The sequence below is a fragment of the Zea mays genome, chromosome 1, assembly GCF_902167145.1.
Source record: "Zea mays cultivar B73 chromosome 1, Zm-B73-REFERENCE-NAM-5.0, whole genome shotgun sequence".
Taxonomy (NCBI): Eukaryota; Viridiplantae; Streptophyta; class Magnoliopsida; order Poales; family Poaceae; genus Zea; species Zea mays.
The window spans coordinates 195,210,260-195,282,124 of NC_050096.1; the positions used below are offsets into that span (position 1 = coordinate 195,210,260).

The following is a 71,865-nucleotide window of genomic DNA, read 5'->3' on the forward strand; positions in this document are numbered from 1 at the left end:
TAGCGGTCTAGTCCTAACGATTCACACTAGTTTCTAAGCAAGATTTAGATTTTTGAAAATTGGTATTCATGGTTTATTGTTCTTCTCTGTGGTGGTATTTGCTCTGATACCAGCTGTGGCAGAACCGCCCAAATTATTCCAGCTTAAGTGTCCAAGTCACGCCTCAAAGGCCGCAACGCACTTTAATCGAAATAAGCCGTCAGTTCCTCAGATCTAGTCTGATGAAGCCACTTATCCAGGATCAAATACCACAAGCTCACTCGAAGATGAGTCACAGAAGAAATACAATAAAACAGGAAAACCTCAAATTAAAGTACTTGAGTTATTACATAAATCGGAGTTTTTCAAGTAGCTGATATAAGTTCACAAAATAAATTGCAGCGGATAATCGATATCGTCGAAAGCGAGGAATAGGGCAAGGCCTATCTCACTACTCCTCCTGCTCCTCTCCTGCCGGAGCAGCATCCCACTTGACCGTCCAACCCGGTGGCAGGGTTGTAGGCCAAGTTACACCATCAACCATGTCCTGAAGCATACCTGCAAAAATTATGCCACAAGCAAGGCTGAGTATACTAATACTCAACTATACTTACCCGGTGTGAGGGATCTACTCCTCTACCTCTAGACCATGCAGCTGTTTGGCTGAGGGGTTTGGTTTGCCAAAAGCACTAGCTGTATCTAAGGTCAACTTTTAGCTTTGCCATTTCTAGTATCATTATTTTAGCTAAGTTTGCCCTTTCTAAGCATACATGGTAACAATCATTTAATACAATCAACAAGTTGTCTCATGTAGAACCTCATTTCACTTCTTACTCAATGTAGTACAAGGGGTCAAGCAGTCTCATTAGCTGCGAGAAGTAGACGATTCGAATCGAGTTTTAAACCTTGCAAGGTAAACCTAAACACACGACATGTAGGGGCACTCCGTCCCCACACACGTCAACCATCCCAATCAATTCCCCGTTCGCGGCCAAGGCTCACCGCCTTGGCATACAATGCTCTACTGACCCCGGCTGCCGTCGTGTAGTGACCGCACTTGTACCCACCATAGCTAGCATGGGAGACCCAGTCTCAGGACAAGTGAGGAGAAAAGTCCACGCCCGGCTTCACTCAGGTACTAGGTTTATCGGTTACCATATTTCCCAACATGTGTTAGTACGTTCAAACGCTTGACTCAGGTATCCACACATTAATCCTTAATTCCTTTTCCCATCTCATGGACAAGGCATCCACCCTGGATCCAAGTCCATAGACCATCATAGATCTCGTTATCAAGATGAATACAATCAATTTCTGACCTCACGCGAGTGCTAGAAAAATCACTCGACTTCTACCGAGATCCTAATTAGCCAAGCAGCTATTCGACCTAGCAAACTAGTATCCATCTCAAAAAGGAATCCTGAGTTCATGCAACTAAAGGTTTCAAGCAACTCCTACACTTAAGTGCACATTCCAAGCCTACAAACATTAAGTGAAGTAAAGTAGCATATATAAACGGTTATGCATAAAACCGGGGCTTGCCTTCAAATGCTGGGGCTGCGGGGAGATCCTCGATGGCAGTCTCGAGAGCTTGCTCCTGGTCTTCCTCGTGGACAGCTCCTTGCTCAGGGATGAGCACGTACTCTCCGTCAGCAAGATTGCAATCTAATGAATACAATAAGTAAGATATATACATGGCATGATATGTAATTTAGCAATTAAGATTTGATAGGGAATGATCAATTTAATAAGGTAGAGCTTATTCTTACTACTGGAGATTTTTGTGGTACACTCAGCAACTTAGGGTCAAGTTGATTACTGAATGGTTAACCCATTTTTAGTGTTCTACTGATTTTCTTCTTTATATCTTATGGATATTTTTTACAATATTCTTAGCTGCCATGTTGGGGTAATACTTATTAATCTTTCTAATTTCTCTCTTCTTCTCTATTTCTTTTATGCTTTGAAGGTGGGTTTGAACTACAAGATAGCTTAATAAATTTCCAAAAAAAATCTGCAAAAATTACAGTGGCTTCTCATTGGTGTATAATTCTCTGTCTCAAAATTTGGGGCATAAAAAGTGAGAGGTTCTCTCTGTACAAAATTATCAAGTGTTAGGGGAAAGGGGGTGTTTTGAACTACAACTTACTTTTAACAGTAGGTTATTCTCTACTACTTATTTTTGCTGGCATTCAGATGTTATGATATGACTTTGTACGAATTTTCAGCCACTAATACTTATTAGTTATTTTATCATGATTTTCTAAAGTTTCTAGCCAAAGGGGTGCTTTCTACTACCACTATACTTGAAAAATATCAAACAACAGATTTCCAACTTTTCGTATCTTCTTCTTTGCGCAAGAGCAATCATTCTAAAATTTGGTAGTTGTTTGCTTAAAGGAAGGGTGGTAAGAATTTCTTGAATTAAATGGCCTTTTTCATGAAGTAGGGGCAATGGGTATTACTTTGTAGTTTTGAACAAGTTTTGCATTTTTCTCTAGTGGTCTATCCCATTAATAATCTGGTAAAAATTTATTTGCCCACTGTTGCACACTTTTTGGCTTGCTTATGATTTAATTGAAATATGGCTCAATATCAAGTTTTATTTGTTCAACCCACTTAAAATGATGGGCTGGGATATTTATCATTTTTGTAGTGGTGTCCTAGTGGTTACAAGTCTAGTGAATTTTTCTTACCAATTTTGAAATTGTTCTCATATTTCTAATAATTGTCCTTCTAGTTTTATTAGTGCCTAATAAAACATTTCACCTTAGATTAGTTTTGGACTAGGGTTCCTTTTATTTTTCCTAGGTTATTTATTACTTAAGTAAACTAGGAAAAATATTTGCATCCATTGTTCATTATTTTCTAATATCTTTCTCATTTTCTTAAGTTTTGGGCAATTATGGCCTTTAATAGATAACCCTGTTTAAATCTTCAATACTGGGGTGCTTAATATTTTTAAACAATGTCTAAGTGGGGTTTGAACTTCTACAATTTTTCTTAAGTTCATCACAAAAGCATAACTAATTTTCTTCATTTTAATAAGGTTCGGTCAGTTTCCTTAATTAATTCCAAACTCTAAGATTTAAAATAGAAAGCATAGGGTTCAGTATTTTTATGTGATAGTTCATAATATTTTGAATCAAGTAAAATTGGTTTGACTAAATTTGGTTAAATATTTCTCAAGATATAAATTTTCTAAGTTCTCTGCTGAATTTAAAAAGAATAAACAGAAATAGATAAAAGAAAAAGGGTTTTGCACTGGGGTCCCTGGCAAAAGGTTTTAAGTGTATTACAGACAGGTCCTCGGTTCACTATTCATCTGAGTCTATGACTCTGCAGAAAACCCCTTAAGGTTTTGCGAAATCGAACCCGCGATACTTCCCCTAATGGAACAGTGACCGCGGTGGAAGAAAAGGGTGGAGGGGCTTACCGGCGGCGAGGTTGCTCCGGTGAGGGGTCGGGTGAGGTCCGGGGGTCTCTGGCGATCACGTCGAGGTGCGGATCGTCGGCGGAGGTGGCCGGAGTAGGTTGGTCCACGTGCGCAGGCGGGGGAGCTCATCGACGGCGAGGGATCCGGCCTGCTCACGGCGCGATAGTCCAATTGAGCGGGTCAGGGAGCTTCACCAGAGGTCAAGGAAGACATGTGCGTGAGGAATTTGAGAATGGCTCACCGGATTGCTCGGTCTACGTGCGGCTGCGGGCGACCGAAGTCCGGCGAGGGCGTTCCTGGGTCTCCTGTGAGGCTCTGCCGGGTCCGAGGACTTGGAAAGCTTCACGGGCCACTGCCGAAGCTAACTGAGTGACTGGCATGGCTTGGAAGTGGCTGGAGGGAGCTGGCCGCGGTGGCCGAGGCTCAGGCAGTGATGACGGGCAGAGGAGAGCTCGCCGGAGTTGGAGTTCTTGCTCGGGGCGTGAGGCGCAGTGAAGAGCAGTCCGTTGCGCACCCGAGGTACTTATAGGCGCCCTTGGGCATGGCTGGGCGCAGGCGCGGAGGACAGGAGCCGACCGTGCGCGGCGCGCGCAGAGGGCAGCCAGTGCGCGGCCGAGTGCTTGAGCACGCGATCGAACACGTGGAAGTGTGATTCTGCCCGAGTTCAAACGCCTGTTGGCCAACCTAAACATGCATATCTTGCCAAGGATCCTGTGTAGCGTCTCTTCACCGTGCTAAGGTCTTCCTGTCGTGTGTGAGTCCCGAGTGAAAATATGGCCTAGGTGAGAAGATATGATGGCGTGAAGATAGCTCTGTCAGCACTGCCCAAACCGAGACAAAACCTGTGTCAAGTCATGTCAAACGATTTTGGTTTGATTTCAAACTTCTCTAGAGTGTTCCTAGGGTATTTTGGCGCCACTTTGATATTTGGACTTTATGGATTCGAGCCTTGGAAGACAGGGAGCACTTCTGAACTTTGGGAAAGGGTTTGAAATTCAGTTTTCTGAATTTTCCCGTAGGGCATTAGTTCATGGGCTGATTTGGGGATTTTGGAAAATTCATATGGCCAAACTTTATTACTATATTTTGTTGGTTATTTAGTGCACTAAAACTTTGTTATTTAGTTCATGCCAAAATTTTGTATTCTTCCCAAGTCTTTTCCCAATTTCCCTTTATGTGCTTAAATGGTCCACTTAGGATTAATTAGGGTTTGTGAGTTCTTCTTACCTTGAGGTGCTTGGCATGATTAAGGAGAATTCCTTAAGATGAAAGGATTTACTTAAACCTTTTTTCTTAATTTTTTATGTTCATTCCTCTATTTGGTTCACATGTGATAATGGTTTTAAGTCAGCTCTAAGAAGAAACCCTAGGTGACACTGGGGTGTCACAGACCGAACCTCGGGATAAATCTTGTGTCTCTTGTGTTCTTGTTCATTGTGTTTGTTCGTGTTCTTCGTTCTCTCACCATTTCGTGAAAGAATTGTTCACATCTTTTTTGGTGTGTAGATTTTGAGAAGTGCCCTTCTTAGATCTACTATTTTGAACCTTGTGGATCATCAAGGACTTCTCATTTCTAAAGATAACTGGGTGAATTTCAAGATCAATTCAGTTTTATATCTCATAATTTAATTGAGCTCGTGCAAACCAGCTGAACCGGTTTTGACACCGGTTGAACCGGTTTTACCCAGTTTGTTTCTACTTTTTGTTGAAAAAGTTTCGCTTGCATATTCACCCCCTCTAGGCAACTTTCACTGTCCTAGATACATATTTTGGTTCTCGATTTCTAGAACCAAATTATCCAAAAATAGACGAATTGAACCAAGAAACTGAATGACTAAGCCTACACTTGGGCACAGATAACTTCCCTAGCATCATACTAGGACCATGATGATATAACCTCCAAGCATGAAGGTTTCTCCCATCATCGATCATCTTGGTTGACCTGTTGATGCCTCGACTTCAGTGCTGATGACATGGTCGAGCCTCTCAAAACTACGAGAAGCTCTTTTATGCATCCCTCCAAGGCTCCAATATGTGTGTTTTCATATCCATACCATCCTCCTTCGTATCCATATCAACCATCCATCGATGTCCAATGAAAATCCTACAACTGATGCTCCTCCTTTCACTGAAGCTATTTTTTCTCAACCTATCACTTATCAGTACCTCCTCCATACCCATACTGGTATGTGGTATCCATATGTCTTATGGATCATATGGTGCTCCTCCATATGCTGCACCTCCTTCATTTGCTCCCTCGTTTAGTGCTCCTCTTTAATATGGTACTCATCCTCTATTTTGTCCTCCCGTAGGTCATAGGCATGATAGTGCCCCCAAATAGCCACAACGATGCATTCTTGAAACAAATCACACTTAGTTGCAACTTAATTCCTACAACGAAGTGGGTGGACGAAGATGAAGGATGAGAGACCGGTAAGTACACATACATTTTTATGATTTTAACATGGTTTTTAGGTCGATAATAACTTTTTGAATTAAAAAATTTATAGGTCTATGCATGGCTACTACGATCTGTAGACCCGTTAAAGACAATAGAAAGAAGGGATCACCCTTAGGCTATCTCCAGGACAACAACGTCCTCTAAAAGAATTTCTTTGTCCCTTACATCAGTCTCTAAAAGATTCCGTTCTTTATATCTTCTTCATCTCCAGCATCGTCCTCTAAATTTGGTTATCTATATCTACAATGTTACTAGACTTTGTATTTCACATTGTTTTTTACTATCAAAAATAATTTCATATATCGTGAAATTAAAATAATTTTTATAATACATTTTCTTTAAATAGACAAATTACTCCATCATCAAATTTGGAATATTATATCTTTTAGTGTCAAAAGACTTTAAGTGTTTGTGTGTGCATACTTGTAGCCATTATGTCATGTACAATAATAATCATTTTTTATATGACAAGGTTACAAACATAGTGATAACCGATGCAATGCATCTGTATACCAGACGCTTCTCGTCTGCTACCTTTACAAGATTCTCAACGAGCACTAAATTTTACGGTCTCATTAGCGGATCTTGTTGGAGGCATTACGCATGGTTACACCCGCTAAATGTTGCGTACAGGGTGTTTTACAGACCATAGCTGGAGTCAATCTTATAGAGCCAAATAGCCACTACATACACCTCCATCATAGAACCACTTCGCCACCATACCTCTAAAAAGTTGAAGCGTCTATGGTTGACAAGCAACCGCAGGGTTACCCTCTTAAATGACATCTACAACCACTTGTATGTGGCCATACTGACTAGAGCAGATGATGGCATTGAAAGGGAAATGGACCTAATCATTTGCTATAATCGATTTTGGTGGTTGACGTCCAACATAAACCACATGGACTAACTAGTTTGTCTAGATATCATTTATCACAGGTGCATAAGGTTCAACACAAACCAAGAAAGAATTTTAGTTAGGGTCATAATTAGGTTTGGAGCAAAGAACTTAGAGTGTGCTGAAAAATGGTGCACCGGACACTGTCTGGTGCGCCAGGCCAGGCAGCCAGCAAACCAGCCACTCTCGGGTTTCTTCGGGCGCGCATCCACTATAATTCACTGGACTGTCCGGTGTGCCAGCGGAGCAACGACTCCCTGCGCGCCAATGGTCGACTGCTCAGATGAACAGTGCAGCGACAGAAGTCAGAGCGCAGAAGTCAGAGGTCACCGAACTGTCCGGTGTGGCACCGGACTGTCCGATGCAGCAAAAAGACAAAGCGCTCCAACGGTCAACAGCTCCAAACCCTAACGGACGCGCTGACGTGGCGCGCACTACACAGTGAACAGTGACTATCCAGTGCGCCATCGGACTGTCCGGTGCGCCCATCGCCAGTAGACTTTGCCAACGACTAGGAAGTGGTTGGGGGCTATATATACCCCCAACCACCTCATTCAAAGCCATCCAAGAATTCTGAGTTTTTCATTCATTGCAAGAGGAAAGTGCAATACTCCAAGACACAATCAAAGCAACCAATCCACTCAAAGTTCCCAAAATCAACGCTAGTGCTTAAGGGCTTGTGAGAGGATCATTTATGTTATTTTGTTGCTCTTGTCGCTTGGATTGCCTTTCTTCCTTCCTCATTCTTTTTCTAAGTGCTCGTAAAGCCAAGTGTGTGGTGGTCCTTGCGGGGTCTTAGTGACCCGTTTGATTAAGGAGAATGCTCACTCGGTCTAAGTGACCGTTTGAGAGAGAGGGGAAGGGTTGAAATAGACCCGACCTTAGTGGCCTCCTCAATGGGGACTAGATTCTTTGGAACCGAACCTCGATAAAACAAATCACCGTGTCTACTCGCTTTGATGCTCGCTTGATTTGTTTCCCCTCTTTCCTCTCTCTAACGTTTCCTTGCTTACATTGATTTGAGTTTGCTTCGATACATCATCTGCATCCTTTGAGCAACTCTTAGCAAGAGAAACAATCTTTCGGACTTGAATTTAATTCTAACGCTAACCCCGGTCTTAGTGTGTGTTTAAGTTTATAAATTTTAGGTTTCGCCTATTCACCCCCCCTCTAGGGGACTTTCAGCCATGCTCCTCAAAACGACCAAGAAGAGCTTTTGCAACAAGCTCGACAAAGACCAAATTCAACTGGAGCACATGTGGTGTGCTCTTTGTCATCAACCCAATGGTGCATGTGACACGGTAACGACGACTCCAACAATGGGAGCAAAAGGTCTGACTCAACTTGGATAGTGATTATAGCTCTGTGTTACCGAGCAATATCGGCCCACCATGCCCTATTGACCGTGATAGTACAATAGCTCGATACAAAACGATGGTGCAAGAGCCTACCTTACCCTTCTCATCGTCTCCCTCTTCCACATCTTATGTCTCTTCTTCATCATACTAGCTCAGTGCCCGTGCATTGCAACGGGATCATATAATAGCTCGATAACTTATATATACAAATGTGTGTTATACAGTTATCAGATGGAGGATGACATCCACGAGCCGTCTGGGATGACGTTGAAGAGAAACTCGGGCCTGTGACACACGAGCACTCACCTAGTAGTGTAGTATACAAGATTTAACAAGACAATTTAAAGGCAAAAATTCAAGAATGATCTTTCATAGACTACTGTAAATTCATGACTAAAAGCTCACTGTAACGGACTTGCTTGAAGAACACAATAATACTACTGTGAATATGTGATACAACTTAATCACAATAGTAAAATTACATCTGATGTTGTATTTGGTAAAAAAAATATTTTTCAGAGTTTAGAGCCAACAACTATACTCAAGTGTTACAAGGTACAACGAACCTTACTATTCAGATTATTAATATAAAAACTCAAGACATGTGTAATCCTCAAACAATTATAAGCAATGTGTATAGGAATTTTAGACATAATCGTGCCTACCACATGCTTTAGTATTCAGATTATTAACACAAACTCATGACATAATGACCAAAAAATATTAACACACAAACATGGACATAATGTTGTTTAGGAATTTCAGACATATATAGAGGTCAAATAAAGAAATTTCAGACAATGAACAATTATCATCATCAATAGGCCAGAGTTCAAATTCTTAATATATGAACTTGACATATAATAGTGCCTCTAGCAGTGTCGCCATAGTTTAAAAGCAGTAATATGGCATAGAGAGGAGAGGAGAGGAAAGAAGAGAAGAGAGGAAATAAACAATATCTATTGCTTTTCATATGAACTCACAAAGTTATATATATTTCAATCCCATGGAGAGATGAGGGGGAGAGCTACAAAAACCAATCATGTTATGTCGGGTACCGTAATTAGGGGTACCCCCAACACTCCTAAACACGGCTGGTAACCACCATCAACGCAAGCTACAGAGACTGATGGGCATGATTCAGGTCAAGGCTTCGTCTACTCAAGGGACGCGATCTCGCCTCGCCCGAGCCCAGCCTTGGGCGGAAACAGAAGTCCTAGACAAATTCACGCCTCGCCCGAGGGCCTCCTCAAGCAATGGGCGCACCCTCGACTCGCCCGAGGCCCAGCTCGGGCAAGCTTCGCAGTGAAGCAACCTTGGCCAGATCGCCTCACCAACCGACCATATCACAGGCGCATTCAATGCGAGGATCGCCTGACACCTTGTCCTGACACACGTGCCTCAGTCAGCAAGGTCGAAGTGACCGCAGTCACTTCGCCCTTCCACTGACCGACCTGACAGGAAAACAGCGCCGCTCGCCCCTCTCCGACTACTGTGCCACTCGCCAGGGTGAGGCTGACAACGGCTAAGTTCAGCCTCAGGTGCAACAGGAAGCTCTGCCTCGCCCGACCTTGGGCCTCGGCTTCAGAAGGAGGTCTCCACCTCGCCCGACCCCAGGGCTCGACCTCAACCTCGGCCTCGGAAGGTGGTCTCCGCCTCGCTTGACCCCAGGGCTCGGCCTCCGCCTCGCCCTCGGAAGGTGGTCTCCGCCTCGCCCGATCCCAGGGCTCGGCCTAAACCTCGACCTCGGGAGGAATCGCGTCCTCGCCCGACCCCGGCCTCAGCCTCAGGAGGAGTCTTCGCCTCGCCTGACCTTGGGCTTGGACCGACCACGCCACGGGGGGTACATCATTACCCTACCCCTAGCTGACTTAGGCTATGGGGGAACAAGACCGGCGTCACATCCAGGCTCGCCCCGGTAACAAGTAATGATGGCTCCCCGCATGCGTCCATGACGACGGTGGTTCTCAGCCCCCTATGGAAGCAAGGAGACGTCAGCAAGGTCCCAACAGCCCCGACAGCTGTGCTTCTACAGGGCTCAAGCGCTCCTCCGACGGCCACGACACCGCGTACACATGGCTCTAGCACCTCTCCGATAGCCACGTTGGCGTGTACACAGGGCTCTGGCACCTCTCTGCCGGACACGTTAGCGCATAGCTACACCCCCATTGTACACCTGGACCCTCTCCTTACATCTATAAAAGGAAAGTCCAGGGCCCTCATGCGAGGGAGGGGAGGAGGGTGGTCGCACGGGAGGATGGGCTGACGAACAAGCTCGCTCTCTCTCTCCCTCGCGAGCGCTTGTAACCCCTACTGCGAGTGCATCCCCCTGGCGCAGGATAACACGAGCCACGTTTTTTCCCCCTTGTGTTCCATCTCGCGCCAACTCATCTAGGTTGGGACACGCGGCGACAATTTTACTCGTCGGTCCAGGGACCCCCCGGGGTCGAAACACCGACAGTTGGCGCGCCAGGTAGGGGCCTGCTGTGTGTTGACGAACAACTTCCCGTTGAGGTCCAGATGGGTAGTCTCCAGCAACCTCTTCAGCCCGGGACGCTGCTCCGTTTCGGGAGTCTCGAGTTCACGTCCCTCGACGGCAGCTACGACATGGTACTCCTTCCCCCGCAGCGCGACAGCGGCAACGACGGCCATCAGCCCGCCCGGCGGCGGCGGACTCGACGACGTCTTCCCCCCGTGGTGGAAGAGCAGCATCCGGGTCTGTCTCGCCACCTTCCTCGCCGCAGGAGGAGGAGGCAGGGCAATCATGGCCAGGCGGGAGGCGGCATCTCATCGCCTGTCGAGCGAGTCGACGACGCCGGCACCCCAGCAGGGGACATGTCAGGCGTTGACCTCGCGCCTGAGACGATGGCAAGTGTCGTTTCCCCGCAACGTGCCAACCCCAAGCGGACAGATGACACCAGCACTCTCGCGGAGGACTTGCTGGGCGTTAGCCTTGTACCTGAGATAACGGTGCAGTCCGCCCCCGACGCGACTTCGTCACCGTCCATCGATCGAGAGGTACCGTCTGTTTTCCACACTGTGCCTTTTAGATTCAGCTTCGATCCACCAAGCGACCCCGCTTCGGTGAGCGCTTTCATAAAGGCATATCCTAACCTTCCGGGGTACCATATGTGGTCAACCTGGGACCGACTGACGGTCGTCTCGACCTACGGGCCCCCAGGTTCCGAGAAAGAAGACGAGCCCGACTCTGGTTGGGATTTCTCCGGGCTCCGCGCTCCTAGTGCCATGCGAGACTTCATGACCGCATGTGACTACTACCTCTCTGATTGCTCCGATGATGGCCACAACCTTGACAACGAGGGTTGTGGCCCAAGTCGCGAATGTTTCCACGTCGATCTAGGGGGTCACGACGAAGGCAACCACCTTGGTATGCCGGAGGATGACGATCCCCCTAGGCCTGTGCCTCGCGTTGACATCCTGCGGGAGCTAGATGTGGTCCCAGTCCCTGCAGGGGGTCAGGACACACAGCTCAAGCAAATCCACGAGATGCAGGCCAACCTCGACGAGGAAGAAGGACAACTTGTGCAGCTTCGGCAAAACATCGAGCAGGAGTGGGCAGGTCGAGCACTCGCTAGAGAAGCGCGTCATCAGGCCCGGGACGTCCAGCGCCATATCACTGACGATGCCAGGGCAAGGCTGCCCCCGGCCTCCAGCGGGGTCGGCCAGAATCTGGCTGCAGCGGCAATACTACTCCGAGCGATGCCGGAGCCGTCCACCACCGATGGGCGGCGTATCCAAGGAGAACTCAAGAATCTCTTGGAGGATGTCGCGGTCCAACGGGGCAAAAGCTCTGCCTTCCGAAGGCAAGGGTGCCCCCGGAGCATCGCGCAGCGACTTCCCGATTCATGCGGGAAGCCTCGGTTCACACTGGGCGCACGCGGGACACGACGCCTGCAGCCCCGGGTCGCCTCGGCAACGAGCACCACCGCCGCGACCGTCGAGCCCGCCTCGACGAGAAGGTGCGCCGAGGCTACCACCCCAGGCGTGGGGGACGCTACGACAGCGAGGAGGATCGGAGCCCCTCGCCCGAACCACTTGGTCCACAAGCCTTCAGCCGGGCCATACGACGAGCGTCGTTCCGACCCGGTTCCGAGCCCAGAATACCATCACCAAGTACTCGGGGGAAACAAGGCCAGAACTGTGGCTTGCGGACTACCGGCTGGCCTGCCAGCTGGGTGGAACGGACGATGACAACCTCATCATCCACAACCTCCCCCTGTTCCTCTTCGACGCCGCCCGAGCCTGGCTGGAGCATCTGCCTCCTGCGCAGATCTCCAACTAGAACGACGTGGTCAAAGCCTTCGCTGGAAACTTCCAGGGCACGTATATGCGCCCTGGGAACTCTTGGGATCTCCAAAGCTGCCGCCAGCAGCCAGGGGAATCCCTGCGAGACTACATCCGGTGGTTTTCAAAGCAGCGCACCGAGCTGCCCAACATCACCGACTCGGATGTCATCGGGGCGTTCCTCGCCGGCACCACTTGCCGCGACCTGGTAAGCAAACTGGGTCGCAAGACTCCCACCAAGGCGAGCAAGTTGATGGACATCGCCACCAAGTTCGCCTCTGGTCAGGAGGCGGTCGAGGCCATCTTCCCACCAAGACAAGCAGCCTCAGGGACGCCAGCAGGAAGACTTCCCCGAGGCGTCCGCCCAGCGCGGCACGAAAAAGAAGGCCAAGAAGAATTCACAAGCAAAGCGCGACGCCGCCAAGGCAGATCTTGTCGCCGCTATCGAGCACAGGAACCCTCGGAAGCCTCCCGGAGGGGCCAACCTGTTCGACAAGATGCTCAAGGAGTCGTGCCCCTATCACCAGGGTCCCGTCAAGCACACCCTCGAGGAATGTGTCATGCTTCGGCGCTACTTCCATAAGGCCGGGCCCCCGGCGGAAGGTGGCAAAGGCCAAGACAACGACAAGAAGGAGGGCGACAAGGCAGAGGAGTTCCCCGAGGTCCATGGCTGTTTCATGATCTACGGTGGGCAAGTGGCGAACGCCTCGGCTCGGCACCGCAAGCAGGAGCGCTGGGAGGTCTGCTCGGTAAAGGTGGCGGTGCCAGTCTACCTAGACTGGTCCGACAAGCCCATCACCTTCGACCAGGGCGACCACCTCGACTGCGTGCCGAGCCCAGGAAAGTACCCGCTCGTTGTCGACCCCGTCATCGGCAACACCAGCTCACCAAGGTCCTCATGGACGGAGGCAGCAGCCTCAACATCATCTATGCTGAGACCCTCGGGCTCTTGGAAATCGATCTATCCACGATCCGGGTCGGTGCAGCGCCCTTTCACGGGATCATCCCCGAGAAGCGTGTCCTGCCCTTTGGACAACTCGATCTGCCCGTCTGCTTCGGGACTCCCTCCAACTTCCGAAAGGAAACCCTCACGTTCGAAGTGGTCGGTTCCGAGGAACCTACCACGCGGTGCTGGGGAGACCGTGCTACACCAAGTTCATGGTCGTCCCCAACTACACTTACCTCAAGCTCAAGATGTCGGGCCCCAACGGGGTCATCACCGTCGGATCCACGTACCGACACATGTACGAATGAGACGTGGAGTGCGTGGAGTACGCTGAGGCCCTCGCCGAGTCCGAGGGCCTCATCGCCGACTTGGAGTGCCTCTCCAAGGAGATGCCAGATGTGAAGCGCCACGCCGGCAACTTCAAGCCAGCAAAGGCGGTTAAGTCTGTCCCTCTCGACCCCAGAAACGACGCCTACAAGCAAGTCCGGATCGGCTCCAAGCTCGACCCCAAATAGGAAGCAGTGCTCGTCGACTTTCTCCGCGCGAATGCCGTGGTGTTTGCGTGGAGTCCCTCGGACATGTCGGGCATACCGAGGGATGTCGCCGAGCACTCGCTCGATATCCGAGCTGGAGCCCGACCCATGAAGCAGCCTCTGCGCCGTTTCGACAAAGAAAAGCGCAGAGCCATAGGTGAGGAGATCCACAAGCTGATGGCTGCAGGGTTCATCAAAGAGGTATTCCATCCCGAATGGTTAGCCAACCCTGTGCTTGTAAAAAGAAAGGTGGGAAATGGAGGATGTGCGTAGACTACACTGGTCTAAACAAAGCATGTCCAAAGGTTCCCTACCCTCTGCCTCACATCGATCAAATCGTGGATTCCACTGCTGGGTGCGAAACCCTGTCATTCCTCGACGCCTACTCAGGTTATCACCAAATCAAGATGAAAGAGTCCGACCAGCTCGCGACTTCTTTCATCACACCTTTTGGCATGTATTGCTATACTACTATGCCATTTGGCTTGAGGAATGCAGGTGCAACATACCAAAGGTGCATGAACCACGTGTTCGGAGAGCACATCGGACGAACGGTCGAGGCTTACGTCGATGACATCGTAATCAAGACGAGGAAAGCCTCCGACCTCCTCTCTGACCTTGAAACAACATTCAAGTGTCTGAGGGCGAAGGGCGTGAAACTCAATCCTGAGAAGTGTGTCTTCGGAGTCCCCCGAGGCATGCTCCTGGGGTTCATCGTCTCCGAGCGAGGCATCGAAGCCAACCCGGAGAAAACCGCAGTCATCACCAACATGGGGCCTATCAAAGACTTGAAAGGAGTACAAAGGGTCATGGGATGCCTTGCAGCTCTGAGCCGCTTCATCTCACGCCTCGGCGAAAAAGGCCTACCCTTGTACCGCCTCTTAAGGAAGACCGAGCGCTTCACTTGGACCCCCGAGGTCGAGGAAGCCCTCGGAAACTTAAAGGCGCTCCTTTCAAATGCGCCCATCTTGGTGCCCCCGCTGCGGGAGAAGCCCTCTTGATCTACGTAGCCGCAACCACTCAGGTGGTCAGCGCCGCGATCGTAGTCGAGAGACGAGAAGAAGGGCATGCACTGCTCGTCCAAAGGCTGGTCTACTTCATCAGTGAAGTGCTATCCGAAACCAAGATCCGCTACCCGCAAATTCAGAAGCTACTGTACGCAGTAATTCTGACGCGGCGAAAGTTGCGACACTACTTCGAGTCTCATCCGGTGACTGTGATATCATCCTTCCCCCTGGGGCAGATCATCCAGTGCCGAGAGGCCTCAGGTAGGATAGCGAATTGGGCGGTGGAGATCATGGGCGAGACAATCTCGTTCGCTCCTCGGAAGGCCATCAAGTCCCAAGTCTTGGCGGACTCCGTGGCTGAATGGGTTGACACCCAGCTACCAACAGCTCTGATCCAGCAGGAACTCTGGACCATGTACTTCGATGGGTCGCTGATGAAAACAGGAGCCGGCGCAGGCCTGCTCTTCATCTCACCCCTCGGAAAACATCTCTGCTACGCGCTACGCCTCCATTTCCCGGCGTCAAACAACGTGGCCGAGTACGAGGCTCTGGTTAATGGGTTGCGCATCGCCATCGAGCTTGGGGTTCGGCGCCTCGACGCTCGTGGCGACTCGCAGCTTGTCATTGACCAAGTCATGAAGAACTCCCACTGCCGTGACCCGAAGATGGAGGCCTACTGCGACGAAGTTCGGCGCCTGGAAGACAAGTTCTACGGGCTCGAGCTCAACCACGTCGCTCGAAGGTACAACGAGACTGTGGATGAGCTGGCTAAAATAGCCTCGGGGCGGACAACGGTTCCCCCGGACGTCTTCTCCAGAGACATACATCAACCCTCTGTCAAGACCGACGACACGCCTAAGCCCGAGGAGACCTCGGCCCAGCCCGAGGAGACCTTGGCCCAGCCCGAGGTATCCTCGGCCGCCGAGGGTGAGGCACTACGCGTCGAGGGAGAGAGGAATGGGGTCACGCCTAATCGAAACTGGCAGACCCCGTACCTGCAATATCTCCATCGAGGAGAGCTACCCCTCGACAAGGCCGAAGCTCGGTGACTGGCGCGGCGTGCCAAGTCGTTCGTCTTACTGGGTGATGAAAAGGAGCTCTACCACCGTAGCCCCTCAGGCATTCTCCAACGATGCATATCCGTCGCCGAAGGACAGGAGCTATTGCAAGAGATACACTCGGGGGCTTGCGGTCACCACGCAGCACCTCGAGCCCTCGTTGGGAACACCTTCCGACAAGGCTTCTACTGGCCGACTGCGGTAGCCGACGCCACTAGGATTGTACGCTCCTGTCAGGGGTGTCAATTCTACGCGAGACAGACGCACCTGCCCGCTCAGGCCTTGCAGACAATACCCATCACCTGGTCGTTCGCTGTGTGGGGTCTGGACCTCGTCGGTCCCTTGCAGAAGGCACCTGGGGGCTTCTCGCACCTGCTGGTCGCCATCGACAAATTCTCCAAGTGGATCGAGGTCCGACCCCTAACAAGCATCAGGTCCGAGCAGGCGGTGGCGTTCTTCACCAACATCATCCATCTCTTTGGTGTCCCGAACTCCATCATCACCGACAATGGCACCCAGTTCACTAGGAAGAAGTTCCTGGACTTCTGCGAGGACCACCACATCCGTGTGGATTGAGCCGTCGTGGCTCACCCCATGACGAATGGGCAGGTGGAGCGTGCCAACGGTATGCTTCTACAGGGACTTAAACCGAGGATCTACAATGACCTCAACAAGTTCGGCAAGCGGTGGATGAAAGAGCTACCCTCGGTGGTCTGGAGTCTGAGGACGACGCCAAGCCGAGCCACGGGTTTCTCGCTGTTCTTTCTAGTCTATGGGGCCGAGGCTATCCTGCCCACAGACTTAGAGTACGGTTCCCCGAGGACAAAGGCGTACGACGACCAAAGCAACCAGACCAGCCGAGAAGACTCACTGGACCAGCTGGAAGAGGCTCGGGACATGGCCTTACTACACTCGGCGCGGTATCAGCAGTCTCTGCGACGCTACCACGCCCAAGGGGTTCGGCCCTGAGACTTCCAGGTGGGAGACTTGGTACTTCGGCTGTGGCAGGACGCCCGAGGGCGCCATAAGCTTACTCCTCCCTGGGAAGGGCCGTTCATCATCGCCAAGATTTTGAAGCCTGGAACATATAAGCTGGCCAACGATCAAGGCGAGGTCTACAGCAACGCTTGGAACATCCAATAGCTACGTCGCTTCTACCCTTAAGATGTTTCAAGGCGTTCATATACCCCGTTCTCTTTACATACACAAATAGAGTCTAATCGTCAAGGAAGGGTCAGCCTTGCCTCGGCAAAGCCCGACCCTCCCTCGGGGGCTAGAAGGGGGGAACCCCCTCTGCGTCAAAATTTTCCTCGAAAAAAGTCTTTCTGCCAGAACGTCTTTCGCGCTTTTCGACTGCTTCGATAGCGGGATCCTGAAAACGACGAGAGTACGCGTAAGCGGCAAGGCCGACCGAGCCGAGGGACTCCTACGCCTCCGGGATACAGATACCTCACTCATCACCTTCCGCGATAAGTAACTCGCGCTCGGATAAGCGATTCTGCTACCAAACAAGTCCTAAATGCTCGAAAACTTTTGCCAGAATGATTTTCGTGCCTTCTAGGCTATATCGGTAACAGAATCCTGCGGACGAGTAAGAGTACACATAAGCGGCAAGGTCGACCGAGCCGAGGGACTCCTACGCCTCTGGGATACGGATACCTCACTCGTCACCTTCCGCAAAAAGTAACTCTCGCTCGGATAAGCGATTCTGCTACCGACAAACAAGTCCTGATACTCGAAACAAGAGGAAAGGAAATGCAACTTTATAACACGACAATAATATGTTTGGGCCTCGGCGGCTGCAAAAAACATACGCATACTATAGACAAACTGTTCCTGCAGGTTCATACATCGACAGAGGGAGCAGTAGCACCCTCGGCGTCGTTTCCGCCTTCGGCGGGATCTGGCCCGGCCTCGGACGGCGACACGGGCGGAAGGATCTCCACCTCGAAGGAGGACGCCAGCGCCGCACTTGGGCCATCACAGCCAGGGTCTCCTCCAAGGCCCCGGCCCGAGCGGACACCTCGACCGGCCGCTCCGTAGCCTCAGCCAGCTGTCCCCCGAGGACATCAGCCCGGCTCACGGCCTCGGCAGCGTGACACCAGGGTGGGTCCCGCTAGCGGACGACCTGGCCAAGCTCCAGCCGCCGCTGCTACACCTCCTCGGCCTGGGAAGCCACCTGCTCCTGGGCCAACGAAGCCTCTTCTCGAGCCGACTCCGCCTCTGTCCATGCCGACACCGCTGCCTCCGGTTCCGGCTCATCATAGAGCAGCCGAGGGTTCTGTAACTGAGCAAGAGAAGCCTTGAGTGGCAAGGCCAACCGAGCCGAGGGACTCCTACGCCTCCAGGATACGGATACCTCACTCGTCACCTTCCGCACAGGGCAACTCACGCTCGGTTAAGTGGTTCAGCTAGCCGACAGGCGAGTCCTAGTGCTCAAAATGAAGAAGAAACACGGTATTACACTCAAATACCCAGATGTTCAGGCCTCGACAGCCACAATGAACAAACACCGGCACTCAAGGTGTCATTACAAACGGAACTCTGGTTCCACTCCCGTGGGTATGAACAACCTCCACATCGGAGGGCCCGCGGGACGACAAACTCCGGGTGGCTCGCCGCCGACCACTGCAGCAACGACAACGACCTCCGTCTCGGACGGTAAGACAGCAGCAGCGATGGCCCCAGGGCGAACGCTACCGCTAGAAGGCCCTCGTTCACGTCCCCTCGCGGGGGACGAGAACCAGCCATTAAAGCCAAAGAGCCGGAGGCCCAGAGCGCAGGTGGCATTGACAGTGTTGTCGGCGGAGAAACCCTCTCCGGCTGCCACCACCTCAGCACCAACGACAGCGGCCACCTGCCCACCAACACCGCACCAGCGAGCGGCGGCCGCCCCAAAGCGCACCGGCAGGTCCTCACTCCCGTTCTCGCCGCAAGAACGAGAACGGGACCGTCCCAGAACACGAGTACTGCCCCTCGCGGCGTACGACGTGTTGTGCGACCCCCCGGTGCAGCCGGCCACAATCGCCCGGACGGAGGACGAAATGTTGCACCCTGGCCAGGCAGCAGCAGTTCTCCTTCCCCCGCATGGCTGGAGGACGCCTCCTCCGCAGAGCTGGAGGATGGTTTCCTCCCCCGGATGCCGGAGGAAGAAGCGGGTCGCCGGCCCACGCGGAGGCAGGCCCCGACTTGCCCCGCCCTCCTCCCCAGCTCGGATGATGAAAATCCTTGAAGCCGAGCGATGGCTGAAGGGTGCCAACCTCCAAGAGGTTGCGCTCCTCCAACAACAAGACGAAGGCAATGCGGGCGCTCCCCGTCCGGGGGCTCGGAAGGTGGAAGGACGCGATGCATGAGGGGGATGCGAAGACATGGATACCGCCCGGGGGATCAACCCCTTTTTAAAGGCGGCTCTCCCCACTCGCGTCCTCAGGCGTCACGGACAAAGTCTTCACCAACGAGCTCCAGGGTCCTCCCCCTAAGACATGGGGGCTGGGTCCCACACGTCGTGCAAGCTGACCCGAAACGGAAGAAGCCAAACCGCTGTGCGCGGAGCGTGTAACCGCCCCGCGGTTACAAGCACTCCTCCATCCTCGCCGAAACCAGCAGTCAAAAGGGCGGACCGCCATGCAGGCGGCGTGCAACCGCACCACGGAGGCGCACCCCTTCAGCTTCATCGCATCCAGCATGGAGGCCCAGGCCCACTTGTCATGTAACCGGCACTCCGGTTACTACGTGCGAGAAACTGCACTGCCACTTGCGCCAATGTCGCGCCTTCTCGACTGCTAAACCAGTGCCGTGACTCGAGGCAACCCTGCGCATGACCCAACAGTGCCAATCGAGCACATCGATCACGGGTCAATCAGCCGTGGGAGGAGGCGCAACGGCCGATATGGCCAAAAGTGGACCAGCAGTAATGGCGGCGGCAGACGAGCGGAAGCGGCGGTCAAATCGTCTACAGGCTCATGTCCCTTCCTGGAGCAGCAGGGGAGCCCTCTCCCACGGCGTGAAGACGACGCGCCCGTGTTCTGTTCCTCGAACGGCTCGCGCACGCGGCCGCCCCGCGAACCACCCGTCCCGTCGCATTAACTCCGCGGTAGGGCAAGCGCCACCTTTGGCAGGCGAAACAGACGTCATTTCACCTCCGCCATGATGACCGCGTCAAAAAAGGTGCGCCACACCGTTTAAATTCATATCCTTTTCCTCTTCCCCTTTCTCTCTCTTGCTACAGGGACCGGGAAAGGGGATATTTCGAAAGGGATCCTCCTCCGTGAAGGAAACGGGCCCCGAGCCCTCCTACTGATCAGGGGTTCGAAGGCTGGCCCCTCGGAAGGGTTCGACAGCCGCCCCAGAGCACTCGGGCTTCAGGCTCATTACTGATCAGAGGTTCGAAGGCTGCCCCCTCGGAAGGGTTCGACAGCCGCCTCAGAGCACTCGGACTCCACGCCCACTACTGATCAGGGGTTCGAAGGCTGGCCCCTCGGAAGGGTTCGACAGCCGCCCCAGAGCACGCAGAGCGAGGGATGACTCTGGTTACGTCTGATACATGGCCGAGGCTCGGGCTACGCTCCCGAGGTACCCTAAGACATTTCTGAGACCAGCAGGAGCAATTTTGTAACGGGATCCCATCAGAGGGAGGCATCGAGCCCTCGGACCCTATCGAATGGGACCGGGACCGGCAAATCACCTGCAGGTACTTTTCGAGCGCGCCTCTGGGCCACTAGCCGACCCCTATCGAATGGGGCACGGGCGTCCACTCGGATCACCCGTTAGCAACTCACTGGAGACACCATGTTCGGTGCCCTCCGAGGGCAACATGGCGCTTTCCCCCCTTCCTCCTTGCGAAAGGCGACGAAGGGGCATATGATAAAAGTCGGGACAGTCCTTGATCGCCCTCTCGCTCCGTGCAGAGGCTCGGGGGTTGCTCTCGCAAACCCGGCTACGGCCAAAACCGTTGACAGCGTCAACACACCAGCCTAAAAACTCGGAACCTGACCATGCACCTGGGCTACAATCAGGTCGCATAAGGGAACAACCAGACCGGCCGAGGCATCACGAAAGGCATTAAGACCTCAGAGGAGTCAAACCACTCCTCCGAGGCCTCGGGGGCTACACCCAGCGGGTGCGCTCGCGCACACCCACCAGAACAAAGTGTAACCGAGAAAGGCCGGTCCCCTTGCCAAAAAGTGCGACAAAGCCTCCAAGCGAGTACCAACACTCCCTTTGAGGCTCGAGGGCTACTGTCGGGTACCGTAATTAGGGGTACCCCCAACACTCCTAAACACGGCTGGTAACCACCATCAGCGCAAGCTGCAGAGACTGATGGGCACGATTCAGGTTAAGGCTTCGTCTACTCAAGGGACGCGATCTCGCCTCGCCCGAGCCCAGCCTCGGGTGGAAACAGAAGTCCCAGACGAATTCACGCCTCGCCCGAGGGCCTCCTCAAGCAACGGGCGCACCCTCGACTCGCCCCGAGGCCCAGCTCGGGCAAGCTTCGCAGTGAAGCAACCTTGGCCAGATCGCCTCACCAACCGACCGTATCGCAGGCGCATTCAATGCGAGGATCGCCTGACACCTTGTCCTGACACACGTGCCTCAGTCAGCAAGGTCGAAGTGACCGCAGTCACTTTCGCCCTTCCACTGACCGACCTGACAGGAAAACAGCGCCGCTCGCCCCTCTCCGATTGTTGTGCCACCCACCAGGGTGAGGCTAACAACGGCTAAGTTCAGCCTCAGGCGCAACAGGAAGCTCCGCCTCGCCCGACCTTGGGCCTCGGCTTCAGAAGGAGGTCTCCACCTCGCCTGACCCCAGGGCTCGGCCTCAACCTCGGCCTCGGAAGGTGGTCTCCGCCTCGCCCGACCCCAGGGCTCGGACTCAACCTCGACCTCGGTAGGAATCGCGTCCTCGCCCGACCCCGGCCTTAGGAGGAGTCTCCGCCTCGCCCGACCTTAGGCTCGGATCGACCACACCACGGGGGGGGGGGGGGGGGGGGGTACATCATTACCCTACCCCTAGCTGACTCAGGCTACGGGGGAACAAGACCAGCGTCCCATCCAGGCTCGCCCCGGTAACAAGTAATGATGGCTCCCCGCGTGCGTCCATGACGACGGTGGTTCTCAGCCCCCTACGGAAGCAAGGAGACGTCAGCAAGGTCCCAACAACCCCGACAGCTGTGCTTCTACAGGGCTCAAGCGCTCCTCCGACGGCCACGACACCACGTACACAGGGCTCTAGCACCTCTCCGACAGCCACGTTGGCGTGCACACAGGGCTCTGGCACCTCTCTATCGGACATGTTAGCGCATAGCTACACCCCCATTGTACACCTGGACCCTCTCCTTACATCTATAAAAGGAAAGTCCAGGGCCCTCATGCGAGGGAGGGGAGGAGGGTGGTCGCGCGGGAGGACGGGCTGACGAACAGGCTCGCTCTCTCTCTCTCTCCCTCGCGAGCGCTTGTAACCCCTACTGCGAGCGCATCCCCTTGGCGCAGGATAACACGAGCCACGTTTCCCCCCCTTGTGTTCCATCTCGCGCCAACCCATCTGGGATGGGACACGCAGCGACAATTTTACTCGTCGGTCCAGGGACCCCCGGGGTCGAAACGCCGACATGTTCTGTTTCTCCTTTCAGGCCTAACCCTATGCAGCAGCATATTCATCCAAGAAACCAACAACCTGTAACATATCCCTTATTATCCTACCCATTACAAACTTGTCATTAAAATTAAATTCAGTACTGACTAATATTATCTCGATCAATCTTCAAGGACATCGAGCTCGATTTGCTATGCCACAGAGAATGGTGCATGTGGACCCTTCTTCCTTATATGCATCAGGTGGTCTAAAGTTGGCTTTAACCTTTAGCCCACCTTACATTAGAGATTTGGACATCAAAAGAAAGCTAAAACATTCTAAAGCTTTTAGATCTCTAAGTTTAGAAGAGGGAGGCAAACATGCCCTAGAATATTGGAGATCGCAGCTACTGCTATCACCAAGTAACACACTAAGATATCGAAGACCGCAACTGCTGTTATCACCGTTTAAAGTACAGGATTCAGTGGTGGTGCTTTTGCTTCTACCTTAACAACTAAGATCTCAATCCATCTTAATTTGTCCAACCGAACTCTGAATGAAAAAAAGAATCGCATTTTTGGAATGATTGACGAGTTAGCACAATGCAGGTTCATAACCTTTGGTTATTTCCAAAATAAAGACTTGTATGTATGGCTATAACAATTTATACTTTTAAAAATGGATACTTATTGAGACCTGATAACCACATTTAGCTAGCTTAGCAGGAGGGAGCATGCTAACTCATAATGCCTTGTAATTACTGAATACTGATGAACCAGCGGAGCCATACCTCATTGACATCCTCAAGTAGCTCTGACAAACAAATTAGGGGACATGACAAACAAATTAGGGGACACTACTTCTGCGTATCTGCATAAGGGCCCAAGAGAGGTGGGGCCCGGCCATAGGAACGAAGCTCTCAGCTCCCACACCATGCACCAGTGAATGCGAGCAGCTGGTCTGGCCTTCTAGTAATCCGATCTGCATGCAGTGTGATCCAGGATTCACGTGGATAAGGATGAAATCAAGAGAGCACTAGCTAGGATCACACGCCAATAGCACAAGGAAGGAATGAGCAAGCGAACCTTGAGGAAAACATCGCCGACGAGCTTCTTTGTGTGGCTCTCCGTCGTTGGTCGCAACCCCCGCCACCGCCCTCACTCGTCGCACATCGCGCTGTGGTCACGGTCAGGGTTGCCCTTCCGTCCGATCGACCGGTCGAGCATGGGGCGATCAAGCAGGACTCGAGGAGGAGGTAGCGGATTTATGGCGACAGATCGAGGTAGCGAGGCCGAGTGTGGGTTGTTGGCTTGTTGCGCCCGTGGGCGTGGCAGGCGGGGGTGGGGGCGGGCGGAGGGATCATGAGCTAGAGGGGGAGATCGTGGAGGGAGTGGGTAGTTTGGAGGGAGATCGTGGGGGATTCCTTTGCGCGGGCGTCTGGGAGTGAGCGGGTGCTCCTGAGATGGCTAAGATCGATGATGAACAGGAGAGCACGGGACGGAGACGGCGCTAGCAGGAAGAGCTAGAGGGCGAGGGCTCGCTGGGCAGAGAAAGCAAAGGAGACTGACCCTAAAGCCAAGTTGGGTCAGGGTAAGAAGCGTTGGACCGCACCAAAGAAACACAGCCCACACGACCTATGTCGTCGTCACGGCTTACACATTTTTATGACCATACTGGCCCGCCAACATAGCTTCTACCGGCTTATAAGCCTTCCTTCTTCAGAGAAAGCAATCGTGGTCAAATGCTCCTGTCGGTGTCAAATTGAGGCAACTTTTTGCACGAGCAGACGTGGGTCCGGTGTGTGCAAAACTAAGGGTGACTGTCACGTGGGCGCCTGTAGTCTGCAATGTGGGCCCAACGTCCGGAGTGTGTGATGGCTTGCACGATAGGATTGGGGGATTTTGTCACATGGGACCGGAGTGCCCCAAGTCAGGAGTTGGTCGACGTCCCGCGTCACAGAATGTGATGGTTTGCCGGACAGCAACGACGGAGGAGCCATTATGGCTTAGTGTGGCATCAGCCATACCTTACTTTTAATAACTCTCATATCTTCTACTATAACAACAAAATAAGACGTGGTGTGGTGGATATTGTGTCTCTAATCTAGTAGCAGGTCTTGAGTTCGATTTATAATTCTTACAGATTTCATTTTTTACTGCCGGACAGGGATGGGGGCAAAACAGGAAATGAAAAAAGGCAGAACGACAGGGTACCCTTACCGCCTTAATAAGTAGTAGAGATATTTTAATTGCTTTATCATCTTTTTAAAGGCCCCTTTTATGTTATCCATGGTGGAGCGATTCAACAAGTTATTGAATTTTTGAAATAATTTTAATTTAATCATCCTTGTACCAGTCTTATATTTCATTCGTCCCAAATTATAATTCGTTTGATTTTTTATATCAAGTTTGATTGACTCGTTTTACTGTTTTATTTATTTTTCGAAAAATAAAAATTTAAAGCTATATTTAAATTATATTATATCTAAATGATATCATAGTAAAAAATAATATTAATTAAAAAATGTTTTGAATAGGATGAGTCGGCTAAATTTAGGGTAAAGGAGTCAATCAAACTATAAATTGATATAAATCGAAACGAAGGAAGTATAATTTATAATCGTACTTTTCTCCACGGAATACATGGAACCGATGGATCGACCGCCCAGGACACCGTCCCCGATCGTCACTGCCACGAAAACAATCACCTCAATGTCGTCGCCGATAACGGCACGCCACCTGACACTGACAGCGTCGAGGGCTCGAGGCGCCCACGGGTCCACGGCACAGTGAATCTATGCCCGTACGCGTACCCAATAGCTTTCCGCCACGTGCGTCCCCGCCCCGTGACCACGTGCCTCCGCCCCAGCGCGGCGTCGTAGAAAAAAAGATCTGCGCCCGAGCGCGAGTCTCCGAACGACAAACACGAGCGCGGGCGCGCACAAGTTCGCCAACCCCCACGCCCCACCCCCCACCCCCCGCGTGCTGCGCGTCGTTGGAACCAAGGATTGGATTAGCCTCGCCGAGGAGGAGGTGGTGGTCGGCGAGGGGCTCGCGGGGATGGGGATCTCGAGGCCCCTTGTGATGGCGATGGCGGTGGCGCTGCTGATCGCCGTCGCCGGTGCGACCGCCGAGGAGCAGGAGCCCCTGCTGGCGGCGGACGCGGTGGCCGGCGCGGTGGAGGCGGCGCTCGGGGAGGTGGAGACCGCGGCGCTCAGGGCCGAGCTGGGGCAACTCCGGGCGAAGATCTCGGCGCTAGGTCAGTGCCCAAGGCTTGAATCCACGGGGCGCGCTTGAATTTTTACACTCGGGATGTTTTGGCTTGGGACGGGTTGGTGGTGGGATCGTCGAGTCTGTGCCGCGCGGCTAGGTTAATTCGTGTTTTGTTTCACTGGATTGACGCCGCCCCGGCGAGCTCCGGACTTTAGGACTGCGACTTCGCGGTGGTTGGTGGGGGTTTAGCGTCTGCTTGCTTCTGGATGGCGACGGTGCGTGCGCGACGGTGCTCGATTCATCGACTTGCTCGGGATGCTGCGGAATTTTATCTGGTTCCCTCTTGCCGATTTCGACCGTGGGATGAAACAGAATTGGATAACTCACTCGTTTTTTTTTTTTTTGGGGGGGGGGGGGGGGGGGGGGGGACTGCTCCTTCTTAGGGAAAAATACAGCAGCGTCCTCTGTTGTTTGTTTACACCGTACCACACCCACCACTACTAGTAGCTTTGTTTCCTGATTGCCGTTTTTACTCTAATTACACGTAAGGTCCCATTTAGAGCAGGTTTAATAATATAGCTAACTGTCCGCTACAACTATAAGGATCTTTGCAGCTTATCTTGTAGCCGATATATAAAGGTTGGCCCTTTACAACTAATATATGGTCCATTTGTCTCTCAATTCTCAAATTTCTTGGTTCCCTTTATAAAGCTGGCTGGTAGTTTGTAGCCCACTTCTACACTCTATCCTCCTCTCTCTTCCATGTCAGTATTTAGCCGGCTTACAATCATCTATTATACTTGCTCTTACTACCACTGTACATTTATACAGTGGGCCATTGTGTAATTGCAGCTCTTGTGCTTCTGCCATGGATGGTGAACCACTGCCATAATTTTTAGGGCCTGCTTCATTGATGTGTACTGAAAATTCCAACCAACTACCCTTCACACAGACCATACTGGCTCGTAATCTTTATTGAATTGAATAGCCTGGGAAAGTCTTATCTATATTAATTGCAGCAAAACAGTAAATTCGTAGTGCTGTGAAGATGCCTGTACTACTGAAGAGTATAAACTCAAACTGTACCACGACATGGAAATAATATCTTCTCATCATGATCTCATTTCTGTCATAAGCTTTACTTTGCCACTTTGTCATTCTATATCTGCCTACCAAGTTAATTCCAATTTCGAGATCCCTCGGGAGCCATCATTATGTTTGTTTTCATGCCACAGAGTCAGACATAGAAGAGCGATCTCAAGAACTGAAGAATAAGGATGATGCCATCATGAACCTGGAGAAAGCCATTGAAGAGAAGTCAAAGGCTATTACCTCTATGCTGGACGAGATTGCTTCCCTCCAGGTATGCAATTTAAAACACAACAGCTAGCCTTAAAACACAACAGCTAATCCATGTACAGGCAAAAGGGTCTGTAGCTGCCGAGGAGCAGGCTAACAAGGCCAATGCCAAGGTTGTTGAGCTTGAGAAGCAGGTAACCATGCTAGCAATGTGTTTGGAATGTGCTAGCTATGTTTGTGATTTCTCATTTTATTTTTCTCCTGCTTAGGTTGACAAGATCAAAAAGGATATTGAAGCACAAAGCAGCCAGAAAGCAGCACTAGAGTATAGGGCCAACGATGCAGAGAAGAAGGTGGAAGTACTGAATGAAAAGCTTAATACAGTAAGTGCATAATCCGTCCTTGGAATAGTTGAGTGTCCTCTTTTAAAAAAAACTGGTGGTCGACTTCTTTTTAGTTTCATGTGCTACTGTAAGTGTATATGCCATCTGCCTTCCATTGCTCTAGTTGGCTATATACAAGCCTGCAACACATCCTTATGACACTAGTAGATCATTAAATTAGATATCTATACTAGAGTCTGAAGTCCATTGAAATTTTAAATTCTATTAGAGACATTTGGTGGAAAACCATTCAAACAAATTGACATTTTAGATGTTTGATTACATTAGTGTTATATTTTTTCCTTGCTAGATCCAAAAGGAAAGTGATGAGAAAAAACGCAAAATCAAGAAGACAGAACGTGCTCTTAAAGTCGCTGAGGTTTGCAATAAGTTTGTTTATTATTAATGCACTTGTGTCCTGGTTGTTGTGTGGTATATATTGTTACGTATTTGTTCGCTCACATTGTAGGAGGAATTAATGAGGTTGCAGTTAGAAGTAACTGCTAAATCAAAACAGCTGTCAGAGGTAAGGATATATTCTGTCACTATCATTAGTTGTACTTGTCGGTGTTTTGACCCGAGGATCCTACCAACTAGTGAATTAGTGCTGGGTGCCTAGATCCAGATGGGTGATGCAGGAAAACACAAGTCTTTATCCTGGTTCGGGCAAGAGAAGGCCCTACTTCTAGCCGAGGGGGGATGAGACTTATATTAATTGCACCTAGGTGCTTGTAGTAGGGGATACAAGCCGGTCGGGAGAGTGAGAGGTTCCCAAGTCCTTGGTGATTGAGGCGAGTGCCAATATCGCCGTGGAGGGTGAAAACCTGTGAAGTGTTCCCCACCCCCGAATGAAGCCCTGGACTCCTTTTTTATAACCTCAAGGAGGGTTCCTAAGAGCGCCACCGTTTGTCGTGTATGGGAGAGGAGACGAGTCTGAGCCCCTGTAGCCGGTATGGCCTTTGTACTAGCTATTGACTTGAACCAGGAGGAGGATGTCTGGTCCCTGTATTTGCATCTTGATCGAGCAGAGAGTCTAGGCCAGGATCTGGGGCTCGGACGCGTACCCGAGCTTGTCCGATGGAGGTGCTGTCCGAGTCGTAGTTATTGACACAGTGATAAGTATAGTGAAAAGCGCATGGTAATTCTCATCATATGGCGTAAAGCAGACTTGACGTTGGTCCTGTAGCCATCCCGTAGTCAGCGGCCTTCGTGGGGGAGTTGGTGGCGTCCTTTGGTCAATGTTATCTAGGCCGAGGCCAGGCTCGGGCGAGACGGAGGTTCCTCTCGAGGCCTTGGTCGATCCTGCCTCGGGGCATGCAGTCGTACAAGGAGGGGTTAGTGTAGTTGTCGGAGTGGCCTCCTGCGGGATTTGCGGGGAGTTGTTGCCGGGGCGGTTGGCCGAAGCCGAGCTCGGGCGAGGCAGAGTTTTCTCCGAGGCCGAGGCCAACTTTGGGCGAGGCGGAGTTCCTTCCGAGGGTGAGACCATGCTCTGACACACGCACGTCCCATCCAGAGTTGTTTGAGCACAGTAGTTGACGTGGGGGATCAGTGGCCATTATTCCCGGGCGTGCGTCATCGTAGTTGGTGAAAGTGGATGGGACCGCGGTCCCATCGCTCCCTGTCTGACTGCGGCATCATGTGGGGTAGGTATTCACATTAAATGCTCATGTCTCCACGGTTCCCGTGACCTTTGGCTGGGGCTGGGCTCGGGGTTGTCCTCCTGTCCGAGACGAGCTTGGGCGAGGTGGAAACCGCCATTTCGTGAAGAGGGGTCGTCGGGCGAGACGAAGATTTCCCGAATGATGCCCTCGCCCAAGGACAGGCTCGGGCGAGGCGGAGTTTTGAGCGACCGCCGAGCGGGGTCTCGGGCGAATTGTGGCCCATCCTTTCTTGACCTCGGGGAATGTGTCTTGTGGTAGTTAGGTGTTAAGTGTGTTTAGGGGCATAATTTGGGTACCCCTAAATACGATACCCGATAGTACTTAAATTTCAGCAATGTAATAACATCATTTAAACGGTATCAAGCCTATAATATGACAAGAACTTATTAATTTCATTGCAATGCATGTTTCTCCTATACTTGTGTGTGGTGTTTGGAGTGCAAACATGTCTGTTTATGTTCCACATAATCATTTTACTAGACAAAGCATGTTGAAAAATCCTGTACTACTACTGATCTATTCCATCTTTTATACTCTTTATTATCGCTGTTTAAAAACAATCATAAAGTAGTATAGGAACAAATAACTTCAATCCGCATCAATTCTTGTGGTTCCCAAAAGTTATTTGCAGTAATCTATTAAGGCATCGATTTCCTTCAGTTGCGTGTTTCCATTTTCTGCCACCAGTTCTAGAGAAGTTCCGATAAATTTTATGTTCCACAATAGGTACATACCTTTGAGCTGCACTATTTGTTGCTTGGCACTTCATTAATGTGTTCAAATTTCTAATGGTTACCCAGACTAGGCTAAGCAGAGTATACTTATTGTAGTTTTACTGCCTTGAACAGCAAATTTTTGTCTTTTGATGATGTATTTTCTTGCTTGTTTCCATCTACAGCATATTTATTATTCATTTTAATTTCCTTTTGCAGGTTCATGGAGCATGGTTACCACCTTGGCTAATGGCACAATATGCTTGTTATGCGGTAAGAGCGGAACCACAAATATTTATCACTTCAATTTCCATTCTCATGCTCTCCCATCACTGGCCACAAATATTTACCGCTGCAATTTCCATCCTCATGCTCTCTCATCGCTATATTCGTCATCATTTGTAGGAGGTTGTCTCAGGTCACTGGGATCAACATGGGAAACCTGCTGTGCAGAATTTTTTGCATAAGGTGCTTCTTCATACTACTAGCTTTTATTTCCAATTTAAAATTGCATCCCACAAATAAAATGATCATTTACATGTCTGTGTATCTAATATTTCAGGCATCAGAAAAATCAGCACAGGCAAAGAAATGGGCTGAACCTCATATCGAGACTGCTAAGATGGTGATGCCCATCTGTTCATATACTTCAATTTCTTTTGTTTTATCTTGGGCTGACAGTTGGCTGACATTATTACTGTCTATGATTGAAGAAATGGATTCCTGTTAAGCAGAAATTGGTTGCCCTCAAGAAAAATGCAGAACCTTATGTACAAAAGGTATCAACAAGATCAGTAGAGTTTTACGAGTCATCAAGGGATGCTGTGACACCTCATGCTGTCAAAGTTAAAGTGTTTGTTCATTCCTACTACCAGGTAATTGCTGCATTTTCGGTTTCAAGGATATATACAGTTCCATTCACTACTTGGAAGGCAGCAATGTGTTGATTATAGTAATCCATATGCAGTTGCTAATATTCATTTATTTGATTATGTTGATCCAGAAAGCCAAGAAGTTTTCTAAGCCTTACATTGATCAAATTGCTGAGATTACTAAACCACATGTTGAGAAAATTAGAACTACTCTGAAGCCATACACTAAGAGAGCAGTTCATGCATATGGGTCATTTCTCAAGTCGGCAACCACATACCATCGACAGGTTTGTGGTTCTTCTCTAATTCCATTCCAGTTCCTGTTGCACCCCATTTCGATACGTCCTATTGCGCCATTGGCTGTAGTAGTAGTAGCTGTAGCCTAAAACCATACTTTGATCTGGTATCCAACTCATGTGACATGTGCATATCTGCTCCCCGGTGGCCCAGTCTTACCTCTTACCCTTTAGATGTGCATATTGTGCTTGTGGTTGCCATGGGACATACCCTTATTTTAGCCTTCTTTGCTGAAGGGTGCTGAATAAATGGTTCTGCATAATGGCGTGCCCAAGGGTCTAGAAATGGCAACCCTTCTCTTGATAGTTTGTGCGCTCTTCTGTTTTTAGCTGCTTCATTAAGTTAATGAATTTAACTTCTGTTTTGATATACTTTTAGCTGGTTGTTATATATGTTTAGTTTTTTTCTATCATATGATGTTTTTTATTTAAAAAACTAAAAAAAGTAGCAGACGTAGTGTCGGAGGCCTCCACATGAGTGTGATCTAGGGCAAGCCTTCCTCACAATTATGGAGAGGCTGTTTTAAAACCGGTGCCGTGGTGAGAGCTATCTTAGTGAGTCACTATGTCACGGGTTCAAAACAGCCTCTCCGAATTTGTGGAGGGAAGACTTGCGTCGATTTATCTCTTCCACAGATCCCACCCATGTGGGAGACTCCGGCACTAGGTCTACCCTTTATTTCTAAGAACTGATTTGGCAAAATTCCAACATGTTCTCCTTTGTAGGCTCAAGCAAGCATCATGGACTACCTTCACCAGCATGATATAACAAAATCATTGGCAACTAAGGAGTTAGTTTGGTTCCTGGTAAGCACTGCACGTTAATTTGGCAGTGAACCACAGCTTAGTGGTCATCTAACAAACATACTTATTTATGTACAGGCTTCTGCTTTGCTGGCTCTGCCTGTCTTCATTATATACAGGCTTCTAGTAGGGACCTTCTGGTTAGTTTCTCATGAATTAAATGCTGATTTCAATTCTAATAACTATTATCGTGACCTTAAGTAAACTAAAATTACCTTTCATTGCTTTTATGCAGCTCCAAAAAGAATAAAAGGCCTCGTAGTAGTAATGGTAACCATGGCCACAAGAGATACAAGCGGCGACATGCTGACAAGTAGATCAGTTTACTGAACACTTTAGGGTTCAGTATGCTGTGTACCGTGGCAGATCTTTGAGCAGGATTGGGTCATGGGCACCCTTACCTTGAAAGCATTGTACACCACCAACATACTCTTCTCTTTTGCATTTTCGTCCCAGGTGTAATATGGACTTCAGTGCAGCAGACCTTTTATCTGCACTTTGCTGGGTTCATGTGGTTATGCCTCGGCCTTTGTTTGATTGGTCATTTGTTTATTGTAACTTGTGAATGCGTTTGAATTTGTATGCTTGTTCTTGTCGGCGACCTACATTCGAACTTAATACTTATGTATACAGTGGTTGGTTTAGCTAATAACTGGATGTCTCCTGTTCACTTCGTTCATGTATGGCTTGGTCGACACCATGATCTGGTAGAATGGTGGCTGACTCAGCTGCTGAAGTGTTACGAACAGGATTACAGGAAAAAGAGAGTGTCTATAAATTGCTAGCCATCCTGTATGCTTGGTGTGTTATATCAAAATACAGAAACTCAACATCAGTTTGTCATGTAGGGTCCGAGTACTGAACCTGAGCTGCTGGAATTACCCAATGGAATCACGACCTTGAATTCTTCTCAAGCAGCCAAGTACGCTTTTGGTCACAGTTTTTTTATGAAAATTTTGGTCTCTTTTGGTCACAGTTTTTTCATGGAAATTCTGGTCTTGGTGGTGTGGTGCATTTGAAAACAGAGGAATGACTTTATCTTCAGAAAAGTCTTGGCGATGTTGTTTCAACCATATGTTGAAATTGCAAACGCTGAAATTTAACTTCTGCCTTAAGTCTAAGTGCTAAAATTCTCGATAGCTGATTAGCTTCCTCTTGTAACCTTTTTTTAAGATCTAATAAAAGCGTAGTATCAAATGTCTGTCCGGCCCCTGCCTGCCCCCGCGTCGTCCTCCTCTGGGCGACACGGGCGGCTCCCCATCGACCGCACCCATCGCCGCCGGTCTTCACCCCGCCGTCGCCGGAGCAGCTCGCCGGAAGTTCGACGAGCAGCGAGGAGGGCGGCGGCGGGACGGCTCTCTCACTCATTTCTCTCCCTTCTTCCACCCACTCCACTCCTCCCTCTTTCCTTCTTCCACCCACTCCACTCCTCCCTCTTTCTGGAGGTGGCCGGCGACCTGATCCACCGCTGGGAAGGCCGGATCGGCGGGCTGACTGGTCGGATCTAGGGGCTGGTCGCCGTCCACCGCTCCTCCCTGCTGGCATGGGCGGGTGGCCTTGCGGCCGCGACCATGGTGGCTCGCGCGCGCTCGCGCGTGCCCGCGCGCTCGCGTGGCCATGGCCGTGGCTGGCCAGCGGCGTTGGCGCCCACGCACACGGTCGGCTCGCTGCTGCGGCGGCGTGGCTCGCTTGTGCTTGTAGCGCTTGTAGCGCGGTGCCTGGATCGGGGGCGTTGGTCGTCGCTGGATCTGCGGCTGCCAGCGGTGCCTTCTGCAGGTGGTGGGTCATGGTTGTGGGGCTGGGGGCGGATCTTGAGCCTCTCCGGCTAGATTCATCTCTCCGCCTCTCGTTTCGGCCTGTGGTGTGGGCAGGGCCGGCTGGCTCCGTGCGTTGGGGCGTGTGGTGGGAGGTCCTCCGGCAAAAGCCATGCTCGCTTGCGGGCGGACAGCGGTGATGCCCGCGGGCGCCACCCCTACCCTATTGAGGGTGCCGTCTTTGGACCTCTCGTCCCATGTGGGAACCCTCGCCTCGGCCTTCTTGGGGTCTCTCGTTGGTGCTTGACCGGCGTTGGGGCTCTGAGGGTTGGGGCTCGTGGGTTGGTGCGTCGGTGGACGACAGAAGGTGACAACACGCGACGGCTTGGTGGGGTGACATTGGCGTGGCTGACCCTTCAGCTTTCTCCTTGGTGTTGGCGATCTACACTGCTCTGCTAGGTCTTCGGAGGAAACTTTGCTTGGTTTGTACCAGGCGGGCGGTGTCGGGGACCATAATTAGGGGTACCCCCAAGACTCCTAAATCTCAGCTGGTAACCCCCATCAGCACAAAGCTGCAAAGGCCTAATGGGTGCGATTAAGTCAAGGATCGATCCACCCAAGGGACACGATCTCGCCTCGCCCGAGCCCAGCCTCGGGCAAGGGCAGCCGACCCCAGAGGATTCACGTCTCGCCCGAGGGCCCCCTCAGGCGAGGGACACACCTTCGGCTCGCCCGAGGCCCAGTCTTCACCAAAAAGCAACCTTGGCCAAATCGCCACACCAACCGACCGTGTCGCAGGAGCATTTAATGCAAAGGTGGCCTGACACCTTATCCTGACGCACACCCTTCAGTTGACTGAGCCGAAGTGACCGCAGTCACTTCGCCGCTCCTCTGACCAGTCTGACAAAAAGACAGCGCCGCCCGCGTCGCTCCGACTGTTGTGCCACTCGACAGAGTGAGGCTGATAGCGGCCAAGTCCGGCCTCAGGCGCCATAGGAAGCTCCGCCTCGCCCGACCCAGGGCTCGGACTCGGGCTCGGCCCCGGAAGACGATGAACTCCGCCTCGCCCGACCCAGGGCTCGGACTCGGGCTCGGCCCCAGAAGACGACGAACTCCGCCTCGCCCGACCCAGGGCTCGGACTCGACCTCGGTCTCAGCCGACGGTCTCCGTCTCGCCCGACCCAACGGCTCGGACTCGACATCGACCTCGGAAGACAGACCCGACCTCGACCTCAGAGGAGCCTCCGCCTCGCCCTACCCAAGGCTCGGACCGACCACGTCACAGGAAGGGCCATCATTACCCTACCCCTAGCTAACTCTGGCTACGGGGAACAAGACCGGCGTCCCATCTGGCTCGCCCCGGTAAAACAAGTAATGATGGCGCCCCGCATGCTCCATGACGACGGCGGCTCTCAGCCCCCTTACGGAAGCAAGGAGACGTCAGCAAGGACTCGACAGCCCCGACAGCTGTCCTTCCGCAAGGCTCCAGCGCTCCTCCGACGGCCACGACATCACACGGACAGGGCGCCAAAACCTCTCCGGCTGCCACGACGGCATGTACGTAGGGCACTAGCTCCTCTCTGCTAGACACGTTAGCACACTGCTACATCTCCCATTGTACACCTGGACCCTCTCCTTACGCCTATAAAAGGAAGGTCCAGGGCCCTCTTAGAGAGGGTTGGCCGTGTGGGGAAGGACGGGACGGCGCACGCGTAGGCCTCTCGCTCCCTCCCGCGCGGACGCTTGTAACCCCCTACTGCAAGCGCACCCGACCTGGGCGCGGGACAAACACGAAGGCCGCGGGTTTCCCCTTTTGTGCCTGCCTCCCTCCGGCTTTCTCCCCCCTTCGCGCTCTGTCTCGCGCCGACCCATCTGGGCTGGGGCACGCGGCGACAATTTACTCGTCGGTCTAGGGACCCCCCGGGGTCGAAACGTCGACAGTTGGCGCGCCAGGTAGGGGTCTGCTGCGTGTTGACGAACAGCTTCCCGTCAAGCTCCAGATGGGCAGTCTCCAGCAACCTTTCCAGCCTAGGACGGTGCTCCGTTTCGGGAGTCTTGAGTTCATGTCCCTCGACGGCAGCTACGACATGATACTCCTTCCCCCGCCGTGCGACAGCGACAATGGCGGCCGACAACCCGCCCGCCGGCGGCGGAATCGACGATGTCTTCCCCACGTGGCAGAAGAACGACATTCGGGTTTGTCCTGTCCCCTCCCCCGCCAACGGAGGAGGAGGTGGGGCAACCAAGGCCAAGCAAGAGGTGGCACCTCGTCGGCTGTCGAGCGAGTCGACGACGCCGGCGCCCCAACGGGGGACACGCCGGGTATCGACCTCGCGTCTGAGACGAAGACGAGCGTTGTTTCCCCGCAACGCGCCAACTCCAAGCGGACGAACGACGCCAGCACGCTCGCAAAAGACTTGCTGGGCGTCACCCTCGTACCTGAGACGACGGTGCAGTCAACCCCTGACGTGACTTCGTCACCGCCCGTCGACCAAGAGGTACCGACCGATTCCCATCTCGTGCCTTTTGGATTCAGCCTCGACCCACCAAGCGACTTCGCTTCGATGGACGCTTTCCTAGAGGCGAGTCCAAACCCTCCGGGGTATCGTATGCGGTCGCCCTAGGACCGGCTGACAGCCGTCTCGACCTACGGGCCCTCGGGTTCCGAGGAAGATGACGAGCCCGACTTTTGTTGGGATTTCTCCGGACTTGGTAACCCCAGTGCCATGCGGGACTTCATGACCGCATGCGACTACTGCCTTTCCGACTGTTTCGACGGTAGCCGCAGCCTCGGCGACGAGGACTGCGGCCCAAGTCGTGAATGTTTCCACGTCGATCTAGGGGGTCCCGGCGAAGGCAACCATCTTGGTATACTGGAGAACGGTGATCCCCCTAGGCCTGCGCCTCGCGTTGACATCCTTCGGGAGCTAGCTGTGGTCCCCGTCCCGGCGGGGGGTCATTGAGAGCACCTAGAGGGGGGGTGAATAGGTGATCCTGTAAAACTTAAACTTAAAGCCACAAAAACTTGATTAACGTTAGCACAATAATTGCCAAGTGGCTAGAGAGTAGTCTCAACAAAACACAATAACCACAAGATATCAATCACAGAGATGCCACAGTGGTTTATCCCGTGGTTCGGCCAAGACCAACGCTTGCCTACTCCACGTTGTGGCGTCCCAACGGACGAGGGTTGCAATCAACCCCTCTCAAGCGGTCCAAAGACCCACTTGAATACCACGGTGTTTTGCTTGCTTTACTTTACCCCGTTTGCGAGGAATCTCCACACTTTGGAGCCTCTCGCCCTTACACTTGAAGTTCACAAAGAAGCACGGAGTAAGGGAGGGATGAGCAACACACTCAAGACACAAAGATCACAGCAACACCACGCACACAAATCGCAACAGGAGCTCACAACACAACTCAATGAGTTCACAACTCAACTAGAGCTCTAATTGCTATCGCAAAGAATCAAAGGCGCGAAATCGATGTCTTAGTGCCTAGAAATGCTTTGAGGATGCTTGATATACTCCTCCATGCGCCTAGGGGTCCCTTTTATAGCCCCAAGGCAACTAGGAGCCGTTGAGAGCAATCTGGGAAGGCAATTCTTGCCTTCTGTCGCGTGGCGCACCGGACAGTCCGGTGTACACCGGACAGTCCGGTGCGGATTTCTTTCCTTAAATGGCGAAGCCGACCGTTGGCCGCCTGAGAGCCGTTGGCGCACCGGACATGTCCGGTGCACACCGGACAGTCCGGTGCCCCCTTCTAGCCGTTGGCTCGGCCACGTGTCCCGCGCAGATCGCGCGGCCGACCGTTGGCTCACCGGACAGTCCGGTGCACACCGGACAGTCCGGTGAATTATAGTCGTACGTCGCCGGCGATTTCTCGAGAGCGGCCAGTTCGCCCGAGCCAGTCTGGCGCACCGGACACTGTCCGGTGCACCACCGGACAGTCTGGTGCTCCCAGACTGAGCAGAGTCTTGGCTGCTCGAGCCAAGACAATTCCAATGTTCTTTTCCTGTTTCCATCACTTAGACACAATACATTAGTCTCTAAAACAATGTACTAAGTCTGAGAAACATACCTTTTGACATGATTTGCACTTTGTCCACCACTTTGCATATATTAACACTTAAGCACTTGTGTTGGACACTAAATCACCAAAACACTTAGAAATGGCCCAAGGGCACATTTCCCTTTCAATCTCCCCCTTTTTGGTGATTTATGCCAACACAACATAAAGCAACTAGAACAAGTGCAATATCACTGCAAATGAAAACTCAAATTTGTTTTGAATCAAATTTGGCATATATGGATCATTCTTTGCCACCACTTGGTTTGTTTTTGCAAATCAACCTCAAATTCCTATCTCTAAATCAAACACACTTGTAGAGACATAAAGAGAGGTATTCCAAAAGAAATTGATCAAGGATTTCAAAAACTCCCCCTTTTTCCCATAATCAATACTTCTCCCCACAAGAGGCCAACTTTTGAGAATAAGAGACAATAAGAGTATTTTGACAAAATAAAAGTTCTATTCTATTATTTTCAAAATTCTCAAGTGGTAGCTGATCCATTTATTGCTTTGGCCTTTATTTTCTCCCCCTTTGGCATCAAGCACCAAAACGGGATCAATCTTGGCCCCTTAACCCCATTGCCTCACCAAAAATCTTCAACTAAGAGTAAAAGGCAATAAGAGTACTAAGATCAACTTGGAAGAAGTTACTCGTTCATCGGAGTGCAGTGGAAGTCTTGCATGGTCCAAGTTCACCTTTTCCCTTTCAATCCTCCTTTGAGACTAAATCAAGCAAACTCAAGCACATGGTTAGTCTCAAAGGGTCAAGTTGTAACACTTCTCCCCCTAAATATGTGCATCACTTTGCAACGGACTTGTGAGGTCCGGGGAGTGTTAGTACAACTTGAGCACCATAAATAAGCAACGAAATGCATAAGGAACATGATCAAGGGCATAAACACATGTATGCTATAAATCAATCCAAGTTTCGCGAATCTAAGACATTTAGCTCACTACGCAGCTTGCAAAAGGTCTGCTCATCTAAAGGCTTGGTAAAGATATCGGCTAGCTGGTTCTCGGAGCTAACATGAAACACTTTGATATCTCCCTTTTGCTGGTGGTCTCTCAAAAAGTGATGCCTAATGTCTATGTGTTTTGTGCGGCTGTGTTCAACAGGATTATCCGCCATGCGGATAGCACTCTCGTTATCACATAGGAGTGGGACTTTGCTCAAATTGTAGCCAAAGTCCATGAGGGTTTGTCTCATCCAAAGTAGTTGCGCGCAACACTTTCCTGCGGCAACGTACTCGGCCTCAGCAGTGGATAGGGCAACGGAAGTTTGTTTCTTGGAACTCCACGACACCAGGGACCTTCCTAAGAATTGGCACGTCCCCGATGTACTCTTCCTATCGACCTTACATCCAGCATAGTCGGAGTCTGAATATCCAATCAAGTCAAAGGTAGACCCCTTTGGATACCAGATCCCGAAGCAAGGCGTAGCGACTAAATATCTAAGAATTCGCTTCACAGCCACTAAGTGACACTCCCTTGGATCAGATTGAAATCTAGCACACATGCATACACTAAGCATAATATCCGGTCTACTAGCACATAAATAAAGTAAAGACCCTATCATAGACCGGTATGCTTTTTGATCAACGGACTTACCTCCTTTGTTGAGGTCGATGTGTCCTTCGGTTCCCATCGGAGTCTTTGCGGGCTTGGCGTCCTTCATCCCAAACCTCTTGATCAAGTCTTGCGTGTACTTGGTTTGAGAGATGAAGGTTCCATCCTTGAGTTGCCTCACTTGGAACCCAAGGAAGTAGCTTAACTCGCCCATCATCGACATCTCGAATTTCTGAGTCATCACCCTGCTAAACTCTTCACAAGACTTTTGGTTAGTAGAACCAAATATTATGTCATCGACATAAATTTGGCACACAAAAAGATCACCATCACAAGTCTTAGTAAAAAGAGTTAGATCGGCTTTCCCAACCTTGCATTAGCAATTAAAAAATCTCTAAGGCATTCATACCATGCTCTTGGGGCTTGCTTAAGTCCATAGAGCGCCTTAGAGAGCTTACACACGTGGTCGGGGTACCGTTCATCCTCGAAGCCAGGGGGTTGCTCCACGTACACCTCCTCCTTGATTGGCCCGTTGAGGAAGGCGCTCTTCACATCCATTTGGAATAACCTGAAAGAATGGTGAGCGGCATATGCTAGCAAGATATGAATGGACTCTAGCCTAGCCACAGGAGCAAAAGTATCCTCAAAGTCCAAACCTGCGACTTGGGCATAACCTTTTGCCACAAGTCGTGCCTTGTTCCTTGTCACCACCCCGTGCTCGTCTTGCTTGTTGCGGAACACCCACTTGGTTCCCACAACATTTTGCTTGGGACGAGGCACCAGTGTCCAAACTTCATTTCTTTTGAAGTTGTTGAGCTCCTCCTGCATGGCCAACACCCAGTCCGGATCTAGCAAGGCCTCTTCTACCCTGAAAGGCTCAATAGAAGAGACAAAGGAGTAATGCTCACAAAAATTAACTAATCGAGTAGTTACTCCCTTGCTAATATCACCCAAAATCTAGTCGACGGGATGATCCCTTTGAATCATCGCTCGAACTTGGGTTGGAGGTGCCGGTTGTGCTTCTTCCTCCATCACATGATCATCTTGTGCTCCCCCTTGATCATTCACCTCCTCTTGATGAACCTATTCATCGTCTTGAGTTGGGGGATGCACCATTGTTGAGGAAGAAGGATGATCCTGCTCATCTTGTTCTTGTGGTCGCACATCTCCAATCGCCATGGTGCGTATTGCGGCCGTCGGAACTTCTTCTTCATCTACATCATCACAATCAACAACTTGCTCTCTTGGAGAGCCATTAGTCTCATCAAATACAACGTCGCTAGAGACTTCAACCAAACCTGATGATTTGTTGAAGACTCTATACGCCTTTGTATTTGAGTCATAACCTAACAGAAACCCTTCTACGGCTTTGAGAGCAAATTTGGAATTCCTACCCTTCTTCACTAGAATGTAGCATTTACTCCCAAAAACTCAAAAATACGAAACATTGGGTTTGTTACCGGTTAGTAGCTCATACGACGTCTTCTTGAGGAGGCGATGAAGGTAGACCCTGTTGATGGCGTGGCAAGCCGTGTTCACGGCTTCCGACCAAAAGCGCTCGGGAGTCTTGAATTCTCCAAGCATCGTCCTCGCCATGTCTATTAGCGTCCTGTTCTTCCTCTCTACCACACCATTTTGTTATGGTGTGTAGGGAGCGGAGAACTCGTGCTTGATCCCTTCCTCCTCAAGGTACTCCTCCACTTGAAGGTTCTTGAACTCGGACCCATTGTCACTCCTTATCTTTTTCACCTTGAGCTCAAACTCGTTTTGAGCTCTCCTTAGGAAGCGCTTGAGGGTCCCTTGGGTTTCAGATTTATCCTGCAAAAAGAATACCCAAGTGAAGCGGGAAAAGTCATCAACTATAACAAGACCATACTTACTTCCTCCTATGCTTAGATAGGCGACGGGTCCGAAGAGGTCCATGTGAAGCATCTCCAAAGGTCTTGATGTGGTCATCACATTTTTGGTGTGATGTGCTCCTCCTACTTGTTTACCTGCTTGACAAGCTGCACAAGGTCTATCTTTTTCGAATTGCACATTAGTTAAACCTATCACGTGTTCTCCCTTTAGAAGCTTGTGAAGGTTCTTCATCCCTACATGTGCTAAGCGGCGATGCCACAGCCAGCCCATGCTAGTCTTAGCAATTAAGCATGCATCTAGACCGGCCTCCTCTTTTGCAAAATCAACTAAGTAAAGTTTGATGTCTAATACACCCTTAAAAGCTAGTGAACCATCACTTCTTCTAAAGACAGACACATCTACATTTGTGAATAGACAATTATATCCCATATTGCATAATTGACTAACAGATAACAAATTATATCCAAGAGACTCAACTAAAAACACATTAGATATAGAGTGCTCATTTGATATTGCAATTTTGCCTAAGCCTTTCACCTTGCCTTGATTCCCATCACCGAATATGATTGAATCTTGGGGATCCTTGTTCTTGACGTAGGAGGTAAACATCTTCTTCTCCCCCGTCATGTGGTTTGTGCATCCGCTGTCGATAATCCAGCTTGAACCCCCGGATGCATAAACCTGCAAGGCAAATTTAGGCTTGGGTCTTAGGTACCCAACTCTTGTTGGGTCCTACAAGGTTAGTCACAATTGTCTTAGGGACCCAAATGCAAGTTTTATCTCCCTTGCATTTTGCCCCTAACTTTCTAGCAACTATCTTTCTATCCTTTCTACAAATAGCAAAGGAAGTGTTTAAAGCATGATATATTGTAGAAGGTTCATTAACTTTCCTAGGAACATTGACAACATTTCTCTTAGGCATATGAACAAAATATCTCCTAGACATATCTTTACCATGCATATAGGAAGAACTAGAAGCAAACATGGCATGAGAGTCAAAAACATCATAATCATTATAACTCTTATAAGATTGTCTTCTATCATGATACATAAAAGCATGGTTCTTTTGCACACTGCTAGCCATAGGGGCCTTCCCTTTCTCCTTTGCGGAGATGGAAGCCTTATGGCTTGTTAAGTTCTTGACTTCCCTCTTGAAGCCAAGACCATCCTTAATTGAGGGGTGTCTACCAATTGTGTAGGCATCCCTTGCAAATTTTAATTTGTCAAATTCACTTTTGCTAGTCTTAAGTTGGGCATTAAGACTAGCAATTTCATCATTTAATTTTGCAATAGAGGCTATGTGTTCACTACAAGCATCAATATCAAAATCTTTACACCTATTGCAAATAACATCATTTTCTACACAAGATGTTGATTTACTAGTTATTTTTAACTTATCATTCAAATCATCATTTATGCTCTTTAAGTTAGAAATAGAATCATGGCATGTAGACAACTCACAAGCAAGCATTTCATTCCTCTTAATTTCTAATGCAAGGGATTTTTGAGCCTCTACAAACTTATCATGTTCTTCATACAAAAAATCCTCTTGCTTTTCTAGTAGCCTATTATTATCATTTAAAGCATCAATCAATTCATTAATCTTGTCAATCTTAGATCTATCTAAGCCCTTAAATAAGCATGAATAGTCTATTTCATCATCATCACTAGACTCATCCTCACTAGAAGAAGCATAAGTAGAGTTTCGAGTACTTACTTTCTTCTCATTAGCCATGAGGCATGTGTGATGCTCGTTGAGAAAGAGGGATGACTTGTTGAAGGCGGTGTCGGCGAGTCCTTCGTTGTCGGAGTCGGACGTGGAGCAATCCGAATCCCACTTCTTTCCAATATGTGCCTCGCCCTTTGCCTTCTTGTAATTCTTCTTCTTTTCCCATTTTCCACTCTTCTTTTCCTGGTCACTATCATTATCGGGACAATTAGCGATAAAGTGACCAATCTTACCACATTTGAAGCATGAGCGCTTCCCCTTCGTCTTGGTCTTGTTGGGATGCTCCTTGCGACCCCTTAGCGCCGTCTTGAAGCGCTTGATGATGAGGGCCATTTCTTCATCATTAAGCCCGGCCGCCTCAATTTGCGCCACCTTGCTCGGTAACGCCTCCTTGCTTCTCGTTGCTTTGAGAGCGATAGTTTGAGGCTCTTGGATTGGGCCATTCAATGCATCATCCACGTATCTAGCCTCCTTGATCATCATCCGCCCGCTTACGAACTTTCCAAGTATCTCCTCGGGCGTCATCTTGGTGTATTTAGGATTCTCACGAATATTGTTCACAAGATGAGGATCAAGAACAGTAAAGGACCTTAGCATTAGGCGGACGACGTCGTGGTCCGTCCATCGCGTGCTTCCGTAGCTCCTTATCTTGTTGACAAGGGTCTTAAGCCGGTTGTATGTTTGGGTTGGCTCCTCCCCCCTTATCATAGCGAATCTCCCAAGTTCGCCCTCCACCAACTCCATCTTGGTGAGCATGGTGACGTCGTTGCCCTCATGTGAGATCTTGAGGGTGTCCCAGATCTGCTTGGCATTGTCCAAGCCGCTCACTTTATGGTACTCATCCCTGCACAATGAGGCTAGCAACACAGTAGTAGCTTGTGCGTTTTTATGAATTTGCTCATTGATAAACATGGGACTATCACTACTATCAAAATGCATTCCACTTTCTACTATCTCCCATATGCTAGGATGGAGAGAGAACAAGTGACTACGCATTTTGTGACTCCAAAATCCGTAGTCTTCTCCATCAAAATGAGGAGGTTTACCAAGTGGAATGGATAATAAATGAGCATTTGTACTTTGCGGAATACGAGAGTAGTCAAAAGAAAAGTTTGAATTAACCGGTTTCCTTCTCTCGCAGTCGTTGTCGTCGTTGTCCTTTTGGGAAGAGGTGGACTCATCGCTATCGTTGTAGTAGACGATCTCCTTGATGCGTCTTGTCTTCTTCTTCTTCCCATCTTTGCGTCTGTGGCCCGAGCCCGAGTCGGTAGGCTTGTCATCCTTCGGCTCGTTGACGAAAGACTCCTTCTCCTTGTCGTTGATCACGATTCCCTTCCCCTTAGGATCCATCTCTTCGGGCGGTTAGTCCCTTTCTTGAAGAGAATGGCTCCGATACCAATTGAGAGCACCTAGAGGGGGGGTGAATAGGTGATCCTGTAAAACTTAAACTTAAAGCCACAAAAACTTGATTAACGTTAGCACAATAATTGCCAAGTGGCTAGAGAGTAGTCTCAACAAAACACAATAACCACAAGATATCAATCACAGAGATGGCACAGTGGTTTATCCCGTGGTTCGGCCAAGACCAACGCTTGCCTACTCCACGTTGTGGCGTCCCAACGGACGAGGGTTGCAATCAACCCCTCTCAAGCGGTCCAAAGACCCACTTGAATACCACGGTGTTTTGCTTGCTTTACTTTATCCCGTTTGCGAGGAATCTCCACACTTTGGAGCCTCTCGCCCTTACACTTGAAGTTCACAAAGAAGCACAGAGTAAGGGAGGGATGAGCAACACACTCAAGACACAAAGATCACAGCAACACCACACACACAAATCGCAACAGGAGCTCACAACACAACTCAATGAGTTCACAACTCAACTAGAGCTCTAATTGCTATCGCAAAGAATCAAAGGCGCGGAATCGATGTCTTAGTGCCTAGAAATGCTTTGAGGATGCTTGATATACTCCTCCATGTGCCTAGGGGTCCCTTTTATAGCCCCAAGGCAGCTAGGAGCCGTTGAGAGCAATCTGGGAAGGCAATTCTTGCCTTCTGTCGTGTGGCGCACCGGACAGTCCGGTGTACACCGGACACTGTCCGGTGCGGATTTCTTTCCTTAAATGGCGAAGCCGACCGTTGGCCACCTGAGAGCCGTTGGCGCACCGGACATGTCCGGTGCACACCGGACAGTCCGGTGCCCCCTTCTAGCCGTTGGCTCGGCCACGTGTCCCGCGCAGATCGCGCAGCCGACCGTTGGCCCGGCCGACCGTTGGCTCACCGGACAGTCCGGTGCACACCGGACAGTCCGCTGAATTATAGCCGTACATCGCCGATGATTTCCCGAGAGCGGCCAGTTCGCCCGAGCCAGTCTGGCGCACCGGACACTATCTGGTGCGCCACCGGACAGTCCGGTGCTCCCAGACTGAGCAGAGTCTTGGCTGCTCGAGCCAAGACAATTCCAATGTTCTTTTCCTGTTTCTAGCACTTAGACATAATACATTAGTCTCTAAAACAATGTACTAAGTCTGAGAAACATACCTTTTGACATGATTTGCACTTTGTCCACCACTTTGCATATATTAACACTTAAGCACTTGTGTTGGACACTAAATCACCAAAACACTTAGAAATGGCCCAAGGGCACATTTCCCTTTCAGTCATGACCCACAGCTCGAGCAAATCCGCGAGACGCAGGTAAGGCTCGACGAGGGAGCAGGAACGCTTGAGCCGTTCCGCCGGGACATCGGGCAGGAATGGGCGGGCTAACCTCCGCCGGAGAAGCGCGTCATCTACCCCAGGGTATCCAGCACCGCATCGCCGACGATGTCAGGGCAAGACCGCCACCGGCTTCCAGTGGGGTCGGCCAGAACCTGGCTGCAGCGGCAATACTTCTCCGCGCGATGCCGGAACCATCAACCACCGAGGGGCGGCGTATCCAGGGAGAGCTCAAGAATCTCCTGGAGGATGCCGCGGTCCAACGGGCCAAAAGCTCTGCCTCCCGAAGGCAGGGGCACCCCTCGTAACATCACGCTGCGACTTCCCGATTCATGCAGGAAGCCTCGGTCCACACCGGGCGCACGCGCAACACAGCGCCTGCGGCCCCGGGTCGCCTCGGTAACAAGCACCATCACCACGACCGTCGAGCCCACCTCGACGACGAGGCGCGCCGAGGCTACCACCCCAGGCGTGGGGGATGCTACGACAGCGGGGAGGATCGGAGTCCCTCGCCCGAACCACCCGGTCCGCAGGCTTTCAGCCGGGCCATACGACGGGCGCCGTTCCCGACCCGGTTCTGAACCCCGACTACTATCACAAAGTACTCGGGGGAGACAAGACCGGAACTGTGGCTCGCGGACTACCGGCTGGCCTGCCACCTGGGTGGAACAGACGATGACAACCTCATCATCCGCAACCTCCCCCTGTTCCTCTCCGACACCGCTCGGGCCTGGCTGGAGCATTTGCCTCCGGGGCAGATCTCCAACTGGGACGACCTGGTCCAAGCCTTCGCCGGCAACTTCCAGGGCACGTACATGCGCCCTGGGAACTCCTGGGATCTCCGAAGCTGCCGCCAGCAGCCGGGAGAGTCTCTCCGGGACTACATCCGGCGATTCTCAAAGCAGCGCACCGAGCTGCCCAACGTCACCGACTCGGATGTCATCGGCGCGTTCCTCGCCGGCACCACCTGCCATGACCTGGTGAGCAAGCTGGGTCGCAAGACCCCCACCAGGGCGAGCGAGCTGATGGACATCGCCACCAAGTTCGCCTCTGGCTAGGAGGCGGTTGAGGCCATCTTCCGGAAGGATAAGCAGCCCCAGGGCCACCCGCCGGAAGATGTCCTCGAGGCGTCTACTCAGCGCGGCACCAAGAAGAAAGGCAAGAAGAAATCGCACGCGAAACGCGACGCCGCCGATGCGGACCTTGTCGCCGCCGCCGAGTACAAGAACCCTCAGAAACCTCCCGGAGGCGCCAATCTCTTCGACAAGATGCTCAAGGAGCCGTGCCCCTATCATCAGGGGCCCGTCAAGCACACCCTTGAGGAGTGCGCCATGCTTCGGCGCCACTTTCACAAGGCTGGGCCACCTGCGACGACAATAAGAAGGAGGATCACAAGGCAGGAGAATTCCCCGAGGTCCACGACTGCTTCATGATCTACGGTGGGCAAGTGGCGAACGCCTCGGCTTGGCACCGCAAGCAAGAGCGTCGGGAGGTCTGCTCGGTAAAGGTGGCGGCGTCAGTCTACCTAGACTGGTCCGACAAGCCCATCACCTTCAACCAGGGCGACCATCCCGACCACGTGCCGAGCCTGGGGAAATACCCGCTCGTTGTCGACCCCGTCATCGACAACGTCAGGCTCACCAAGGTCCTCATGGATGGAGGCAGCAGCCTCAACATCATCTACGCCGAGACCCTCGGGCTCCTGCGGATCGATCTTTCCTCGGTCCGGGCAGGCGCTGCGCCTTTTCACGGTATCATCCCCGGGAAACGCGTCCAGCCCCTCGGACAACTCGATCTACCCGTCTGCTTTGGGACACCCTCCAACTTCCGAAGGGAGACCCTCACGTTCGAGGTGGTCGGGTTTCGAGGAACCTACCACGCAGTGCTGGGGAGGTCGTGCTACGCCAAGTTCATGGCCGTCCCCAACTACACCTACCTCAAGCTCAAGATGCCGGGCCCCAACGGAGTCATCACCGTCGGCCCCACGTACCGACACGCGTACGAATGCGACGTGGAGTGCGTGGAGTACGCCGAGGCCCTCGCCGAATCCGAGGCCCTCATCGCTGACCTGGAGAGCCTCTCCAAGGAGGCGCCAGACATGAAGCGCCACGCCGGCAACTTCGAGCCAGCGGAGACGGTTAAGTCCGTCCCTCTCGACCCCAGCAACGACGCCTCCAAGCAGATCCGGATCAGCTCCGAGCTCGACCCCACATAGGAAGCAGTGCTCGTCGACTTTCTCCGTGCAAACGCCGATGTTTTCGCGTGGAGTCCCTCGGACATGCCCGACATACCGAGGGATGTCGCCGAGCACTCGCTGGATATCCGAGCTGGAGCCCGACCCGTGAAGCAGCCTCTGCGCCGATTCGACGAAGAAAAGCACAGAGCCATAGGCGAAGAGATCCACAAGCTAATGGCGGCAGGGTTCATCAAAGAGGTATTCCATCCTGAATGGCTTGCCAACCCTATGCTTGTGAGAAAGAAAGGAGGGAAATGGCGGATGTGTGTAGACTACACTGGTCTAAACAAAGCATGTCCAAAAGTTCCCTACCCTCTGCCTCGCATCGATCAAATTGTGGATTCCACTGCTGGGTGCGAAACCCTGTCTTTCCTCGATGCCTACTCAGGGTATCACCAAATCAGGATGAAAGAGTCCGACCTGCTCGCGACTTCTTTCATCACACCTTTCGGCATGTACTGTTATGTTACCATGCCGTTCGGTTTGAGGAATGCGGGTGCGACATACCAAAGGTGCATGAACCATGTGTTCGGCGAACATATTGGTCGAACGGTCGAGGCCTACGTCGATGACATCGTAGTCAAGACGAGGAAAGCCTCCGACCTCCTTTCCGACCTTGAAACGACATTCCGGTGTCTCAAGGCGAAAGGCGTAAAGCTCAATCCCGAGAAGTGTGTCTTCGGGGTCCCCCGAGGCATGCTCTTGGGGTTCATCGTCTCCGAGCGGGGCATCGAGGCCAACCCGGAGAAAATCGCGGCCGTCACCAACATGGGGCCCATCAGGGACTTGAAAGGCGTACAGAGGGTCACGGGATGCCTTGCGGCTCTGAGCCGTTTCATCTCGTGCCTCGGCGAAAGAGGCCTGCCTCTGTACCGCCTCTTAAGAAAGGCCGAGTGCTTCACTTGGACCCCTGAGGACGAGGAAGCCCTCGGGAACCTGAAGGCGCTCCTCACAAACGCGCCCATCTTGGTGCCCCCCCGCGGCCGGAGAAGCCCTCTTGATCTACGTCGCCGCTACCACTCAGGTGGTCAGCGCCGCGATCGTGGTTGAGAGACGAGAAGAGGGGCATGCATTGCCCGTCCAGAGGCCAGTCTACTTCATCAGTGAGGTACTGTCCGAGACCAAGATCCGCTACCCACAAATTCAGAAGCTGTTGTACGCGGTGATCCTGACGTGGCGGAAGTTGCGACACTACTTCGAGTCTCATCCGGTGACTGTGGTGTCATCGTTCCCCCTGGGGGAGATCATCCAGTGTCGGGAGGCCTCGGGTAGGATTGCAAAGTGGGCAGTGGAAATCATGGGCGAGACGATCTCGTTCGCCCCTCGGAAGGCCATCAAGTCCCAGGTCTTGGCGGACTTTGTGGCTGAATGGGTCGACACCCAGCTCCCAACAGCTCCGATCCAACCGGAACTCTGGACCATGTTTTTCGACGGGTCGCTGATGAAGACAGGAGCAGGCGCGGGCCTGCTCTTCATCTCGCCCCTCGGGAAGCACCTACGCTATGTGCTACGCCTCCACTTCCCGGCGTCCAACAATGTGGCCGAGTACGAGGCTCTGGTCAACGGGTTGCGCATCGCCATCGAGCTAGGGGTCCGACGCCTTGACGCTCGCGGTGACTCGCAGCTCGTCATCGACCAAGTCATGAAGAACTCCCGCTGCCGCGACCCGAAGATGGAAGCCTACTGCGATGAGGTTCGGTGCCTGGAAGACAAGTTCTACGGGCTCGAGCTCAACCACATCGCCCGACGATACAACGAGACTGTGGACGAGCTGGCTAAGATAGCCTCGGGGCGAACAACGGTTCCCCCGGACGTCTTCTCCCGAGACCTGCATCAACCCTCCATCAAGACCGACGACGCGCTCGAACCCGAGGCACCCTCGGCTCGGCCCGAGGCACCCTCGGCCCCGAGGGTGAGGCACTGCGCGTCAAGGAGGAGCGGAGTGGGGTCACGCCTAATCGAAACTGGCAGACCCCGTACCTGCAATATCTCCACCGAGGAGAGCTACCCCTCGACCGAGCCGAAGCTCGACGGTTGGAGCGGCGCGCCAAGTCGTTCGTCTTGCTGGGAGACGGGAAGGAGCTCTACCACCGCAGCCCCTCAGGCATCCTCCAGCGATGCATATCCATCGCCGAAGGCCAGGAGCTCTTACAAGAAATACACTCGGGGGCTTGCGGCCATCACGCAGCGCATCGAGCCCTTGTTGGAAACGCCTTCCGACAATGTTTCTACTGGCCGACCGCGGTGGCCGACGCCACTAGAATTGTCCGCACCTGTGAAGGGTGTCAGTTCTATGCGAGGCAGACGCACCTGCCCGCTCAGGCTCTGCAGACCATACCCATCACCTGGTCGTTTGCTGTGTGGGGTCTGGACCTCATCGACCCCTTACAGAAGGCACCCGGTGGCTACACGCACCAGCTGGTCGCCATCGACAAATTCTCCAAGTGGATTGAGGTCCGACCCCTAAACAGCATCAGGTCCGAACAGGCGGTGGCGTTCTTTACCAACATCATCCATCATTTTGGGGTCCCAAACTCCATCATCACCGACAACGGCACCCAGTTCACCGGCAGAAAGTTCCTGGACTTCTGCGAGGATCACCACATCCGGGTGGACTGGGCCGTCGTGGCTCACCCCATGACGAATGGGCAAGTAGAGCGTGCCAACGACATGATTCTGCAAGGACTCAAGCCACGGATCTACAACGACCTCAACAAGTTCGGCAAGCGATGGATGAAGGAGCTCCCCTCGGTGGTCTGGAGTCTGAGGACAACGCCGAGCCGAGCCACGGGCTTCACACCATTCTTTCTAGTCTATGGGGCCGAGGCCATCTTGCCCACAGACTTAGAATACGGTTCCCCAAGGACGAGGGCCCACGACGACCAAAGCAATCGAGCCAACCGAGAAGACTCACTGGACCAGCTGGAAGAGGCTCGGGACATGGCCTTACTACACTCGGCGCGGTACCAGCAGTCCCTGCGACGCTACCACGCCCGAGGGGTTCGGCCCCGAGACCTCCAGGTGGGCGACTTGGTGCTTCGGCTACGGCAAGACGCCCGAGGGCAGCACAAGCTCACGCCTCCCTGGGAGGGGCCGTTCGTCATCGCCAAAGTTCTAAAGCCCGGGACGTACAAGCTGGCCAACAGTCAAGGCGAGGTCTACAGCAACGCTTGGAACATTCGACAGCTACGTCGCTTCTACCCTTAAGATGCTTTCAAGTTGTTCGTACACCTTGTTCACACACAAAGCCTAGTCATCAAGGAAGGGTCAGCCTTGCCTCGGCAAAGCCCGACCCTCCCTCGGGGGCTAGAAGGGGGGGGACCCCCTCTGCGTCAAAATTTTCCTCGGAAAAGATCTTTTCTGCCAGAATGTCTTTCGTGCTTTTCGACTACTTCGAAAGTGGGATCCTGAAAACGACGGAGTACACGTAAGCAACCAAGGCTGATCGAGCCGAGGGACTCCTACGCCTCCGGGATACGGATACCTCACTCATCACCTTCTGCGATAAGTAACTCATGCTCGGATAAGTGATTCCGCGGACCGAACAAGTCTTCACGCTCGAAAACTCTTCTGCCGAAACGATTTTTCGGGCCTTCTCGACTACATCGATAACAGAATCCTACGGACGAGTAAGAGTACGCGTAAGCGGCAAGGCTGACCGAGCCGAGGGACTCCTGCGCCTCCGGGATACGGATACCTCACTCATCACCTTCCGTGAAAAGCAACTCTCGCTCGGACAAACAATTATGTTACCGACAAATAAGTCCAGATACTCGAAACAGGAGGAAAGGAAATGCAACTTTACAACACGACGACAGTGTGTTTGGGCCTCGGCGGCCACAGAAAACATACACACACTACAAGGTAACCCGATCCTGCAGGCTCGGACCTTGACGGAGGGGGAGCAGCAGCACCCTCGGCGTCAACTACACCTTCGGCAAAGTCCGACCTAGCCTCGGACGGCAACGTGGTCGGAGGATCTCAACTCCGAAGGACGACATCAGCACCGCGCCCGGGCCATCGCCGCCAGGGTCTTCTCCAGGAATCCGGCCCGAGCAGACAGCTCGGCCGGCGACCCCGAAGCCTCAGCCAGCTGTCCCCCGAGGACATCAGCCCGGCTCGTGGCCTCGGCAACTCGACTCCGGCGTCGGTCCCGCCAGTGGATGGCCCAGCCAGGCTCCGGCCGACCAAATCTTCTTTTCGAGCCAACTCTGCCTCTGTCCATGCTGACACCGCTGCCTCTGGCTTCGGCTCATCGAAGAGCAGCCGAGGGTTCCTTTAACTAAGCAAAAGAAGCCTCGAGCAGCAAGGTCGACCGAGCCGAGGGACTCCTACACCTCCGGGATACGGATACCTCACTCGTCACCTTCGCACGAGGCAACTCACACTTGGTTAAGCGGTTCAGTTAGCCGACAGGCGAGTCCTAGTGCTCGAAATGAGGAAAAAACACGGCTCCGTGCCGAAAATACATACATGTTCAGGCCCCGACAGCCACAATGAACAGACACCGGCACTCAAGGTGCCATTACAAATGGAACTCCGGTTCCACCTTCGCGGGTACGAACAACCCCCCACATTAGAGGGCCCGCTGGGCGATAAGGCTCCAGGTCGCCCACCGCCGCCCGCTCCAGCAGCAGCGACAACGACCTCCGCTCCAGGTGGCTGAACTGCAGCAGCAATGGCCTCAGGGCGGACGCCGCTGCAACAATGCCCTCGCCCACGTCTACGCTCGAGGGGCGAGGACAAGCACAAAGAGTCGGACGTCGGGGCGCGGATGGTGGCGCTGATCCCGTCGGCGACAAGGACTTCTTCAGCCGCCGCCACCTCAGCCCCGACGGCGGAAGCCGTCTGTCCACCGGCAGATCCCCACTCGGATCCTCCCGGATGAGCGGAGCACCGACCTCCGCACAGAGGCGCCGTACCGGGGCAAAGGCAGGACAACCCCAGAACACGAACGCCGCCCTAGCAGCGCACGACGTCTTGGGCGGTCCTCCGGTGCGCGCGGCGCGACAATTGCTCTTGCGGTAGGAGGGGGCACCGGGAGCCGAGCCAGAGCCAGCTTAGCCAGCGAGCCCAACGTGATGAAGCTGACGACGCTCGCCGCCGACCAGCCCCGCGTTGTCGAAGTCCGACCCTCCCGCTAGGCCGGTGAGCGCCCTCTCCCTTGAATGCTGAGGGAGAAGGTGACCCACGAACCCGTGCGGGAGGTAGAGCTCCGGCTCAGCCCGGCCTCCGCCCCAGCAAGGATGATGAAGATCCTTGAAGCTGAGGGCGGGACCAAGATCGCAGCCCGGCTCGCTTCTCCCCACCCAGGAGCTGGTGGTCACCATCTTGGGTGATCGCCGGCGAGGGGATGCGGCCGGGCTGCCTGATGAAAATCCTTGAAGCCGAACGATGGCTGAAAGGTACCAACTTCCGCGAAGTTGTGTTCCTCCAACGACAAGGCGGAAGAACTGCGAGTGTCCCCCATCCGAGGGCTTGGAAGGTGGAAAGACGCGATGCATAAGGGGAGCGCGAAGACATGGTTGCCTTTCAAGGGGGTCACCCTCCTTTTAAAGGCAACCCTCCCCACTTGCGTCCTCAGCCGTCACGGGCTGACTCTTCTCCAACACGCTCCAAGGTCCTCCCCCTACGACACGGGGGCTGGGTCCCACGCGTCACGCAAGTTGGCCCAGGGCAGAAGAAACCAAACCGCCACGCGCGGTGCGCACAACTGCCCAGCGGTTACGAGCATTCCTCCACTTTCGCCCAGACCAGCGGGTGAAAGGGCGGGCCGCCATGCAGGCGGCATGCAACCTCACCAAGGGGGCGCACCCTTTTGACTTCGACGCGCCCAGCATGAGGGCCCAGGCCCACACGTCATGCAACCGGCGCGCCGGTTGCTACGTGCAAGGAACTGCACCGCCACTCGTGCCACTACAATGCCTCCTCGACTGCGAAACCAGTACCGCGACTCGAGGCAACCCTGCGTATGACCCAACAGTGCCAGCCAGGCACATCGGTCACGGGTCAGTCAGCCGCGGGAGAAGGCGCGACGGTCGATACGGCCAGAAATGGGCCGGGAGTAATGGCAGTGGCAGGCGAGCGGAAGCAGCGGTCAAGTCGTCAGCCAAGCTCACGTCCCTTCCTGGGACAGCGAGAGAGCCCACTCTCACGGTGTGAAGACGGCGCGCCCGTGTTCCGTTCCTCGAACGACTCACGCACGCGCAACGGCTGCCCCGCGAACCACTCGTCCCGTCGCATTAACTCTGCGGCGGGACAGGCAGCACCTTTGGCAGGAGAAGCGAGCGACGCTTCGCCTTCGCCATAATGACCGCATCAAAAAGGTGCGCCACGTTATTCGATTTCATATCCTTTTCCTCTTCCTCTTTCTCTCTCTTACAACAGGGACCGGGAAAGGGGATACCCCGAAAGGGATCCTTCTCCGCGAAGGAAACGGGCCCCGAGCCCCCCTACTGATCAGAGGTTCGAAGGCTGGCCCCTCGGAGGGGTTCAACAGCCGCCTCAGAGCGCCCGGGCTCCGCGCCCGCTACTGGTCAGAGGTTCAAAGGCCGGCCCCTCGGAAGGGTTCAACGGCCGCCTCAGGCCAGTCGGGCTCCGCGCCCACTACTGATCAGGGGTTCGTAGGCTGGCCCTCGAAGGGTTCACAGCCGCCTCAGACGCAGAGCGAGGGATGACCCTGGGTACGTTCGATACAAAACCAAGGCTCGGGCTACGCTCCCGAGGTACCCTAGGACATTTCCGAGACCAACGGGAACAATGTTGTAACGGAATCCCATCAGAGGAAGGCATCGAGCCCTCGGACCTCGTCAAAAGGGGACCGAGTCCGGCAAATCACCCGTAGGTACTTTTGGAGCGCGCCTCCGGGCCTCTAGCCGACCCCTAACAAATGGGGCACGGGCGTCCACTCGGATTACCCGTTAGCAGCTCACTGGAGACACCATGTTCGGCGCCCTCCGAGGGCAACATGGCGCTTTTCCCCCCTCCTTGCGGAAAGGCGACGCAGGGGCGTATGTAAAAAAGTCGAGTCTGTCCTTGACCGCCCTCTCGCCCTGTGCGGAGGCTCGGGGGCTGCTCTCGCAAACCTGGATCCGGCCAAACCGTTGACAGCGTCAACATACCAGCCCGAGAACTTGGGACCCGACCGTGCACCCGGGCTACGACCAGCTCGCATGAGGGAACAACCAGACCGGCCGAAGCATCGCGAAACGCATTAAGACCTCGAAGGAGTCAAACCACTCCTCCGAGGCCTCGGGGGCTACACCCGGCGGGTGTGCTCGCGCGCACCCACCGGAACAAAACGCAACCGAGAAAGGCCGGTCCCCTTGCAAAAAAGTGCGACAAAAAGCCTCCAAGCGAGTATTAACACTCCCTTTGAGGCTCGGGGGCTACTGTCGGGGACCATAATTAGAGGTACCCCCAAGACTCCTAAATCTCAGCTGGTAACCCCCATCAGCACAAAGTTGCAAAGGCCTGATGGGTGCGATTAAGTCAAGGCTCGATCCACCCAAGGGACACGATCTCGCCTCGCCCGAGCCCAGCCTCGGGCAAGGGCAGCCGACCCCAGAGGATTCACGTCTCGCCCGAGGGCCCCCTCAGGCGAGGGACACACCTTCGGCTCGCCCGAGGCCCAGTCTTCACCAAGAAGCAACCTTGGCCAAATCGCCACGTCAACCGACCGTGTTGCAGGAGCATTTAATGCAAAGGTGGCCTGACACCTTATCCTGACGCACGCCCTTCAGTCGACTGAGCCAAAGTGACCGCAGTCACTTCGCCGCTCCTCTGACCAGCCTGACAAAAAGACAGCGCCGTCAGCGTCGCTCCGACTGTTGTGCCACTCGACAGAGTGAGGCTGACAGCGGCCAAGTCCGGCCTCAGGCGCCATAGGAAGCTCCGCCTCGCCCGACCCAAGGCTCGGACTCGGGCTCGGCCCCGGAAGACGACGAACTCCGCCTCGCCCGACCCAGGGCTCGGACTCGGGCTCGGCCCCGAAAGACGACGAACTCCGCCTCGCCCGACCCAGGGCTCGGACTCGGGCTCGGCCCCGGAAGACGACGAACTCCGCCTCGCCCGACCCAGGGCTCGAACTCGACCTCGGTCTCAGCCGACGGTATCCGTCTCGCCCGACCCAAGGGCTCGGACTCGACCTCGACCTCGGAAGACAGACCCGACCTCAACCTCGGAGGAGCCTCCGCCTCGCCCTACCCAGGGCTCGGACTGACCACGTCACAGGAAGGGCCATCATTACCCTACCCCTAGCTAACTCTGGCTACGGGGAACAAGACCGGCGTCCCATCTGGCTCGCCCTGGTAAAACAAGTAATGATGGCGCCCCGCATGCTCCATGACGACGGTGGCTCTCAGCCCCCTTACGGAAGCAAGGAGACGTCAGCAAGGACTCGACAGCCCCGACAGCTGTCCTTCCACAAGGCTCCAGCGCTCCTCCGACGGCCACGACATCACACGAACGGGGCGCCAAAACCTCTCCGGCTGCCACGACGGCATGTACGTAGGGCACTAGCTCCTCTCTGCTAGACACGTTAGCACACTGCTACATCTCCCATTGTACACCTGGACCCTCTCCTTACGCCTATAAAAGGAAGGTCCAGGGCCCTCTTAGAGAGGGTTGGCCGTGCGGGGAAGGACAGGACGGCGCACGCGTAGGCCTCTCGCTCCCTCCCGCGCGGACGCTTGTAACCCCCTACTGCAAGTGCACCCGACCTGGGCGCGGGACAAACACGAAGGCCGCGGGTTTCCCCTTTTGTGCCTGCCTCCCTTCGGCTTTCTCCCCCCTTCGTGCTCCGTCTCGCGCCGACCCATCTGGGTTGGGGCACACAGCGACAATTTACTCGTCGGTCCAGGGACCCCCCGGGGTCGAAACGCCGACAGGCGGCGACAGCTTTTCGACCTCGTTTCTCCTTCTTGAAGGCGCGGCCCAGAAGACCTCTAGTTTGTGTGTTCGTCCATGTTGTGGAGGCTCTTCGTCACTCTGCTTGGCTCGATGGTGTCCGGGCCTTTGTCGCTTTAGGCGTCTGCTCGCTCCTGGAGTTCGGCGTTGTGGATCTTTGCTCGTGGTGAAGAATCAGAGTTGCCTCGTGTGGTTGTGTTGAGGCTTGGCAACGATGGCGCGCCGCGGTCTTATTCCTTGTGTCGGTGTCTGGATGTAAGCGTCGTCGAGTTGCTTTGGCAGTGTGCGGCTCGTCTTGGGAAGTCGGAGCTGCTCGTCTCTTATGTTTGAGCTTGGCACTCGTGTGGGTGTGCTGAGGCTTGTCAACGATGGCACGCCGTGGTCTTATTCCTTGCGTCGGTGTCTGGATGTAAGCGTCGTCGAGTTGCTTTGGCAGTGTGTGGCTCATCTTGGGAAGTCGGAGTTGCTCGTCTCTTGTGTTTGAGCTTGGCAACGATGAATCTAGATGTGTTTGTGTGTGGGGACTGTCGTTGTCTAGGTTGTTTGTTAGGGCGTTCGCCGGTTTTTCTACTGTGTGCTCTGTGTAGGTTTTAGGCACGGTTTTCCTTAAAACTGGGTCAATTCCATTCTTTTTAATTGAGAGGCAGAGCTCCTGCCATTATGTTTAAAAAAATAAATGCGTAGTGTGGTGGTTTTCTTTTTGCTGATGTTCTGGAAATTTTAGTTTGCACAAGTTTGGATATGGATTTAAACGACACGTTATAAGTACAAATATGTAGAGTTGAGAGCACCTAGAGGGGGGGTGAATAGGTGATCCTGTAAAACTTAAAATTTATTGCCACAAAAACTTGGTTAAGTGTTAGTGCAATAGGATCAAGTGGCTGGAGAGGAGTACTTGTGAAACACAGAAACCACAGAGAAATAACACAGTAGACACAGTGGTTTATCCCGTGGTTCGGCCAAGTACAAAACTTGCCTACTCCACGTTGTGGCGTCCCAATGGACGAGGGTTGCACTCAACCCCTCTCAAGTGATCCAATGATCAACTTGAATACCACGGTGTTCCTTTTTCTTATCACCTTTCCTGTTTGCGAGGAATCTCCACAAGTTGGAGTCTCTCGCCCTTATAACAAATATCAAAGTGAAAGCACTAGAGTAAAGGAGGGAAGCAACACACACAAATCCCAGCAATATGCACACACACACAAGCCAAGACTTGAGCTCAAATGAAACACAACAAGTTCACCACTAGAACGGAGCTCAAATCACTAAGAATGTCAATCGAGTGTGCGAGGATGGAGTGCGGGAGTCTTAGAATGTTCAGAGTATGCTTGGTGTTCTCCTCCATGCGCCTAGGGGTCCCTTTTATAGCCCCAAGGCAGCTAGGAGCCGTTGAGAGCAATCCAGGAAGGCAATTCTTGCCTTCTGTCGGGTGGCGCACCGAACAGTCCGGTGTGCCACCGGACATGCACTGTTCAGTGTCCGGTGCAGATTGCTTTCCTAAATTGGTGCAGCCGACCGTTGAAGATTTAGAGTCGTTGGCGCATCGGACACTGTCAGGTGCACACCGGACAGTCCGGTGCCCCCATCAGACCGTTGGCTCGGCCACGCGTCACGCGCGGATTGCGCGACCGACCGTTGGCGTGGCCGACCGTTGGCTCACCGGACAGTCTGGTGCACCACCGGACAGTCCGGTGAATTTTAGCCGTACGCCGCCGACGAATTCCCGAGAGCGCCCAGTTGACCAGACGCCAGCCTGGCGCACCGGACACTGTCCGGTGCACCCAGACTACGCAGAGTCTTGGCAGCTCCAGCTAAGTCTTTTTCCTTTTGTGTTTTCTCTGATTCTAGCACTTAGACAAATATGTTAGTACACAAAAACCAATGTACTAAGTCTAGAATCATACCTTTGTGTTGATTTTCACTTCATCCACCATTTGACACTTATTAATACTTAAGGCATTTGTGTTGGACACTTACTCACCAAAATCCTTAGAAATGGCCCAAGGGCACATTTCCCTTTTAATCTCCCCCTTTTTGGTGATTTATGCCAACACAACACAAAGCAACTCATAGAAGTGCAACATTAATGCAAATAAGAACAAGAATTGTTTTTGATTCAAATTTGGCATATTTGGATCATTCTTTGCCACCACTTGGTTTGTTTTTGCAAATCAAACTCAGTTTCCTATCTCTAAGTCAAATACACTTGTTGAGACATAAAGAGAGATATTCTAAGAGAAATTGATCAAAGATTCAAAAACTCCCCCTTTTTCCCATAATCAACCATTCTCCCCAGAAGAGACCAACTTTTGACAAAAAGAGACAATAAGAGAATTTTGACAAAACAAAGACTCTAAGTCTACTATTTTCAAAATTCTCAAGTGGTAGCTGATCCATTTCTTGCTTTGGCCTTAATTTCTCCCCCTTTGGCATTAAGCACCAAAACGAGATCATTTTTTGGCCCTTTAACCTCATTGCCTCACCAAAATCTTCAATTAGGAGTAAAAAGGCAATAAGAGCATGGAGATGAACTTGGAGTAAGTTACCTTCTCATCGGAGTGCAGTGGAAGTCTTTCATGGTCCAAGTCCACCTTTCCCTTTCAATCCACTTTTGAGACTAAAACAAGTAAACTCAAACACAAGATTAGTCTCAAGGTGTCAAGTTGTAGCATACCTCCCCCTAAATAAGTGCATCACTTGCAAATAGACTTGTGAGGTCCGGGGGTCATGTGTGTGGCGGAACTGCCCGAATTATTCCAACTTAAGTGCCTAAGCCCTGCCTTAGAGGCTAGACCGCACTTAAATGGGAATAACCCGTCAATCCCTCGGATCTAGTCCGACACGGCCACTGACAGGATCAAGTACCACAGTCTCACTCGATGGTGAGTCACAGAGCAAATACAATAAAGCATAAAACCATGCATTAAAGAGTATTAAATTATTACATCATCATCGGAGTTTTTGCAAAAGTAGTCATCAAGGTTCGAAGTGCAGCGGAAATAAACTAACGGTAAATAAACAGAGAGATGGGGAAGCCTGTCCCATCACTCCTCATGCTCCTCCTCAGCCGAGGTAGGGTCCCACTCGACAGTCCAACCCGGTGGCAAGATGGACGGCCAAGTCACTCCAGCAACCATGTCCTCCAGAGAACCTGTAAAAATTATGCCACAAGCAAGGCTGAGTATACTAATACTCAGCTAGACTTACCCGGTGTGAGGAGTCTACTCCTCTACCTCTAGACATGCAGCTGTTTGGCTGTGGGGTTTGGTTGCCAAAAGCACTAGCTGAGTTTCTAAGTCAAGTTTTAACTTTGTCAATTTAAGTGTGACTCTCTTAAGGCTAAATGTGTACTATCTACTCATACATAGTAGCAAACAGCAATCAACATCTTATATCAACTCATCATATTTCCACTTGTTACTCAATGCAGTACAATGGATCAAGCAGTCTCATTAGCTGCGAGAAGCAGATGATTCGAATCGAGTTTTTATCCTTGCAAGGTAAACCTAAACACACGACATGTAGGGGCACTCCGTCCCCACACACATCAACCGTCCCCATCGATTCCCTGGCAACAGATCAGGGCTCACCGCCTTGGCGTACAATGCCTCACTGACCCCGACTGCCGTCGTGCAGTGACCGCACTTGTACCCACCATAACCGGAATGGGAGACCACGTCTCAGGTCGCGTGAGGGGATATGTCTGCGGGCAGGTTCACTCAGGTACTAGGCTTACCGATTTACCATATTTCTCGGTATGTGTTTAGTACGTTCAAACGCTTGACACAGGTATCCGCACGTTAATCCTTATTCCATTTTCCCATCTCATAGACAACCAATCCCCATGTATTGTTGTCTACAACTAGTATCATAATAGTATGAAAGTGGGTACAACCAATTCCTGATCTCGCGCGAGTGTTAGAAAAATCACTCGTCTTCTACCGAGATCCTAATTAAATAAAGCAACTACTCGACCTAGCATACTAGTATTCATCTCAAAAGGATTCCTGAGATCATGCAACTAGGGTTTCAAACAACTCCTATACTTAAGTGCACATTCAATCCTACAATCATTAAGTATAGTAAAATAGCATAAATAACAGGTTATGCATAAGACCGGGGCTTGCCTTCCAAAGCAGTGGCAGGCAGATCCTCGGGTGCAGGCTCTGGTGCTGGATCTGGGGCTACCTCCTGAGCAGCTCCTTGCTCCGGCACGAGGACGTACTCTCCGTCAGCAAGGTTACAGTCTATCGAAATGCAATGAACATGTATGTCATGATTATGCAGGATTTAATAACATTATGCTAAGAGAAGAAAAACTAAGTTAATGAGTAACTTAGGGTTTTCGGGTCATATGTGGCTTTTAATGGTTTATGCTTATCACTTCTAGGTTTAGGTTTTGCTAGGGATAGGCATAGGGAATTTGTATTGCCTCTATATATTTCAGTGGACAAGTTAATAAAGAGTTTTAGGATTACACTAATTTTCTATTATTCATATTTCCCTTTCTTTATTTCCTATTTAGGGTTTCTAGTGTAGGCTTGAACTACAACAGTGGTTTAATATTTTCCAAAAATTTTGTAAAAATTACAGTGGGTTGCCATTTGCTATTCTAGTCTGTTCTAGGAATTTGAGGTTTAAAATACAAAGGCTATGCTTTAGACAAAAATAACAAGAATTGTGTAAAATGGGTCACTTTGCACTACATTTCTTAATTAGGGGTGAGTTCTGCCCTAAGGGTTATTTTTGTTGGCATCTAACAGTATTAATAGGCTTCTGTGCCAAAAATCACAGAAAGCTAAGGGATGGTCATTTAGTTATGATTTTCTAAAGTTAAATGCCAAAAAGGCACTTTTTACTACATTGTTATTTGAGAAATGTCAAACAGCAGATTTCATATTTTTCCTAAGTTCTTATTAACAAAACATTAATTGTCCCAAGGGTTGGGGTGTTTTCACCTTGGGGTTATTTTTGTAGGGTTTCTCTAAGTTTTCCTTGTTTTCTTAAAATAAAAGGGATCCTACTTATTTTATACTAAACCAGGGTATGATAGATTTTTCTAGTGAACTACATTGAATAAGTACCCTAACAAAAATAGGGGTGCCCTCTGGTTCATCATTTTAATCACCTTTTCCATTTTTCTTTATCTTAAGTATATTGTAAAATAAATGGCAAAAACTAACTTAATGGGTTGGACAGAGAGGTTTAACATTTTTAAACAGATCAGTAGGTGGATATAAACTTCTCCAAATTTTTCTAACCCTAGTCAAATAGTGCAACTATTTTTATCCCTATTATTTAGCTTTTGGTAAAAACAACAATTAAATCAGAACCCTAAAGTTTTCTGTAGTACATAGGAGTTTTATATTTTTCCTAAGTAGTTTACATTATTTAGAGTCTGACAAAATTGGTTTAACTAAATTTGGATGAATAAAACAGAAGTTATGAATTAGTAAAGTTCTGTTCAAATTTAAAATCAGATTTAATAAAGGTTTTCTGGAAAAACAGTTTACACCGAGGACCCTGGGTTATTTCCAAACTAACTCTCTCAGTTATACCCCCGCGTTACTATTCATTTGAGTCTCTGACATTTCACAAAACCCCCCAGACTTCTTTTCTTCTCCCCCGCGGTCCTTCCCTAGGTTTAAACAGTGCCCGCAAGAAAGAAAAGGGTGGCGCGGCTTACCGGCGGCGAGATAGGTCCGGCGAGGGGCGGGGTTGGCTCGGGGAGGCTCTGGCGGTCACATCGATGTACGGCTCGACGGCGGGGATGGCCGGAATCGCTCGGTCCACGTGCGCAGGCGGGTGTCCTTGTCGGCGGCGGGTGTGCCGGCCAAATCACGGCGATCTAGTTCAATCCAAGGGCACGGTGAGCTTCACGGGGTGACGTAGAGACCGTGTGCACAAGGAATCGGAAAATGGTTCAGTGGATTACCCGGTCCACGCACTCCGGCGGGGTTGTGAACTCCGGCGACCGTGGACTGGCCTCTCCGGCGAAGCAGGCTTCGATTCCTTGCTCAAGGAGCTTCACTGAGGTGTGCTCACTCGTCTCCGAGGGTTGGACAGGGTCGAGAAGGGCTGGGTTGGCCGGTCTACGGCGGCAGGGGCTCGGGTGGCCGCGGACACGCCGCGTACGGGCAAATGACGGTGAGCTGAGCTCCGGTGAGGTTTGAGCGTGCGCGGAAGAGTGTGGTCGACGCCCGAGCGGGCTTTATAGGCGCGGGCGCAGGCCATGGCGTCGGCTGGCCGTTGGCGCGACGCATGGCGCGCGCGGGCGTGCTCTGGCGCACACAGAGCGCGTCGAACACGTGGAGCTTTTCTTCTGCCCGTGTTCCACAGCTCACCCAAGTCGCAAACGTGCGAATCTTGGCAAAAATCCGGCGCGAGTCTTTTCCTAGCACCTAGGGCTGTCTCTCATCCGTGAGTTGCCATGGCAGATATGGCCTAGGTAGGGAGATCTTCGGTCGCCAAATCAGGTATGTCACTCTGCCCACCTCGCGACAAAAACCATGCCAAGGCATGTCAAACGTCAAGATCTCGGGCTCAGCTTTTTCCAGTGGGTGCCCTAGGTGGTATGCCACATTTTTGGTATAGAACATAGGTGGTTTTGGTGCCATCTTCAAGGTGATCACGGTTGATCTTTAGTGTAGGTGTAGTTTTTAACTTAGAGAGAATTAGAGAGCTCTAGCTCTCTCTCTACTTAGGGAATGGATTTGGGGTTTCTCCAGGGGTCTTTTTGCAATATTTCCTTCCCACAATTGCTGGTTATAAGGTTACTTAGAGTTTGGTTAAAGATTACTCATGGTTTGCACAATAGCTCACTATCTCCCCCCTCTTAACCATGGCTTTGGGGAGATAGGGTTCAAGAGAGGTCTAGGGTTTTCCCTCCTCTTGCCCCAAAGTAGTAAGTGCACAAAGGTTTGAGTGATACTTCTTAGGTCATTAGCAAATCTTGGTTAACACATGGTCTCCAAGGTTCTTATGTTCTCCTTAAGTTTTTACCACATGTGATCACAGTCCTTAGTACCAAGGTGTGCTCTAGCCATGGTAACACCTGAGGTGTTACAACCCTCCCCCCTTAAAGGAATCTCGTCCCGAGATTTTAGGCAGAGTCCTCTAGAGGGGTGCTACTAAGGCACGAGGGTGTGCTACTCTTTCTTATACTCAAGTTTCTCTTGTTAACTGCTCTTCGAATGTCATTCTCTTTGCAACTTCAGAAGGAAGCCCTTTTTAAGTTAAATTCACAACTTAGACCATCCTTGCTATCTAAGTTTTTCTTATAATTGTATTCAAAGGGCAGGTGGGGTTGGGGTTTCGGGGTTACGTACCGACTCCTCTGGGCAGAAAGTCGGGGAAGCGGGAGCGTAGAAAATCCTCCGTCTCCCATGTAGCTTCTTCTGCTGAATGGTGACTCCACTGAACTTTATACATTCTGATTGACCTTGCCCGTGTCGATCTCTCCTTCTGATCCAATACCTTGACGGGGTACTCTTGATAGGACAAGTCTGGTTCTATCTCAAGGTCTGGTTCCGGTAGCACTTCAGTGGGTAGGCGGACACATTTCCGCAGCTGAGATACATGGAACACATTGTGAACTGCTGACATGTGAGGTGGCAATTCTAATTGATAGGCTACTGGTCCACAACTTGCCTTGATCTCATAGGGTCCAATGTAGCGAGGAGCTAACTTGCCCTTAATCCCGAATCTATGGACACCCTTGGTGGGTGACACCTTAAGATAAACATGATCTCCCACCTCGAACTGCAGAGGCTTTCGCCTCTTGTCATGATAGCTCTTTTGCCTGGCCTGAGCAGCTTCTAAGTTCTTTGTAATAACCCTGACCTTTTCTTCTGCCTCAAGTACCAAATCTGGCCCAAATATTTCCCTTTCTCCTGCTTGAGACCAATTCAGCGGGGTTCTGCATCTTCTCCCATATAAAGCTTCAAAAGGTGCCATCTTTAGACTGGACTGATAGCTGTTATTATAGGAAAACTCAGCCAAAGAAAGACATTTGTCCCAATCCTTTGCGTAGTGTAGTGCACATGCCCTTAACATATCTTCCAAAATCTGATTTACCCTCTCCGTCTGGCCATCCGTTTGGGGATGGTATGCTGAGCTTCGTATGACATGGGTCCCAAGTGATTCTTGCAGCTGCTCCCAAAAGCGTGCCACAAACAGTGCTCCTCTGTCAGATATAATGGTCTTTGGAATACCATGCAATCGCACTATTTGATCAACATAAATTTCTGCATACTTCTCTGTCTTGTGGGTGGTATGCACTGGCAAGAAATGAGCAGTCTTTGTCAATCTGTCCACAATAACCCAAATGGAATCATGGTGCCTGGAGGTATTGGGCAATCCCACTATAAAGTCCATGCAAATGTCCTCCCATTTCCAAGATGGTATGGGAAGGGGTTGCAAAGGGCCTGCTGCCTTCAAATGACTGGCTTTGATTCTCTGGCAGGTGTCACACTCGGATATGTACTTGGCAATTTCCCTCTTCATTCTGGTCCACCAATATAAGGACCTGAGATCATGATACATTTTGTTGCTACCAGGGTGCATGGAGAATTTGGAAAGGTGAGCTTCATCCAATATCTTCTTTCTGAGCTCATGGTCCTTGGGAACAACCAATCGATCCCCAAACCATAGAATTCCCTTGTTGTCCTGACGGAAGCACTTGTATTTCTCTGCCTTCCGCTTGATCATTTCTTTGATCACCTGAACACCCTTGTCTTCAACCTGGGCCCTGACTATTTGCTCTTGAAATGTGGGTTCCACCGAGATGTAGTTTAATTCACCTGAAGAAACAACTTCCAGGTTCAGCTTGCACAACTCATCACACAGGGTGGTAACCCTTGCATCCATGCTCATACAATTGCACTGGGCTTTTCTTCTCAAGGCATCTGCCACAACATTGGCCTTGCCAGGATGGTAATGCAATTCCAAATCATAGTCCTTGATTAACTCCAACCATCTCCTCTGCCTCATGTTCAGATCTGCCTGAGTGAAGATGTATTTGAGACTCTTGTGATCAGTGTAGATGTTACAGTGAGCTCCCATCAAGTAGTGTCTCCATATCTTAAGAGCATGAACCACAGCGGCCAATTCCAGATCATGTGTAGGGTAGTTCTGCTCATGGGGCCTGAGTGCTCGGGAAGCATAAGCAATGACTCTGTTCTCTTGCATCAAGACACATCCCAATCCCGTACCAGAAGCATCACAATAAACTTCAAATGGCTTGGTGTTGTCAGGTTGAGCTAGCACCGGGGCTGTTGTCAAATGCTGCCTCAAAGTATGAAAGGCATCTTCGCACTTTTGGCTCCAATCATACTTGACTCCTTTCTTCAACAGTTCAGTCATTGGTTTGGCAATTCTGGAGAAATCCAGAATAAATCGTCGATAATACCCTGCCAATCCCAGAAAACTCCGAATTTGCCTCACTGTAGTCGGGGGTTTCCAATCCATCACCTCTTGTACCTTCTCAAGATCAACTGATATCCCATCCTGAGAAATTGTGTGACCCAAGAATTTAATCTCCTTCAGCCAGAATTCACATTTAGACAACTTGGCATACAACTGATGGTCCCGCAGCCTCTGAAGTACAGTATGCAAATGTTTGGTGTGCTCGACCTCATTCTTGGAATAAACCAGAATATCATCAATGAAAACGACCACGAATTTGTCTAACTCTGGCATGAATACTGAGTTCATCAAGTACATAAAATAAGCCGGGGCATTGGTCAGCCCAAAAGACATTACCAAAAACTCATAAAGCCCATATCTGGTTGAGAAAGCCGTCTTGGGAATATCACTGGCACGGATCTTGATCTGATGGTAACCTGAGCGAAGGTCTATCTTGGAGAATACCTTGGCTCCTACCAACTGATCGAACAGAACATCAATGCGGGGCAGTGGGTATTTGTTCTTGATAGTCACCGCATTGAGAGGGTGGTAGTCAACACACATTCTCAAGCTCTCATCCTTTTTCTTCACGAATAAGGCTGGGCATCCCCATGGTGAAGTACTTGGGCGAATGAATCCCTTGTCCAGCAACTCTTGCAATTGCCTCTTCAGTTCTGCCAATTCCGCGGGAGGCATCCTATAGGGTCTCTTGGAGATAGGAGCAGTCCCGGGTTGCAATTCAATGGCGAACTCGATGTCTCGGTCAGGTGGCATCCCTGGCAATTCATCCGGAAAAACATCTGGGTAATCATAGACCACTGGGATCTTTTCTACTGGGGATTCTATCATAACGAAGGCACAAGAACGGGTACAACCTTGGTCAGGCAAATATAGTGTGGTTTCACCATAAATCGGTGAGTGCACCTCAATGGCCCTAGCTGCAATATCAATCACAGCCTGATGTTTGGTCAACCAGTCAGTTCCCAATATGATATCCACACTATCCAAACCCAAAATGAGGAGGTTGGTTTTAATTATCAGACTACCAAACTTTATAGGCACATTCTTGTTAATTTGGTAAGTGGCAACCCTGCCTCCTAGTGTTGAAATTGTGATACCCCCATTGGTGTGGTGAAAATGTAATTGGCACTTGGCACTAAATTTGGCACTGATAAAACTATGCGATGCACCAGAATCAAAAAGAATAATGGCAGGATAATTCAAAACTGTAAAGATACCAGTCATAACGGGTGCTCCCTCTGGAATATCAGCCATGGTGGTGAAGTTTAGCCTGCCTTGCCTCACTTGCACCTTCTGCCTCTTGCCTTGGTTCTGATTAACATTCTACCCCTGCCTCTGCTGGTTCCTGGGGCAATTCTTGGCATAGTGCCCGGTGTTGCCGCAAGTGAAACACCTGTTGTCATTCGCCTGGCGATACTGCTGCTGCTGATGATTGTTCCTCTAAGCTGGAAACTGGGTGCGATTGGGTGCCTGCTGCTGCTGCTGCTGTGGTCGGATCACCCATCTCCCTAGCTGTTGCTGAGGTCCCCTGCTCTGAGTGTCAGACACAATTCTGAAGCGCTGTGGCTGAGCTGAGGGTCCTGCCACAGGGGTCTTCCTCTTCTTTTCTGCCTGTCGAGCTGTAATGTAGTCCTCCTGGGAGATAGCCATGTTGACCAACTCATTGTGGCTGTTGGCCCTGACGGTGTTGAGACAGTCACGGAGCTTAGTGTTGAGCCCCCTTCTAAACCTGTCTCTCTTCTTCTCGTCTGTATCTGCATGATATCCAGCATACTGGCACAAGTCATTAAAAGCCTGAGCATACTGCAACACGGTCCTGTTGCCCTGAGTGAGTGCCAGAAACTCGTTGAGCTTTCGGTCCATAATTCGGGCTGGTATGTGGTGTCCCCGGAAAGCTGCCTTGAACTCTCTCCACTCCACCTCTCGATCCTCTGGCTGCATGGCAAGGAAATGGTCCCACCAAGTCCTTGCGGGTCCGCGAAGCTGCTGGGTGGCAAACCTGACTTTAGTGACCTCTGAACAAGCTCCATGTAGTAGCGGGAATTTGGATTCCACTACTCTCAACCACACATCTGCATCAAGTGGGTCCTCTGCCCTTGTGAACAATGGAGGCTGGGTACTGAGGAACTCCTGGTAGGTAGCTGCCGCGGGGTGACGCTGATGGTCTCCACCACCATAATGCTGAGGTGGTGGCTGACGCTGAGCTAGCTGTCTCAAGATCTCATTCTGCTGAGCCATTAGCTCCTGCAGAGTGGGAGGCGGTGGCGGCGGTGGAGGGACGCGCTCATTCTGGCCACGACGCTGTCTCCCGGCCATCTGAAAAACCACATATATACTTAATACCATATCTCCAAGTTCAAGGTTTAATCGCGGCGAAAGAGTCAAAAGTAAATTGATAGATTCCGACATAAACCAAAAACATTAACTTTTCGTCCAAATTTAAAACTGACATCATCCATCAACCAACTTCCAAAAGAGTTTATCACGGTTACATCAATGGTCCCAAAAAGACTCGACTCTACCTAGCCTAGTACCCTAAGGGTGCAAAAGCTAAGCTAGCTGCGAGGAGTCCTACCATCACCAAATTCTAACTCTATCCCTGATATCTAGTGAGCGAACGAGGCAACACTCGACTCGGGGGAAGGTGGTCTCCCAGAGCCAGCAGTGTCCACGCTGGAGGCAGGCTCCTCTCCTCCCTCAATATCGACGTCCTCGTTGGCCTCCATGTCCTGGATCTCCTGGTGATGCATATCCAGGTGCTCATTAGCCTCAGCAAGCTGCTGCTGAGTGTTAATAAGCTGGTCCTCGAGAACCTCGATGGTGTTCTCCCTGGTCCCCACTAATTCCTCCAACTCTTGGATATCATTGGATAGCTGCTCCACCTGCAAGTCCTTTTCCACCATCTCAGTGGACAAATCAACCACAAGCTCTTCCCTGTTGTCCAAAGTGATCTTTGTCGCCTCCAATAGTGCCATCAGATGGGACATCGCCTCACCGCGCATCACTTGCAGACGGTACAGAGCATTCATGCACCGTACGGTCAAGTGCGCAGTCTGTACTGGGTAGATGGCCCAGATATCCTTAGCATGCTCCACCCGATCCTTCCACATTGGGTCGTCCTCCCTTTCGGTGGGGAACAAGCCAATGGGGTGGGTAGACAGCTCCAAGGGATGGAATCCACAGAAAGTGGTCAACCCGTGCAGAGCAATCGCCTCTATCGTGTCCTCAGCCCGGTATCCAAAAGACTCAGAGTCCAATGAACGCCAGCCTGGCTATAGGGGATGAGGCTCCAGGGTCATCCTCACCCTACAACGGGGCACTCGGTGCTTCTCGAACTGCTGCACCGCGTACTGAGGAGGCATCATGTATCCGGCCACCTAAAGTACCTCCCACAAAATGCGGGGAAAGCCCTCTCGTGCAAGCCCGTCAGTGTGGGACAATGCATTTCCGTCATCTGAGGATCCGTCGGAAGTCATCTGTGTACGGTTAAGCGTAAGTAAAAGAAAAAGAATTATAAAAAGAACAAGAAAATTAAAACTCAGCTTCTCTCCAACTATAAAAATGGTATTAGGATACTTAGTTGGTCATCCTTTTGTTTTTAAGTCTTTACTCAATTATCCATTTGCTTAATTAAGAATGCATGCATGCCCGTCCTAAACGACCTCACATCAATGTAAAGGGAATAGGGAAGAACTCCCATCCTTTAAAGTGGCTTGTAGGGCCTAATCACTTAGCCACCTAACTACCCCTCTATCATCCTAAGGCTTCACGTCCTAGGTCTATCCTGATCGTCCTACGACCTATCCAACATTTGTTTCTATCAAGTTTTACTTCGAAAAGGATGGTATTTATATTTTATTGATTCTTCTGTGGTGGTACAAGCTCCGATACCAGCTGTGGCGGAACTGCCCGAATTATTCCAACTTAAGTGCCTAAGCCCTGCCTTAGAGGCTAGACCGCACTTAAATGGGAATAACCCGTCAATCCCTTGGATCTAGTCTGACACGACCACTGACAGGATCAAGTACCACAGTCTCACTCGATGGTGAGTCACAGAGCAAATACAATAAAGCATAAAACCATGCATTAAAGAGTATTAAATTATTACATCATCATCGGAGTTTTTGCAAAAGTAGTCATCAAGGTTCGAAGTGCAGCGGAAATAAACTAACGGTAAATAAACAGAGAGATGGGGAAGCCTGTCCCATCACTCCTCATGCTCCTCCTCAGCCGAGGTAGGGTCCCATTCGACAGTCCAACCCGGTGGCAAGATGGACGGCCAAGTCACTCCAGCAACCATGTCCTCCAGAGAACCTGTAAAAATTAGGCCACAAGCAAGGCTGAGTATACTAATACTCAGCTAGACTTACCCGGTGTGAGGAGTCTACTCCTCTACCTCTAGACATGCAGCTGTTTGGCTGTGGGGTTTGGTTGCCAAAAGCACTAGCTGAGTTTCTAGGTCAAGTTTTAACTTTGTCAATTTAAGTGTGACTCTCTTAAGGCTAAATGTGTACTATCTACTCATACATAGTAGCAAACATTATTAGCAATCAACATCTTATATCAACTCATCATATTTCCACTTGTTACTCAATGCAGTACAATGGATCAAGCAGTCTCATTAGCTGCGAGAAGCAGACGATTCGAATCGAGTTTTTATCCTTGCAAGGTAAACCTAAACACACGACATGTAGGGGCACTCCGTCCCCACACACATCAACCGTCCCCATCGATTCCCTGGCAACAGATCAGGGCTCACCGCCTTGGCATACAATGCCTCACTGACCCCGACTGCCGTCGTGCAGTGACCGCACTTGTACCCACCATAACCGGAATGGGAGACCACGTCTCAGGTCGCGTGAGGGGATATGTCTGTGGGCAGGTTCACTCAGGTACTAGGCTTACCGATTTACCATATTTCTCGGTATTTGTTTAGTACGTTCAAATGCTTGACACAGGTATCCGCACGTTAATCCTTATTCCATTTTCCCATCTCGTAGACAACCAATCCCCATGGATTGTTGTCTACAACTAGTATCATAATAGTATGAAAGTGGGTACAACCAATTCCTGATCTCGCACGAGTGTTAGAAAAATCACTCGTCTTCTACCGAGATCCTAATTAAATAAAGCAACTACTCGACCTAGCATACTAGTATTCATCTCAAAAGGATTCCTGAGATCATGCAACTAGGGTTTCAAACAACTCCTATACTTAAGTGCACATTCAATCCTACAATCATTAAGTATAGTAAAATAGCATAAATAACAGGTTATGCATAAGACCGGGGCTTGCCTTCCAAAGCAGTGGCAGGCAGATCCTCGGGTGCAGGCTCTTGTGCTGGATCTGGGGCTACCTCCTGAGCAGCTCCTTGCTCCGGCACGAGGACGTACTCTCCGTCAGCAAGGTTACAGTCTATCGAAATGCAATAAACATGTATGTCATGATTATTCAGGATTTAATAACATTATGCTAAGAGAAGAAAAACTAAGTTAATGAGTAACTTAGGGTTTTCGGGTCATATGTGGCTTTTAATGGTTTATGCTTATCACTTCTAGGTTTAGGTTTTGCTAGGGATATGCATAGGGAATTTGTATTGCCTCTATATATTTCAGTGGACAAGTTAATAAAGAGTTTTAGGATTACACTAATTTTCTATTATTCATATTTCCCTTTCTTTATTTCCTATTTAGGGTTTCTAGTGTAGGCTTGAACTACAACAGTGGTTTAATATTTTCCAAAAAATTTGTAAAAATTACAGTGGGTTGCCATTTGCTATTCTAGTCTGTTCTAGGAATTTGAGGT

At 51.2% G+C, this 71,865-nt stretch overlaps 1 protein-coding gene and 1 pseudogene across 1 annotated transcript; both read left to right on the forward strand.

Annotated features, from left to right (window-relative positions):
- Positions 1 to 25,595: 25,595 nt before the first annotated feature.
- LOC100273319 (myosin heavy chain-related) lies at positions 25,596 to 32,435 on the forward strand. The gene is made up of 14 exons (NM_001147760.1): positions 25,596 to 25,810; positions 27,000 to 27,127; positions 27,186 to 27,257; positions 27,333 to 27,446; positions 27,757 to 27,825; positions 27,916 to 27,972; positions 30,040 to 30,093; positions 30,226 to 30,288; positions 30,383 to 30,445; positions 30,534 to 30,695; positions 30,824 to 30,979; positions 31,715 to 31,795; positions 31,871 to 31,932; positions 32,028 to 32,435. The coding sequence occupies exons 1-14, from the start codon at positions 25,612 to 25,614 to the stop codon at positions 32,107 to 32,109; spliced, it is 1,362 nt and encodes a 453-aa protein (NP_001141232.1). The 5' UTR covers positions 25,596 to 25,611; the 3' UTR covers positions 32,110 to 32,435.
- A 1,283-nt stretch (positions 32,436 to 33,718) lies between these two features.
- Positions 33,719 to 57,217, forward strand: LOC109941827 (uncharacterized; annotated as a pseudogene).
- Positions 57,218 to 71,865: the final 14,648 nt, after the last annotated feature.

Bases quoted from the DNA above. Each gene is read 5' to 3' on its own strand.
- LOC100273319 (NM_001147760.1), top strand. From the start codon at position 25,612: ATGGGGATCTCGAGGCCCCTTGTGATGGCGATGGCGGTGGCGCTGCTG. The intron at 27,973-30,039 runs GTAAGGATATAT...TTCCTTTTGCAG, and splicing joins AATCAAAACAGCTGTCAGAG to GTTCATGGAGCATGGTTACC. The intron at 30,696-30,823 runs GTAATTGCTGCA...ATGTTGATCCAG, and splicing joins TTGTTCATTCCTACTACCAG to AAAGCCAAGAAGTTTTCTAA.